The following is a 62,891-nucleotide window of genomic DNA, read 5'->3' on the forward strand; positions in this document are numbered from 1 at the left end:
CTCCGGAAACATCTAATGCATTTGTTTACTATGTTGGAAACTGTTTTACGGCCACCAATCGGCCAGTACTGCAGACGAATTGGTCCCAACAAGGCTCGTGGTCCAGCATGGATATTCCGCTCATGAAAGTGAGTGACAATGGCGATGGATGTTGTCTAGGCTATATAGTAGGATGACGGACCTTATAAGGAAGGATTGACTTTTCGAGGCGTCCACCAACTCGAAGAATACCAAATTCATCCTGAAAGGGCAATAAGGGTGAGGGTATACTGGAACGAGAGACACCGCTCTTTGATTGCACGTTGTTTATATCATCCCATAGAGAACCCTTTTGAACGTTTCGTAAATGTATAAACGATCCAAAATGTGTGTCGGAGATCAAAAGACCGGGGCGCTGAATACGATGGATAACCTTATACACATAGGCAAATACTCGTTGAACAGCAGAAAAAGAATCACCTTAATATGGCATCATCTGCAGGATCTGTGCTGAGCAACACTCTTTTGCATTTTGCTTTTTCAAGACGCAGGCCAGTACTCTTGTGGACCAGTCAAAAATTCAGGACCACATGACCAATGAAAGTTTGGCAAATTTCGAGCCAGGCAGTATTTAGAGAAGTTGGAAGACTCTTATCCCACTCCAAGTTTTTCTTCCAAAGAAGATGTATAAAGATCTTGGACCGAACGGCCACTGGTCGAATTAATCCTAGTGCAGCGTAAAAACAACCTATAGTGGACAGAACAGATCTCTTGCAAGATTTAAGGGTCTGATTTGCAGACGTGAGGGAAAACATAAATTTATCATTTGAAGGATCCCAAGCAAGACCCAAAATTTTGGTAATGTCGCTTCCATCACTACATTTTAAGAACGAGTCCTTATCCTTGTTAGGAACGCCTTTTAGCACTGAAGAGTGACGTCGAGCGCCTCTTGGGCCGAGCACCGCCAGATATAAGGTCATCTACATAGAAATCTCGTCGAAGAATTTTGGCACCAGTTGGGAATGAATGCTGCTCGTCGACTGCCAATTGCTGCGTCGCTCGAACTGCAAGAAAGGAGGCTAGTTTCATGCCATACGTAAGTGTGTCCAGCATTAAGACACTTATTTACATCGACGTAACGACTCTGGAGGGACAAGAATCATATAGCCAAGCTCAATATACTCTTCAATGATCACGCAATACTGAGATTTAAGGTTGGGATGACGGTGCATCTTTCTCTCAAGCGATATAAATCTACATAATAAGATTTAAGCTTTTCCTTTGCTGCTTTAGCAACAGGCTCTGGAAAACTTTATACTTCCCAAAATCGATGAATTAACTCATCTGTTCGGCCATCAGACTCAGATCGGGCATCAGACGATAGACGATTGGCCAAAATAGGGGTACCGCCTTGCTGGGAACCGCCACCTGCAACTATCCATCCAAGGCGTGTCTTCTGCAGAAGAGGCAATCCCAGTTTTATTTGCCCGCAAATGCTGCATTGTTTCAATGTTTTTGAGTACGGGATGATTAGCGATTATTGAAAAGAAATTTGCCCACTCCGTATAATCCTCGCGTAACTCACTGGCGACTTCGTCAAAGTCTAGATCTACCAATTTGTTTTGAGCGTCTTCAAGTGCATTTTTATACCCTAAACCCATTAAAAAAGGGTAAAAAGGGTGTATTGTATTTGTGCAAAATGCAAATGTATGTAACAGGCAGAAGCATAGCCATGTCCGTCTGTCTGTCCGTCCGTCTGTCCGTATGTATGAACGCAACGATCTCAGAACCTATAAGAGCTAGAGACTTGATATTTTAGATGTATGTTTTCCAAGTGCCTGCACAGATCGAGTTTGTTCGATCGATTAAAATCGATAGCGACATCCTGTTTTCTGAACAAATTGGGTAAATAATAAGAGCTAGAGCCACCAAACATGATATGTTGCTTCTAGAATATTATAGATATTTCAAGTATCTTTCATTTCATACCTATCGCCACCTCCCCGCTACCACCTCAGAGCTATAAATCAAGTTAATAACCCAACTTTTATTGCCAACCAATTTAAGCCACAATTTAAAAGCAATTGACTTTTTGAGAATTCACAAATATTTTATGCTACAATAAAATATACTGTAGAAAATTTCATTAGGATCGGCTAAGAAAAAAAAAGTTATATGTAACTGCGCAGTTGGATAGGGCAGCTAGCGAATACTTCAAGAATTTCTGTATACCTGTACACACATTCATGCGCGTCAGCTTCGCAATCTAACAGCATGGTAATGGCGACTTTTTTCTGTAATGCTATTTTAGTTCGTTTTTTTCTCATAAGTACTTAATTATTGGTATGGCTGCTGAGTAGAGGCATAGCAAGTGGTGCGCTCTGTCGCGAGTTCGAGCCCTACCGGGGAAAGTATTTTTTATTTTTGTTGCTGGTGGGGCTGTTGGGTAGAGTCGACAGCATGTAATGCGGTCAGTTGTGAGTTCGAGCCCTGCCAAGGGAACTTTATTTTTTTTAAATTTATTTGGTGTTGGAATAAGAGGGTTCAGGGTATTCCCTATTCGGGAGCTCCCGACTAGAACCTCTTACTTGTTTCAATCTTTTTGAGCATAACAATTTCATCAGTGTTGGCAAGTGGCGTTTGGTTGAGGCTAGATTGTAGCGCCTGCAACCACTCCTAAGGGGACGCAAACTTTCGCTTAAAAATGACATCCTGTTTGTAAGCTGGGTAAGTGATTCAGCACTAGAACTTTCCATGGCAGCCGAAGAAAAGAAAAAAAAGTAAATAAAAGCGGTTTTTAATTAATAACAACCAGCTCAGTTTTAGTTTAAATAATTTTATGCAACAATACAATGTTAAAAATCCGACATGGTCACCAAAATGTTGGGCTTACAAGCCTTTTTATTAGAATAGCGAGAAAATACGGATTATTCTTATAAATTCATGCAACAGTGTGATTTATTTATATCCTTTATTGCGGCGTCGCTAGCATTGATGCACCAGCCGTTTAAGAGAAAAGTGCAAAAGATAAAAGAGCGCGATAACAGAAACTACGATGAACGTAAAGCGAATAGCGCTAGATAGTTAACAGCCAATAATATTAAGCTATTTTATGATATGCGAGAAGCCCCAAACAAACAACATAGTGACATTGCTTGCTTCGCAGGGCAAGATCTGACTGTAAAGTTATGCAAACATAATACTTATTAAATGTTTAGCTGCTGAACAGATTTAATGCGTTTTCTAAGCACAAGCATTGGTACACTTTATAATACATTTTTAGGGTTATCTAATATGTTGAGATAAGCCGTTTAGCCATTGGGTTATCTGTAAACTCAAGTTTGTCCACGCCAATTGTGTTTCTCGTAGACACTATTTAAACTGCACCACACATAAGTTTTGACATCTGACCGAAAAATCGCATTCACAGTATTTCTCAGACTTTCGTTAGAATCGAGAGTTGGAGCAGAGTACTCGTTGGCTTAAAAAATTCGCCAATTTCGCGATCGACCAAGCACCGGAAAATTCTGCATTACACAACGTCAGCGGCCAGACCGTCCATATTTTGACATCACTCGAACTCGTCCAAAACGCTTGAGCACGCCTGAGGAAGTCCCTGGGACGGAGAGTTCTAACAGTAAGACCCCATGTACAATATTTTCAAGCACGTCGTAGTTGCGATGCAGCCACACAATAGTGATAGCCGGAATTGAAACCCAATTAGCAGACAATTGATAGTGTGTTTTTGTATCTATGCTTTTATGTATTGGTGTACTTACACAGAAAAATGCGGTTAATTGAAGGCATACCAACTCATTTGAAATAACAGGCAATCGATGCAGCCCAGAAATTTTTTTTAATAACTTAGTATAGCCGCAATGATTGTGATTGGGCGAATTATAACTCTGATTGCTGTCTTGCTACTCGTACTAATCCGCAATGTCCAGGAGATGCCTCGACTATTCGTGCTTGGAACCATGCTGATGGTAGAGAATGTGCATTTATCACTTACACTTCTAGTCCTTAGATTGACTGTGCGTCTCGCAGGCATAAATAGTATGACTCATAAATCTCTTCAAAATGAGCCGGTGTCATATTACAGGCGTGGTTTTCATTTCTTGATGCGCATTACGTAGGTATTGATGCGTACAAGTTTCTGCCAGAATAAAACACGTTCGACCTGGTCGTCCATCATAGCCCATCCTGGAGCTTGGGTTGTACGACTTGTACGACATTACGACTTAATTTAAATGGTAAGTGCAATTTGACACTAACGTAACGGTGATCTAAGTGGCAACACTTCGATAGTGTGATATTGATTCGTCTCTGAGACATTACTGATTTTTATTATGCTATTTTAAAGATTGAAAAGAGCCCCCACCTGGGTTAGTAGTTAAATGCCAATAATTCCTTTGAACGGATCTACAGTGTTAAACAAAAAACGAGAAAGAAGGACTATCTTCGGGCTATCTTTGAGCTCACATGCTGTTTGCTGCATGGCTGCAGAAGGTCCTCGTAATCCGCCACGACCTTTTCCGGGAGGTGCAGGGAGGCAGAAACACATATGGGCTCATTTTGTTGTTGTACTCGTTGTACGAATTGTAGGGACAACCGAAATGTTGTAAGCAGCGACTCGTTATGGTCCACGATAACTTTTTGTTTTTTAACTAGGATTTATTGCCCCTAAGTGCACGATAGATTACGCTATGCACAATTTGTTTCATATACTATGCAAAAATTTGAATAGGTGTATCACGTTTTCACTTTCCAACTTTCTCTCTCCCTAATAAAATCGTTGCTTTATTTATAATTTATTCCGTTCTTTTCTCCCATTTATCGTATTTTCTTAAATAATATAGTAAACTAAGGTTATTTTTATACTCTTGCAGAGGGTATTATAATTTTGTCGTGAAATGTGTAACGCATAGAAGGAGACATCTCCGACCCCATAAAGTATATATATTCTTGATCAGCATCAACAGCCGAGTCGATATAGCCATGTCCGTCTGTCCGTCTGTCTGTTTCTATGCGAACTAGTCTCTCAGTTTTAAAGCTATCTTAATGAAACTTTGCAGAAGTCCCTCTTTCTGTTTTTCTCTTTTTAAGATATCTTCACCAAACTCGGCATTTATTAGTTTTACTATGCTCCTCATATATATGCAAAATCCTATTAAGATCGGACCACTATATAATATAGCTGCCATAAATTTAGTTGTTGTATGAAAAAACATTTCGTCTAGTTTATATGAGCGCACCTGTGATACTTATTCGTCTCCGAGACAGTACTGATTTTTTTTATTATGCTATATTTACGACTGAAAAGAGACGCCTACGGTAGTTTGTTTAGGCCAATAATCCCGTCGAGCGTGTCTAACGAGTTGGCCAAAAAAAAACTCATTACACCGAACATTCGAAACACTCTTTATTGCAACCATGAATAGTGCAACCTGTAAGAGCCTGGGATTACGTTTAATAGCCATTTGTGAGGCTTGATAAAATGGTTAGACACGGCCTTGTCGACAAGAAATTTCATACTTTGTGAACTATGAATTACAGCTGGGAGCTACTCTGAGCCTTAGGCAACCCTGAGTCACGATGTATCCTCTGCATATTTCTCGCAAAGGCCACTCTCCATTGGCCTGTTGTAAGACATGCTTGGCTTATTTGATTGCAAGGTTTACTCCATTTCTACCTGATGGTAGTACTGAGTATACCTATCTTCTGTTCTATGACATCGATGGGGCGTTTATCATTGTAAGTTAAATCAAGGCGGTAATGGCCTTAAAGTTAAGCACTGTGTTATAAAAGGCCAGCACGACATCATTCGAGCTGCCGTTGCAGCTTGTACCTGTTGCGCACCGTTTGGCGCCACGCGACGTATGTTTCCTGTGTACCGAGGATCTTCGGAAGACACTTCACTGCGACCAAATGCCCAATGCACTGTCCGCAATGGTCTGCTGTTGATAAGATTATTTCTGTCGACTGATTTTCTCTTGTCGTCTCCTATATCAGAAGTAGCTAAATTGGAATTGCTAATTTAGGAGGCGTGGATTTCTGAATATTTAACACTGTTGCAGAGAATACAAAATTGGGTACAGATTAAAGGAAGTCTGTATGTTAGATGGGGTTGATAAAGGATGAACAACTTTCTTTCTATCGAGAGCCTTAAAATCAAATTACAAATATTCATGCTGGAGCAGAGGAATTAATTAGCAGTGGTGTTATCAAACCCACATGGCCAATAGTGGTGACTGCTACGAGCGCATATTATGAAAGTGCGCATGAAAAAGAGCTGAAGAAAAAACATTGGTGCTTCGGTTCGGACATTTTCAGGTTTCAATGAGTTCTTAAGCTCCCTCAATCGTGGTCGCTATTAGCGGATGTTGTTATACCCTTGCAGAGGGTATTATAATTTTGTCGTGAAATGTGTAACGCATAGAACGAGACTTCTCCGACCCCATAAAGTTATATATTCTTGATCAGCATCAACAGCCGAGTCGATATAGCCATGTCCGTCTGTCCGTCTGTCTGTTTCTATGCGAACTAGTCTCTCAGTTTTAAAGCTATCTTAATGAAATTTTGCAGAAGTCCCTTTTTCTGTTGCACGCAGCTCATATGTGAAAACCAGCTGGAGTGGACCACTATATCATATAGCTGCCATAGGAACGATCGGTCGAAAATTAAGTTTTTGTATGAAAAAACATTTTGTTTATCAAGATATCTTGACCAAACTCGGCATTTATTAGTTTTATTTTACTACTCATATATATGCAAAATCCTATTAAGATCGGAGCACTATATCATATAGCTACCATAGGAACGATCGGTCAAAATTTAAGTTTTTGTATGAAAAAACATTTTGGTTTTCTAGATATCTTGACCAAACTCGGCATTTATTAGTTTTACTTTACTCCCCACATATATGCGGAATCCTATTAAGAATAGACCACTATATCATATAGCTGCCATAGGAACGATCAGTCGAAAATTAAGTTTTTTTATGAAAAACCATTTTGTTTTTCAAGATATCTTGACCAAACTCGGCATTTATTAGTTTTACTTGACTCCTCATATATATGCAAAATCCTATTAAGATCGGACCACTATATCATATAGCTGCCATAGGTAATAATCGGTCGAAAATTAAGTTTTTGTATGAAAAAGCATTTTGTTTTTCAAGATATCTTGACCAAACTCGGCATTTATTATTTTTACTTTACTCCCCATATATATGCAAAATCCTATTAAGATCGGACCACTATATCATATAGCTGCCATAGGTAATAATCGGTCAAAAATTAAGTTTTTGTATGAAAAAACATTTTGTTTATCAAGATACCTTGCCCAAGCTATAAGCATTATGAAAAGATTATGTATGCAAGGGTATTAGATCTTCGGCGTGCCGAAGATAGCCTTTCTTTCTCGTTATATTTGTTTTTGTAATCTTATTGAGTAAAATCGCTAGTTACAGCGGAGTCTGTACACATCAGTTAATTCTATCAGACGCAACTTCTTTGGAGCTTATATTTTTAATATTAAAGTTAAGTTCAACGAAAGTTAAAATATTGTTTTTAAAATTAACAGCCTCGATTAATTGATCAAGCGTGTGGGATCATTTCTATTTCCAAATTCCTCGAAATTGTGCATAAGCCCCATGGCCGCCATGGTTGGCAATCACACCGCAGGCCATATCCGAAGCAGACATACATGTCATTTTACTAAAAGTTTAATTGAGAGTAAATATTAACTTATTATGTGTACCAGCGTGGATATTTTTGTGGTGTATATGAGCACATTAATTCAATGTTGTTTATTGCTTGCTCTATTACCTTGTGGGTAAGCCGTTTACTTGTTTTTGCTTAACTACTAACTTGCCACTCTTGTTCGCAAGCTCTCGTGTCCAAGCGGGTTCCTCCGGTCGTCGCGTTAACCTACTACTCTTTACTCTTTTCATGAATAACCTTTCCTCGATATTGTCTCACCCTCGAGTATGTATGCTGATTGTGTAAAGTTGTGTCTTGCAGATCAGAATATGACCTTATGTAGTCTATTACAAGCCCGCAAGGGTGCCTTTCAAGCTGTTGAAAATGCAAGGTAGTGATTTTCTATAGAAGCCCTCCCCAAATGGTTTCTTACACCCTTGATAGCTAACCGCTCGAGCGTGTTAAAAGTATGAGTAATAAAGTTAATGATCGAGGTGACTTTCTTGATCATAAACTTGAATTCCACTCACATTTATGATCCGTACGTCACAAAGACGCTTTTTATATGTCTGGTACGACCCTGTTTTGACTATGCCTCTTATGTCAGGTCGGATTAACCAAAGGAAAATATAATCTGAACAGAAACAATTTTTGTTGTTGGCATTTCAGGGATTTAACTGCGATCCTTACGTTCGGTAACCGTCATACTCCAGTAGATGCTGATGATTAGTCTTTCTTCTTTAATTAGTCATAGAGCAATGCTGTATGTGCTATATTTTCATAAGCTAAATATAGCTGAAATCGACTCTTCTAGCCAATGAACTTCTCTATACGTATTTATAATCCTTTGTCGCTTTAATTCCTCATAGTCGTGACCAAACGAATTAAGTTTCAACTTAGGCAGTTCTGTTTCTCTGGCTGGAGTCGTAAAGAAAGCATGTGTTGCCCTAGCATCTCTTCGATCAGAAAACTATTGTTATTGTATCAACCAAATCAAAAATGCAAACATAACACTTAAAATACTTAATACTTTTTCCTCACTCTTTGGTCCAAATGTCGGTAAAGTTTCCTTCTCCTGTTTCCCACCCCACTATCATTTCCTTCCCTCCTTCAGAAGCGCTGTCAACGGGGGTACTGGAGTTGCAAACTGAGGCCTTGCCGAGTCACTGTATGAACCATAAACCTTAAGTTTATGGATTACATCAAATTTGGCCGGATCGATACCTCTTTTCTCCCCGCTTAACAAGTGGCCAAGACACTACACTTTTTTCTATTCGGCCTTGGATTAACTACCCTTAGACTGCACAACAAATTACTCAAGTTGTTAACTTGTTGTTTTCGCGCCGCTCCTATTACCACAGTATCTAGATAAGCAACCGCATCCGGCTCCATTTCCGGCCCTGTCACTGTATTCAATGCTCTTTAGAAGCTGGCGCAGGGTAAGTTCAGTCCAAATGAAATCACCCACCATTGGAACGAATCCCTCCCCGCTACCGTATATGCAGGGAATTCCCTACCGTCGGCGCCCATCGGGGCTCAATTGACCGATATTACGTATTTCGTTAATCATTAGTCAAGTCGACTTAAAGGTACAATGCGGCTCACGTATATTATTAAAGTGGCCTCCCCGCAGTGACTCCAGTGATTGTCCAAAGTTCATTTGGACAACCAGCTAATTCGAGCGGCGAAATAAGATGACCCATTCTTTGTCTGTCTAAACTGGTAGTAGAATGCTTGCTACGACAGTCGACCATAGCTGTAAATTTGATACCACCACTGGTAGCCAGGAGCCCGTGGAACTTGTTTCGTCCCGACTATTTTGTTGCCCTTCGAGAAGTATCGTGGCGGCTTTAGTTTAAACCCAAATCGCAGATAGAGCTTGCTCGACGTGGAGTTGCGTTTCAACCAAAATCTTAGATCGGCCTCACCTCCCACCAATTAGGGAATGTATTGTTTCCGCCCAACATTCAATTGGTACCGAAGGGACACTGTGCAAGCATGGGGGTTGCTAGTCCGAAGCATTGTTTCGGCTCGTTGTATTTTCGAATACCGTGAGGTTAGGCCTACATGCTCACTTAAACCACAATGACTTTTCTGTCAGCGGCAATCGGTATCTGCATATAACTGTATATTAAATAAGTCGGGTTGGCACAAACGCGCATTGAGTTGACAGTTTTTATCTTGACTAGGCGATAGCACGTCAACCATCTTTTACATAATTTGAGTTTTCGAATAATACCTCTGTTTTAAAGACTATGCTCCGCGATATGCAAGACCATGCAGAACACCTTCTCCTACATCATATGGGGTACTATGGCTTTCAGAGTGAATTTGACGGTTTCACTCAGGCATGTCCTGACGATCTCCTGCCATCGTGTAAATTTCAACCTTTGCCCCAATTTTCCTCTGTCTTTTGAATCTCAGCCGTGTCCTCGATGCTGCAACCCGACCCTCTGTCTCTTGGGACCCGTCAGACTCCTCGCGTGGCCCAGCCTCCGCATAATTCTCTCGCTGTTTGGTTGTTGAGCAGGCACTTCCCTACCCTGAAGAGGGAGACTTACTATCGGCGTTCCATCGGAAGCTGTTATTCTGGGCCACATGGACGGGCTCAAAACCATCTTTAGGATCACTTTGCATAGAGAAAATCCATGGCCAGGATGATGTGGTGCAGCATAGCGGGCACGACGAGCATTGGCATGCTGATCACCATTCTAGCTAAGCTGAAATAAAACTACATGGTCCTTCTTACCTCCAGCACAGACCCATCTGCCAGACACATACACGTCTGCATATCCTACACTCTCTCCAAAAACGCTTACTTGCGTACGCGACCTTGAAGCTGCGTGTTGACCGTTCACCGCCAATGAATATTCTACTACCGGGACACGGCTATCTTGGCGTCGTCCCGATTTTGGAGTGGGCAACGCAGCTGCTTGTTTTCCGCCTCAGAACGTTGGTAGCTTTTGAGGTCCGCCCGACCACGATGACGGCACACCCCCTACAACCAGTTGTCTTTGCTAAAAGATCTGCATTTGTGGGCGATCATATAATTAGGTGGTCTACAGGTGTGGATCTAACTTCTGGACATATGGCCGGTGGTGGGTCGATCCTTGATGGTGGCTCTAGATTCGTGGCGTACTGTGCTTGCAGCTCGGCAGGCTGAGCCCACGTTTCAGGGGAGTGATCGTAGTCTGGCACGTAAGTATATAGCCGCAGATCCTTGGGACCCTGCTTCTCCAGCACAAAATTATGTGAATTCGCCAACTCATTGCGTTGAGGTGAGTCCAGCGCATTTTTTTTTATTTTTGCTTCTTGTTCCAATTTTCTCTCTCTTTATTTAATTACGTATCATCTTTAATTCTTTTCTCTTTGGATAGGACTTGTCGATGACTTGATCATTTCAACGTTTCTAAGGACAATCAAACGATGTTTAGTAACCCAGGGGCATAACAGATACATCTGATATGGATAATGATACGAACTTTAACGTTCCAAAAACATGTGGCTGCCATACATTCTAATAAGAACCGTAGAGGATCCTGAGAAATAGCAAGCATATTTCTTTGCGCTCATTACTCACACAGTCAATTGGTTTGGCTATTCTAAAAGTGCAGCTGATCATTTTGATCACTTCCAATTCCGCATAAATTGTAGTTGTAATAACACTAAGCAAAAGCCAAGGCACGTTAAGGCTGTAACCTTACTGGTACATTAGGAATCCTAAATAATGATAATATTTGTAGTAAATCTTAACTGAATTTAATGATCGATATGTTTAAGAATACCTAATTAATCCGTATATATTTTATCTAGTTTCCATTAAATATATACATAATTAATTTACTTATACTCATAATATAATTTTTACTGGTTCATTGGTAATTTATTTTCGTTTTAAGGCGGTCGGTGATGTTCTAATAGAGCGCCGAATAAAATTGTTTGAACTTGTCGATATTAGTCCATAAAATCTGGGGAAAAACTGAATTACAAGATACACAGCCGAGAGGTAACTTGATATAGCAATAGTCAGAAAAAGATCAAATATAGCTGGCTTAACACGATAAATACTAAGTTTTGCATCAATGCTGTTATAAAACATGAAGTCAGGCTCACGTTCATCTGGCTTGTCATAAAATATTTTGACATTTTTAAGGTACTTTTCAAACCCATCCCTGATGTCGTTATTTTGCAAAATCGATTTTAATCCAAGGTATGGCCGAATATTATCTTCATTAATTACCTGTAATTAAGCCGAATTCAATCAAAATCATATAAACAGATAACATTTAATTAAACTTACAGCATGACCCTTAAAAATATCAGAGAATGGGTCTATTTTATACATATAGCAAGCAAGCGACTCTGCAATGATCTTCGAGGAAGTAATCAGTTGCTCCACTATATGCGATTCATTGTTTTTAAACATTGTCGTTCGAAATGGACTTCCTGGTGATTTCGCCGAAGATAATGTAAACGCAGGATATCGCTTCATACAGAAACGCTCATGCTCCCATGATAGTTTCGAATCGGCCAGGTTTATTTTTTTATGAACTCCCTCAACGGTTAGGTTTTCAGAGTAATGACCAGCGATTGACTTAAGAAGCTTAAAGTAATTGCTTATGGAAGTTTTTTCTTTTGGTGGTTTTGAAACGTGCATGTATAACACATTAGGTTGATTGTATATTAAGCTTTGAGTTATCGTATCCAGACATAAAACAAACTCAACATTCTGAAAAAGGTAAATGAAAAAATGATAATCATTTATTATGACATGATTTAAATATTTATTTAGTACTCCAATGCATATTAGGATTGCTCGTTGTGTGTAAACCAGAATCTGTATTACAGAGGCATGAAGTTGATAAGTTTATGCCCATTATTTTAAATAATAATAATGTTTCATATATATTCATATATATTTCAACCCATAGAAAATTAGTAAAAGGAGTATAATAGTTTTGTGGAAATGTATGTAACAGGCAGAAGAATGTATTAAGGACGCTTAGATCGAATAGATTGGTATTGATTTTTGGAAACGTTCAAGAATTGAATTGATGCTGATTTTTTCTTAATAAATTGGGTCCCAAAATAAAAATTATTTTTTTAAGCATACTTTTTAGAATATTTTAAAGGATTTTACGGTTTTGTTTTGTAACCATAGCTTTCGCCTGTTCTAATCATACGATACGATACGCTTAAGCAGAGTCAATTAAAACCAAAGATATTGAATTTGTTATTTATTTTTTTTTATTTTTAGATCAAAATACTAAATTAAGTTTTGCATAAAAAAAACTTAATCTTCCATACTTCATTTTCATAGGGAATACATATGTAATATAGAAAACAACAATATTAAAATCTGAAATTAAACTTTTGTATAAAAAACTCAGGAATTTTAAGTTTAACTATTGTCCATACATATAAGGAAAATCTCATCAACATTTTGACCACTATAACTTCTAAAATAGTATAAACATTTCGAATATCTTTCCTTTTATTGCTACCGTCAACAACCCTACACCCCTATCGCTACATATCACAAATAAATAAATCAATTGGAACTAATCTATAAAAACGAAATTACTAGTTTTTAATGTAATACAAAATAAAGAGCGAATAGTTTCGCTTAATGTTGTTTATGGCATAAAATAAACAATAAATACCTGTGAAGCTATATTTTCATCCATTTCTAGCCATTTTTTCGTTCCCTGAAAGTTGAGTAACAATCCAGAATCTGAAAGCAAGAATCCCAAGCGGTATTTTGGTATCGTACCCATAGTGGTATGTAGCTTGCTAAACATTTCTATAAGTGCCATTAACACCGCGGAATCAGCATTTAAAGGATAATCCTGAAAAATAAAAATGGTATTATTTTATTGATTATAACATGGTATATATAAAAGATAATTTAAAACAGAGCCAACATCTTAGGCGTCCGTCTATATGAAGGCGTCGACTTCGACGTCGACGGTACTATTTCTTAATTAATTAGTTAATATATTTATATCGACGTGTCTGCTTCTGAAACAAATATATCATATTGAGAATGAATAATAACGACCTCCTCCCAAAATAAATTAAATTTTAATTAAATGTAATATATTATTTTTAAATATTCTTAACGAATAGTCAGAATTCCATCAGTCTGTAGCACAAATAAAGAAAACTTGTCCATATTTTAATAGGTTAAGGACATAGCCTAACCGCAAATTGCACTCCCACAATTTTAAGAGCAAAAGTTATACAAAAGTACCCAAAATACGCAACATCAAGTCAAAACAAGTAAGAACCCTCTTCAACTAACACCAAGTGCAACTCGCGCAACCACCTTGTTTGCTTTAGGAGTAATACAAATAAATTAAAATATAGAAAAAGTTTCCTCAACTGGCCTTGAACCCTTGAAAAGAAACGCAAACACGTGTTAATTTATGAAATATTTTCTTTAATATCTTTTGTGTTTCTTAACCGATCACTAGTAACTGATCGGGAGTAGATCTTACTGTGCGACATAATATTCGTATATTATCAAAAATACGATTATATTAAAATTATTACTTTAATTCATGTGAAGTTTCTGTTCTATTGATTTATTTAGTTTCTAGATAGCTATGGGCAGGAACCGAGGGGGAGCGTGACGATAGCTATAAAAGAAAAATACTTGAGCTGTATGCTAGTCTAGAAGCTACTGTCCAGTTTGGTAATACTAACTTCTAAAACCTAAGAGATTTGCTCAAAAACAGAATTTCGATATCGATGTTTATCGATTGCTTGAACACGGGAAAGTATCGATAATCGGAAACAAACTCGTATTGCGCAGACACTAGACAACCCGACTCTCTAGTTCATAGGTTCTGAGATCCTTCCGTTTATACATACGGACGGCCAGAAAGACGGATATGGCTATATCGACTCGGCAATTGATGCTGATCAATAATATATATACTTTATGGGGAGCAGATTCCTTTCTACTAACCATTTTTAATAGGTTCAGGGTATCAAGATAGAAAGACGCAGGTTTCCTCATGAACTTTGCCCTTTATTCTTAAGCCGGCTAGGTGTCAGAAGAAGCCATTGTCTCCCTACGCTTCTGCTGTGCAATGACTGTGAGAAACGCAGAGCAAATGGGTTAGCCCTTTCTTAAAATTTTTAACGGGTTTTTCCAAGTTAATTTTTACAATTTCAGGTTAACAGGCGGGTCTTACCGTAACTTAAAGGTTAATTTTTTTTTCTTTATTTACCAATGTTTTAGGAGTACAGAATTTAGCTCTATTTTTCTAGTAGTTTGCGGAATTTAGTTATCTTTCTGTCTCAGTACACGTCTTCTTGCACGGCAGACACCATTTTTCTTCAACTCGTGGGACCAATTCATGAACAGGACAAATAATGTTTAAATATGTAGGATCGAACGGCAACCCATGTAGGGAACAGATGCAAGAGGCAGTCCTGGTGTGAATGTGTGGTAAGCTCACACCACGCAGATCCCCAACACCAATTAAAAAATAAATAATCTGATAACAGTGAAGCCACTTCAAAAAGATTTTACCGAACGCGTCGCTTGTTGAACCCGCTTCTGGACCACATACGGCACACCAAGGCAGAATCAAACTGACCCAAAAACAGAGACAAGAGCTTTGCAGCGTCGGACAACTAGTAACACTCCGAGGGACGAAGCTGTCATTTGCAGCGACGTATAAAGTTTAAAAGTTCGTACCTGTCATGGAGATTGTTTTGTCCCATGTGCTAACTGACTAACTGATTAATGTATAAGTCGAACTGTCGCAAAAAGAAAAGATCGGACTGAAGCTCATTTTAAAAGACCTTTGTTCCAATTCATTGATGCGTGTCTCAAACTTTATAAAAATTTATTTCAGACATGTTTTAGATTTTTCGAAGAATCCAAAGTTACTTTGTGTAAATGCGGACCAACGAATTTTTGGGTGCGATTATGCTCAAAACCCATGTAAATTTCACCTCAAACTGTAAATGCTATATTCGGGAAAAGTAGTTATGAGTTTACCCTACAATCGGCACTAAACTCATATTGAAAGTTTTTTATTTAAAATCATCTGTTGCGTGTATGGCTTCATATTCTGTTGCAGAATTGGGCGATATTGGAAGGAAGACCGTATTTAAGGTGATTAGAAAATGTGTGAGATGCTTCCGTGCTAAGTCTCGATTAGTTGAGCAGATTATGGCTGATCTTCCCAAAGAAAGTTTGACTGGCTGTTAAGCATTTGTAGTTTTGGGCTTTGACTCTTGTGGACCATTTTTCTAAGCCAGACGTTAAAAATAAAGCTCCTGCCGTCTGCTTCACGATTAAAGCCGTTCACGTCCAAGAGGTTCATTTTTAATGTGCTGTTGACTATTGTTCCATCCAATTCGAAGAGCTTTTCACCCTAGTCTGCCAATAAGTCAATAATAAATACGCCACTGTTTCCTCTTCCAGAAGATTCAGCAGACCCAGATGTGCTCACTCCAGCTTATTTCTTGATGGGTGGATCCAGCTCATTGTTCGTTGAGTCTGATGTGACGCACCTTCACTTCAATCCTTTGAATGGCTGATAGCGTGTAGCATATATTTAACAACTGCAAATGCGTCAACGACTTAGTCCTTATAAAGGATAAAAATCTACCCGCAGCACTAAGCAGGCCACTGGCGCGGTCGCGCCATGTCGTACACTGCAACAAGAGTACTAAGGAGAGCTGCAAGCTATTTTTACTGCCTACTTACGCGGCAAAAGTAGCTGGACCGACCTCGCGAATGATAAAAGTGGGGCTTCTGCTTAAAATATCTCGTATAATTATTTACATTAATCTCCATGACGATGACCTATCTCAAATTTGTATTCACACAACATAGGTTGTGTACTTAGGTTGGCTCGGTAGAAAATCAGTATTTTTATTTTATTTTAATTCGATGCAAATATTTATATTTCTTTAAATTTATATAAATATATTATTATTATATTATTGTTATTATTTCCTCATAAATTAAATTACAATGACTTAAATAAATATTAAAAAAAAAGACTTTACTTAAATTAATTTTTTTAATTAATTTAAATAGGGAGGTTTTTTCGCGTTGGCTGCTGCCAGCCGTTCATGAGTAGGGTCAGAGATTATAAGATTTGCCTTTTTAAAACCGTTATTTAATATATGAGGAGATATGGTTTGCGCTAGAAAACTAACAAAATTAATTTGTTTGACAGCAAAAGGCGGTGCAGTGAAAAACAATACATTTAAATATGAAGTTATGTATGAATATTCATACGCATACAAGCATATACATTATATTTTAAGCATTTTCACTCTTTCGCCTGGGAGAGCGCATTCGGGTTCGCCAGCCTCTGTAAATACTATTGTATTCTGATAAATCGACTAAATCGAGTCTGCCTACCTTTTGTAATTGTAAAAAATATACAAACAAATCGAAAGCATAAGATATAAATATTTAAAAGTTTAAATATTTATAGTGATAAATCTTTTGAACAGCAAATTTCATTTTTTTTTTTTTCAAATAATCACGGCTTGTTAACACTCTGCAATATTTTGGATCTTACTACATACATAAACAAAATTAAATATGTCTTTTTGACAAATCACTCCGGCCTTTAATAGGGTCTTATACTGCCCTTAATATTTAAGATTTGCAACTAATGATTTATAAAAAAAGCTTACTGGACTACCGGTATCGATAAAATCACGAAAGCTTCCTCAGGTCTTTTGGGATGTTCAGATGTCCAATGCGTCAACTGACGGCAGTCAAATCGCCTTATTTCTTGTTAGACCAAAGTCATTTTCGGGCTTCGTTTACGCCACATTCATCTCCTTGTTTTATCTTGCCTAAAGGTATGGATTAACTTCTCTTTTATGTCCTTTCAATTAATATTCCCGCATTGTTCATGTAATATTGCAGAACCGGTTTGGTATAAAAAAAAACTTTTCATCGAGTCACCGAAATTACGTGCTCACAATATCACAGGACGCACCAAAGATTCAACATTTTTGATGTTCAAGCATCTGTTTTCACTGGCTCAGTGAGAGCTTCGGCAATCTCCATTTTCTAGCAGCTACAAGTTATTCCAAACATAATTGGTCTGCCATTGCGTCGATCGCGTTTGGAACTGCACATAACGGTCGCCATCTTTTCCTTCCAGAATTTCGTCGGAGGCCGGCGCGAACTACTCAATCTGATGCTTGTTTTATAATCTAGTACAAGGCCCCGTTCTATACTAGTTGGTTTAAAGCCTCTTCATCGATCAAGTTGTCAACCTTTACTATATTTACAATTTTATTTACGATCGCACGCAATTGGTGAATTGCCGTCAAAGTTTTTGATTACCGTGCTTAGCTCTGATTTTCTTTTACAAACGATTTCGCCCACACCTGATATATTGAGTCTGCAGTCTTATCGTTTTTTTCAATGTCTCTATTTCACATTGACTTTAAAGGTCTACTTACTTCCGCCGCTCAATCATTAGACAGTTTCGAAGCTCTTTGTATCGTTTTGAACACGCCTATAATTCAGTCTAACACATCACATTATGTCGTGTCCATCGGTTCAATTTAAATTAATACATAAATACATATTTGTATTGTACTTTCTTGATTTTTTTTTCTATTTATTACAAATAATTAATTACTTCTTTGATTTAAAAATTATTTCTACGTCATTTTTTGGTCTCTTTTTCATCGTTCCATTATTGATTTCGTTTTCACCCCATATTTTAGTTGCTGTTTGTCCGCTGTTATCTAAGTCCGAAGTTCTTTAGAAGCGTATAATGGCAATTTATAATGGCAAGGGCAATGTCAGAGCACAGAAGATCAACATCACTTTCTCGGATAAAAAGAGATACTTCGCCTTCGGACTGAAGAAGTTTCCCTATCCTTCCAAAGAAAATTAAGTAATTGAAGCAACAAAAGTATATTTATAGCCGTGATTGCCATACTGACTCAGTTCGAGGCAAAAATCACCACATCTCCGAGTATTGTATAGTCGCTCTACACGCTTGAAGTCCGCTCAGATCAAGGCCGTGCCCTTTTGGGATATCACTACTATTTTGTTTATGAGCGCTGTGACCCACGCCTTATAAAAAAAAGAAGGCAATGTGGCCAAGCCCCCTCCCACTAATAGTTGTTTCGCATCTGCGTGGAGTGACTTGACTAATAGATTTGAAAATACGAAGCTGTTAGTCAACAAGTAACTTCAAGTCCTCTTTAATCTTTAGTCAGTCTTAGGAATCTGATGCTGCTAACAAGGATCTTCTAGTTTAAGTGTAGACCTCTGACCACAACAAGGTCAACATCCCGATGTGGAACGATCTGAAGGCTACTGGAAACCTACTTCACTTGAAAGGCGTGAAGCCTGGGACAAGAGTGCATGTTCAATCCAAACTCGCTCAAAAGGAGCTCCCTTCCAAAAAGGTTAACTCCTTTGAAGCCAGATTCGAGTGAGGCGCTGATACTAACAGAAATTATTATCTAACAAGAAGAATTAGTCGAGCCCAGCAATGTCAAAAAGAGCCACAACAAAGACAAGAGCAAAGAGAATAGACCAGTGGACGTGGGTGGGGTAAGTTCATGAGGTTTTCGAGTTGGATTCGGTTGATGATTGTTTAGAAAGAAGAAAATTTATATCATTGATTTAATAACATTAGACAAATGTAAGCTTGACTTATGAGTTAATCGTGCATGCTATAAGTTATTTGGCACTATCCAATCCAAAAAGGTTAACCACTTCAGACGTGGGCCTATGTATCTACACTTTGAACGATTTCTATATACGACGCCCCTGACTTAACCTTTAAATATATTGAAAAGTTAATTGCACAAAACCCGGTTTTAACGATCTTGGTAACATTTTGGCTTTCGTTAGTGTAAAACAGTTAAGACTTAAGTTAAATATTTATTATTGTGTTGTTTGGCCACTTTTCCATTTTATACTTTGCTTAAGTTAAATATATATAATATCCCCCGTCTATAATAAATTTATTTTTAAAAGATATAATTTAATGCTATAATACTTACATTAATCACTCCAAAGGTCTTCAAATTTGCTGTTATTAAAATAAGCGGTAAGCCATTTCCTTCTCCAGTACTGTCAATGTGTTGCAGAACAAACTGATTTGGGAAAGATTCTCCTTGAATAACTGGCAATTTACTGTTTTTATTTGCTAAATTATTTTGACCATCTACGGTAACATGGTAGCCATTTGCATTGACTGATAATAGCAGTTGTACAAGTGCAGTTTTGTTTCTGATCTCATTATCAATAGCTGTTGATGTGATATCATTTATAATATGGTCTAATTCTCTGTTAAAAGGTGCAAAATATACTGGAACGGGAATGGATTGTGTAAGCATTTGCTGTTCCATCATTAAAACCTGATCCTTAACTTCATTGCTTAAAGATTGAACATCTTGTGGCAACATAATGATAAGACCCCCAGCCTTCTGCCGGATTTTGTTTAAATCGTTTATGGAAATATCGAGTAACCTAAAATATATGAATTTTTATAAATATAGATGTTACATTAAATTTAGTTTACAAATAGTTGGTGGAAAACCCAACAACGCTTGAAAGCTCAACTTTAATATTTAAATCTCTTTTTCCCTTAGGGATTTAAGAAAAAAAAACAATTTTCTTTAAGTTTCCATTTATAAATAAACAACAAAATTAGTATATAGAATGGGCCCGAGCATACATATATGTAAAAAAAAACACTGCGGTTTCCTTCTGTTCAAACTCTCACAAAGTGGAAATTTCGTCTTAAATAACTTCGGTATTGTTTCATTGTGTGCATTTATTTGTTTTTTTTTTTTTAGTTGGCATGGGGATGGGATTTTTTATGTAAATTCACATTCTATCTTGATGACAAAAACGAAAAAGTTAAGTTGGACAAAAATGGTATTCTTCTTATCCACACATTGCCACAAACACTACAAACTTATATATCTAAACTATTATAGAAGCTTCTTATAGGACCTACTCTCAATTTCCAGTCTCTAGCTCTTATAGGCTCTGAGATCCTTGCGTTCATACATGCGGACGGATGGACAGATGGCCAGGCAGACAGATTTGGCTAGATCGCCTCGGCCTGTGTACAGGTATACAGAAATTCTTGGAATTTGCGCTAGCTGCCGCAAACACATGTTTCTTAACCGATCTTAATGAAATTTTCTACAGTATATCTTATTGTATCATAGAATATTTGTGTATGTATCAAAAAGTCAATTGCATTAAAATTGTGGTTTAAATTGGTGGACAATATAAGATTGATTATTAAATTGATTTATAGCTCTGTGGTGGTAGCGGGGAGGTGGCGATAGGTATGAAATGAAAGATACTTGAAATATCTATAATATTCTAGAAGCAACATATCGAGTTTTGCATCTCTAGCTCTTAATATTTACCCAAACGGAGTAAGTTATCGAATATCGGAAACAAACCATCTGCGAAGGCACAAGGAGGACCTACAGCTAAAATTTCAAGTCTCTATCTCTTATAGGTTCTGATATCCTTGCGTTCATACATACGGACAAACGGACACACAGACGGACATGGCTAGATCGACTCGGCGATTGACTCTGACCAAGAATATATATACTGTATGGGGTCGGATATGCTTCCTTCTGCCTGTCACATACATTCGCATTTTGCACAAATGCAATATAACCATTTTCAATGGGTTCAGGGTATAATAATGTTGCTCTATGAAGCGAATAGACGTGTTTTTTGTGTGCTCTGTTTTCATTTTGATTTAATAAAACAGCAGTGTTTAATATCTTTATTTGAAAATAAATATTTATTGAATCTGTTTTCTCTGTCGGTTTATTTTAGTTTTATGGCGAGTGCATGCTTTTGGTCTGTGTATTAAGCATATTAATTTTGTCAATTTGTAGCTTTGTGTTTTGTGGATTTTTTTGTGCACCTGCGTTTTAGATCTTTCGGGCTGCTTGTAAATGTTTAGTTTACACATCGCCTCTCATGTCACAAAGCGACACACTTTGAATAGATGACTCTTAGACTTTTTTTCAACCAGTGCATTGAACTACCTTTATATTCAGCCATGTTGGTGTTGAGTACGCTCTTGATAATTACTAACTTTATTCTCTTGCATTTGGCTGCATTTGCTACAATAGAAACTCATAATGTGTCATAAAATTGGTTCAAAAAAGCTTGCTTAAGCCAATTACGGCAAGTCATTCAAGCTACCTTGTTGACGATGTGATAACGTAGCGCATTCTAGCTGCGCAAATGCTATGTGTGACATCGGTAGGAAACCAATTGTTTTATCTGAGTTGTCCACTGTTGTAGTAGTGCCTACAGAGCGATGCAACAATCAAATTTTCAGAAGGGTCGTCGTTCGTACTACATTCTTCCACTCTCATACCTGTGGTGCATAAGCCTACAGCGGTTTTTCCACCAAAGAAAAAAGACAAATAGAAAATTCGGACTTCGATTTGATGGTGCCTTAACTTTAGTTACTTCCTAGCCATTTGGTATTTTTTTAATTTCATGTTCGTATACTTCCCCACAATTTAACATGACAATTTACCTAAGACATTTTAACGCACAGTGACTTTAATCTCCCAGATGCTGATTGGTCATCGCCAACAGATTCAACTTTTCTGTAAGGTCTACGTAGAAAGTCCTTACTGCAGGTTGATCGGATGCGGAACACAGAAACATCTCTTGATCCTTTTCATCCAACTTTGGATTTGGCCATCGATTTACCAGCCCGTGTGCCTTTCTTTCAAGGAATCGAAATTAGCTGATTGTGTCCGTTGTTTTTGTAAGGTTTTACATAAGCTAAATTATTTTAATTGTGTAGACATTGATGTTGTCATTCAACTATTTTATATGAGCGCCCTTTTCGATTACCCAGCGAGGTCTGATAGTATGTCAGAGATTATAAAATGTATACCGGCTATTAGAAAAAACTATTATGTTTTTTCTAAATTATCTATTCCTAAAGCTTAGTGAAGTATCATCTCAACTGTAACATTTATGTAGTTCTATTATTTCACCGTCCCAGCATGGGTTCGTGAAACGTAGATCTAGTAGTTTAATAGTTTAAAAATAAACGCAGACTGATTTTAGTAGGGCTTTCGATTCCATTAATCACTCCTTACTGCTTTACAAATTATGCCTTTTCGGCTCAGAGCCAAGCTTCTGAACTTGATATGAGCACAGAACCCAAATGGTTCTTTTCAATAATTCGGATTCCGGTGACTCTGGGTGTTCCCCAAGATTATCACCTTGATCCGCTTTACTCTTTTCAATGACCTTTCTTCAAATGTATGTACTGATATATGCTGACGATGTAAAGTTGTGCCTTGCATACAATCTTTTACAAGCCGGCATTGGTGCCTTTCACTCTAAACTGTTCAAAATGCAACGTAATGCGTTCCTATAGATGTCCTCCTCAAATGGTTTCTTACATCTTGATAGCTTACCGCTCAAGTGTGTCAACATTACCAGTAATGGAGACAATCTAGGTGTCAATCTTGATCATAAGTTTAAATTTGAATCACATGTTACAACCGGCCAGAACAGTTTTGAGTTTATCGAGCAATGGTCAAAAGGAGTTTGACGATCTGTACAAGACAAAGACCATATTTATATGGTATTTACGATACATCAAAATATTCTATTCGCCAAAACAGAATTAAATCTGTACAGAAACAATTCTTGTTGTTTGCCCTGAGTAGTTTAAGCAGTGGTCCTCTTGTGCGGCTACCGTCATACTCCAGTACACTTCTGATGATTAATCATAGAATTATGCATGGCGTAATATTTATTCGGAAGGTAATAACGGGTGAAATCGATTCTTCTGGGCTGACTAGTCAACTAAACTGCTCTATCCATACTAGACTAACATTTAATTATACACCGTTATTGTTTTAAATTTCTTCAACTATGTATGCCTTGCATAAACCATTCAGGGTCATCTGGGATGATTATAACAAGCATTATAGAGCATTTTTTTGGGAGTCTTCTCTTCCTCTTATAAATATATATATTTTAAGCTATTTGGCAAGTAGATTATCTTAGTTCGTGTTCGCTTTTGTACTTTGCGACTCGTGCCAGTCGGTTGGGCGGGAGGTAGGATGCAGCATATTGCACCGGGTTCGCACAAAAAAAAACCAGTCGTACGCATAAAAGCTCCAATCAGCACTAAATGGCTGTTTTCCACTATTTCGTGACTAAAGCAGTTCACTTGAATCTGGTCAAAGACGTTTATTTCAACTCGAGAAAACTCATCTCAAATATGGTAGGCAAAATATGCCAACTGCCCATGAGGTGAGAATATCTGGAGAAAAAACCGCTTGTGAAGATTTTGGCCGATAAAAGCCTGCTCGGAAACTACACCAACATCAAAAGAGGAAAATGAATTTGAATAGCATTTCATTAGGTAATGCATTGGATTGCCTAGGGGTGGTGTAGTTTCCGGAAAGCCACAGCAAGAATTAAATTTTCAGCAGCTGGTGTTCCTAATGTTTTGTCTCTTAGAATGTTACGGGTCTTAGTTCTAAGTTTTTTAGCATTTATGTAGATTTGTTTGCTTTCAATTTCGATATTATCGCTTTTACTCAGACTTGGTTACAACCAGACATCTCTGATTTCTTTATATTTCCTTCCAAAGCAACACTTATAAATGTGATCAAACTTCCCGTATCGGAGGATACATATAGCTGTTGAAACTGCTCTTTCGTAGAAACTCAGAAAGAATTTCTAAACCTGCAGCTTCATCACATAACGTAACTACAGTGAGCATTTCTGCTTCCTAGCTCTTACGGTATTTGCGTTGACCACCAATCAGTCAGTCAATTAGCACAAACAGTTTTATATATAGAGATATATATTTAGTTTTCTCCGAATTTTCAAGCACGTAAATCGTATCAAAAATAGGAATTTCCTGTAATTATAAATCTTTAAAAATTCGATTTTAAGCTTCTCGAGTAACGACCAAAAATACACACTAACCTCTGAAAAAAAAGAATTTAAAAAATGCTGTTTTTTCGAAATTACAAATTTGACATTTTGAAAATGTCATCTTATTTCGCTCTATAGAATCACATACGTATTAGAACAAATAGATTTTTCAACATATACAATTGGCTATTACCTTATAAATTCAAAACCAGATTAAGGATAGGAACTATTTTGACTGATTTTCAGATTTCAGAAAGTTTGATGTTGAAAGGGAGTTGCTTAAAATTTGGGCTCAATAAGGGAAAATTTTGAGAAGCATGATTTTGCTTTTAAGAATACACTCGAGTACATCACAAATCAACGAAAACCAATTTTACAGTCGTTAAGCGGTGTACTGTTATAGGGCATATCTTGTGAATTACTTTCGGAGTCAAGTAGATTTTTGATTTTATTATTAAATTGATTTATATCAACTTCATCTTTATATCTTTTCCCACGTTTGTTTGTGCGATATTCCATTATTTAATTTAGCAGAAATTATTTTGTTAAATACGACTCTTCTTTGGGTTTGACATAGCCTATGACTTGTATCGTTTACATTTTTTATGTTGCGTTTTACAACTATGTCATGTATTTGCCGATGTAATTGCTATTGCAAGTATTATTGTTATTCCCACATGATATTTGTTAATTTTGTGCATCAAGAAATTTTTGCCTTTCTCTTGTTAGAGAATGTTTGTAACGTACTTGTATTCTTATGCTACTTTTATTTCTTGTTTTAGTAGCAGTCTGAGTTCGCGATTCGTTCTGATAATCGTGGTACATATGTAATAGATTAGTATATTTCGGGTTTTTTATGCTACTTTATTTTTAATTGAGTTGCCAAATCTGCTATTATAGAGTTTTAAAAAAGTTCAATTTTTTATGCTGCGCACGCCTGTTTTGTCCGTTATGACAAAATGATCATCTACATATTTCTTTAAAAATCTTGGTTTTATCTGTTTGATATTTCTTACATTATTACGTCAGCGATTACTCCTGAGGCAGGTGATCGCCATTGGCATTCCTTTATTTAACAGTCTGTAGTACTCTTAAAATTTTAGAATTTTTGAAAACCTATATTATATTTTATGTTGTCTATTCCACATAATTATTATTTCTTTTTCCCTGTTTAGAAACATACTTGCATGACTGTTCGTACTAGTAATCCTAATGGTATCCAGCATAACATAATTTTTAAAGATTTTTATACAAGCATCAACAGCCGAGTTAAGATAGCAATGTCCGTCTTTCTGTTTCTAAGCGAACCATTCTTTCAGTTTTAACTGCACAAGTCCGTCTATCATATAACTTCCTAAGGAACGATCGGTCGTAAAGTAGGTTCCTGTATGGTAAACTTTGTTTAGCAAGATACATCCACATATAAATACCAAATGTTATTTAAATCGGACTGTACCAAACCAAAAACTTCAAATCTTGGAAAATTTGAGTCGGCAAGCAACCAACAGGCACAGAAACGAATAAATTTTTGTAGATAAGGCCAACAACACGTCTCATTGACGTGGCAACCCCTTTTATTAATTTATATTACAACATTTTTGAGCTTAGTACAGTCACATACACACATGTACATATATTTAAATGGTTTTTAGAAATTAATAAGAGAACTGAGAGTTAGCTAAAGCAGTTTCCTGTAGTAGAAGCACAACAAAAAAAAAAAAAGCGGGGATGGCGTTCTATCACAGAAAGAATATGGCTTTTACTCTCTGAGCAACACGAAGCGAATTTTTTAAACGTTGCCAGAATGCGAATTAGAGTTTTGTTTTGCTTCTGAATCTGTCATAAGCTGGTAAACAGACATAACAAAATCATTTTTCACTTTATGGAGAGAAATACAAGTTTAAGTACACTTATGCGCACTATATTCTCTTCTATATAAAAATAAATAAATATATGTAGTTAGGCTTTCGTAAAAACAGTCCGACGCTGGTAACTAAACTAAGTGTTTTAATTTCTTAACAAAGTATTTTAATGATCCAATTAGATTTCATTGTTGATAAAAGAGTAATATATGGGTTAACCAAAGTTATTGTTGTCCCACCTGAGCAATCTAAATTTTATATAGAGCTTCCAAATTCGGTCAGCTTACCGTATCAAGCATTTTTTTAGATCTTACCTTGCTAGAACACAATGTCGACCTGTACTCCAAGTATACAACGATTTAGCTTCTAGGGATATAGCTGAAGATCGAGAACCTATAAAATGTTACACAAAATTATGAAAATAGTTTCAGTTTTTATTTAAAAACTTATGTACCAAGATATTCGCCATTTACATCAAATTTTATCATTGACATAACTTGAAATTCACTGGCATGACCTGGCGAGCAAATTATTAATATCGGCAAAGTTAGAAGAAGACAATAAGGCAAGCCACCACGAAAAATGTCAGCCAAGTTGACAGCTTCATTAAACATTTTATATTTATTACAAGTATATCTTAATTACAAATAACGAGCCACTACTTTGTAACCTTATTTCTATTTGGTAAATCAAAAACTACTCGTGATTGACAAAAAAGTGCATTTTCGAATCGTGCATAGTCGTCGTTAATTTTGGAATATGGAAAAGAGACATCCTGAACTGGTTTCTCAACTCAATTCAAAATTATCGATTATAATAACATTTTCTCAATTAATTGCATTCGTTTATAGCATTTACGATGGAACTTTGCTTTCTGAATACAATTTGCCACCACAGAATTTTATATTAAAGAAATTAACAATTTTTACATTATTTCGAAGCCCATATTCGAGATGGTGATAGCCGGAACGTTATGCAAAATCTTTACATCCGATTGAAATTCTAAAAAAAAAAAAGATTATTGTAAAATCCAGTAAACCGGAGTCATTAAGTATTTACAGTTTTTGCTTTGAGAGAAGAGGTCTCGAAACATCGGCAGCTCAGTTGTCGTGCATGGTAAAAACTAAACGCCATTACAGCTGATCATTTCATTGAATGAAATAACATCCAATTATTTTAAAAGAATTATTCGTAAAAATCTTCAAAGGAAAATCTAGTACATCAAGAACAAATGAAATTATTCGAAGGGCCTAAGCATTTTTGAAATTGAAAATAATATAACTAGTGTTATATTAATTTCTAATTTACTTCGGTATGGAAATTTTTAATGCTCTCTGCAATCTTGTCAATTTTTTTAATAGTGTCAGCTCTCCTACCATTATTGATCTCTTCGCGTTTCAGTTATCGGGGCTGAAAAGCTGCAAGTTTTAGAATGATCTTATAGGAAATTATAATAGGAGCTCAAATAAACACAATAAACACAATGAATCGCAACAAGGGAACCCCAAGGGTGCTTGCGACCATTTTAGTGTGCCCAGACAGAGTAAGACTACTGAGAGTGGCAGCCGAACGCCGGCCTCGAAAGCCGAACGTTCAGTATGAAACCGCATCTCGCTCAGCGCACAACGTCACTGTGACTGATGCGTTTTCTTAATATATGTATGCAATTTATAAATCCCACAGCCCAAATACATTCATATGTGTTTATGCATGTGCAGAGTGTGCCTCGCTCCCACTAGTTGCTCATTGCGCACTCTGTGTGCATGTCTTTCGCCCTGCATAGCTTCACAAAACCCCGAGATCTACAAACATACATATGTTTGTGTTGTGTAGATGTGCGCACAAGTAGATTACGGCGTTTGTCGCGAGCCAGGGGTTATTTCTTCAATTGTGTGCCTGTGGTGGCATCATGTAATTCTTATTTATATATTATAAAAATTTAAATATTTTTAATTCATATATTTTTTGTTTACTGTGAGGACCTATTTTGATTAAGATAAAAAAAAAAACTAAGTCATATTTCGGTTTGTCGAAGAATTTTAAGAAAAGACCAAAAATTAATTTTTAATTTTTGCGACTTGCTACTTGTGCACACGCACACTCTTTCGAGTTGGCAGTTGGGTGTTGTAATTAAATGCTTTGGCGTGTTCATGTGCAAAATTGCTATTTTCCATGCTTGTTGTAAGGGTAAGGGTACCTGAACGTTGGCATGTGTTCATGATAACTTTTTGGGCCTGCCAAGCACGCACACTTACGCACTTTTATATATGGATGGAAGCGTTTATGCACTTGTCTGCTCGTTGGTTGCCTGCCTGTGTGTTCGATGCAATTTTGATGACTACACACAGACACATATATGTGTGCGAATGAGCTGCGCAATGGTTTATCGTGAGACAGAAATATTTTCATCAATGGGTGCGTAAATTTGGGCGACTGGCACGGTCTTTGTTTATTTGTCATGCCTGCGGTGGGCTTGAAATAAAAAGGTGATTCGCACTTTGTCGTTCGTTTGTACTTTGATATGCCAAAAAGGCAAGTGATCTCTCTATAAATTTATTGACATTGTAAAAATTTTAGGTTTTATAACAGGCAATTAACGATCAGAATGTCAAGCATGCGTCTGGATCCATACCATTTTCATTGCCTACTTACACATTTGTGCTTTTTTCAGCCGAAAGACCCCCTCAAGCATGCCAAAAAAAAAAAAAAAAACAAAGACCGTGCCAGTCGCCCAAATTTAAAGTGAGATGTGGCTTCATACTAAACTTTCGGCTTTCGAGGCCGGCGTTCGGCTGCCACTCTTAGCGGCCTAACTCTGTCTGGGCACACTCAAATGATCGCAGGCACCTTTGGGGTTGCCTTGTTGCGATATACGTGTTTCGATAAAAAGGGCTATTTGGTATATCTATGCATTGTATGGTTAGTGGTTAAATCTATCTGAAAGCTTTGGCTGAGCGACGTTGTCACGGTCGCCGAATGGATCTTGGCCATAAAGTGGTCGATGGTGTTTTAAGTGCATATAAATACAAACATGTATATATTCAAGCGCATATGTTTATGCGTACAGTTATATGTTATATATATGAGCATATGCATGATTACATTACACCTCTCCTGTTAAAAGGAATAATGTAATTAATTTAAATAAAATTATTCGTGACTTCAGATTAAATAAAAAAGGTATCGACGTTTCAAGCATATACAACATTTTAAATAAGGTTTTACTTAAACCAATATGTTTAATTTTTATATGGTGGAAACGGATATTGATAAGGATTGAGTAATTCTAATTTACTATAATAATATAAAAAATTTAAAGTTTTTTCTTTATTTTTTAATTTAGTTCTGTTTTTCTTTTTCAATATTTTCTGATTTGTTTATTTTTTCTTCATGCCTATAGCCATTTTGAATATACTTTTTATCTATCTATATAAGCTGTTTGTCTTATGTTTTTGTGTTTAATTGTTATATTATTACTTTTAACATCCATATTCTCATCTCTATAGGGTGCTGTAGATTTATTTTCTAACTTATGACCGATGTTATTCTCTAATATTCTTTTTCTTTTTCTAATTTGAAATCATTAACCTTTATGTCATAAATTAATATTTGCTTCATTTTTGACTTATCTAACATTATCCGTTCTTTTAATACCCTGAGCCCATTAAAAATTTGCAGGCAGAAGGAAGCATTTCCGACCTCATAAAGTATATATATTCTTGATCAGCATCAATAGCCGAGTCGATCTAGCCATGTCCGTCTGTCTGTCTGTCAGTCCGTCCGTCCGTATGTATGAATACAAGGATCTCAGAACCTATAAGAACTAGAAACTTGAAATTTTAGATGTAGATGGATATTTGGTTAACTTCACAGGTGCGTATAATGGTTTGTGCATTCTTATAATTATTGGCCTTAATATTTCTTTTATTTCTTTCTGATTGGCTCGAACGAAGATGGGCAAAATGAAACGGACCCACTCGGAGGATGTGGGCGTGGTCTCGCCTGTGGCCGCTTCTTCGCTGTTGGCGTCCGGTCGTTGGTGGCTCGTCTTGTCGCCTTCAGGGTTGCGCCGACGCTTGGCTGGCGGCGTCGCGGATATGGCTGGTGTGCGCTGCTGAGCCGATTCCTGGCTTTTGGTATGTTCGTGGGCTTCTCTGGTGCGGGAGCTGGTCCCTTTGTTGCCGGAGCCGTTAATTTTTATTTCCCTTTTTTTTGGTTCGTTTCGTCGCACTTAAGCTTTAAGTTTTTTCTTTTGCAATACGATAGCACATAAGGAATTATCTTCGCAAATAAATAATAAAGAAAGCCCGTCATGAACAAATGTATGTCACTTGATTTTTATACCCTGTACCCATCAAAAATGGGTAAAAGGGTATATTGTATTTCTGCAAAATCCAAATGTATGTAAAAGCCATAAATAGCCGAGTCGATCTAGCCAAGTCCGTCTTTCTGTCCGTCCGTCCGTCCGTCCGTATGTGTGAACGCAAGGATCTCAGAACCTATAAGAGCTAGAGAAATTTTAGATGTAAATGCTCTTAGTTCCCGTGCAGATCGAGTTTGTTTCCGACATTCGATAACTTCCTCTGTTTCCAAGCAATCGATAAAAATCTACATCGATATCCTGTTTTTTGGGCAATTTTGGTAAATAATAAGAGCTAGAGTCACCAAACTTGACATATAGCTTCTAAAATAGATGATGTTGGAAGAAGAGGGTTCAGGGTATCCCCTAGTCGGGAGCTCCCGACTAGAACCTCTTACTTCTTTTGTAATGTTATTTTAGTTCCTTTTTTATTATAAGTACTTAATTGTTGGTGTGGCTGCTGAGTAGAGGCATAGCATGTGGTGGTCTGTCGCGAGTTCGATCTCTACCGGGGAAAGTATTATTTTTATTTATTTTTTTTGCTGGTGTGGCTGTGAGGTAGAGTCGACAGCAAGTAATGCGGTCAGTTGCGCGTTCGAGCCCTGCCAAGGCAACTTTTTTTTATTAATTTATTTGGTGTTGGAATAAGAGGGTTCAGGGTATCCCCTAGTCGGGAGCTCCCGACTAGAACCTCTTACTTGTTTTCTTTTTGGTTAAGCATATGCTCCGTGGCCGGCAAAAAAAAATATCCAACATCCAAAAATTATTAACTACGAGCCGGTACGTCCGCTGTGGACCGCTAACAAAACCGAACTCCCTTTTACATTTGGGCAGCAACATCATCGGTGTCGAATTTCGGCACATACATTGGCGAGGCGGGCACCGTTGCTGCACATCTGCACAGCTGCATTTTTTTGGGTCAATGGCCCAAATGACGGCCAAGGGCTTATCCAAAAGCATGCGATCCACTCTATTCATATTCTCTTTAAGAGCGAACCGGGCGGCCAATAGCAATCGTCGCTTTTGGCGCCGTGGATCACAAGTCTGGCGTTGCCACCCTTCAAAAATTTGGGCTCCGCCGTGGGCGCAGCTTCACCCTGCATACTCTGATCATATGACGAAAGATATCGGCGTGGCCGATAACATCGCACGCAACCAACTAGGTAAACCCTCGGTGCTACCGATAACGTCAAATGCAACATGTTTTAAACTACTTTTATTGTATATATTTTTTTCGAACAGTTGATGTTCTAGCTCTCTGAGTTCTTCCGATAATTGACATGCATTTTTCAAGTTGGTGGTTTTGTACTGCTTCATTTGATTGGTAGGACCGCCACCGCCACGGCTTCCTGTTGAGGCTTTTAATGACGATATTCTTTAAACGAAACCACATCACGTTAGATTCGACAAAAAATGAAAAACACACACACAGCTGCTGTTGAGGTTACTGCACAAACAATTTCATATTTTATAGGTGAACATTTGAAATATTCACTTTTTTCTTAAAATCAAAGGAGGTTTTTAAGCATGTCTTTGTAACATTTTGTCCCGGTCGCCATATAAATCAATAATCGTTGTCGCTGTTATGAGGTAGGTTTTTAGAATGACTTTACTGGAAATGATTAAAAGAGCTTAGCAAATCATGAGAGTTCTCAGTGGAGAGTGATTAATGTATTTTACTTGTGCTCCAAGATTTTTATATATATAAAATCCTGCTTTTTATTTCTAAACTTTGCATTTCTTGTGATTTATTTAAAAAGCTTTTATAACTTGTGAAAAGTGCTATCTGTTGTGCAGAGTAAGTCTGTTCATTTTTGCATTTAATAAACGCGGCGTCAGTTCTGTATTGTTGTTATTGACTGTTTTGATTCTTTTGCTTTGGTGCTCCCCTGTGCATACACTTGTTTGTGCGTTTGTTTGCTGTTGCATATTTCTGCTTGAGCATCGCGCTCTCGCATATTGTGGCTGTTGCTTTTCGCTCCAAACAATTGTTTTTGTGCGAATAGTTATTCTTTGAGCGTTTACTTGCTTCATTTTTGTGCACCGTTTTCGTTTTGCTTTGCACGCTCGCAACTTGCATACTTATATCAACTAATCGCCGGTTGGAGCCTCCATTTTTGCAGTTGCCCCACCTAACAACTTGGATTTATCTCTTATGTTATCAACTGCCCAATTATTACCCCTGTTTAATCTGTGCCAGTTAGCCACACCGCCTCAGCCCCCTCAGCTCCTGGACGCAGAGGTAGACCTTCGCGCAATCTAGACCAGGTTGTTGAGCACAATCATGGTGCCTCTTTGGCCCTATCAAATCCTGCTTTACCTGTAGCCCCATCCGCTCCTACCTTAACTGTTGTTGCCCTTCGTAGGCAAGTTTTTGTATCGCTACTTTCGTCCGAAACCACTTCTGAGTCATTGGCAGCCTATATCGCTAGCAAATCTTCTGCTAGCGAGTCAATTACCAAATTAAATTTATCCACTTCTCGTAAAATATCATATTTCAAAATAAATGTTTCACATGATATGTTCCCAATTATTCGTGATCCCAAATTTTGGCCTCCACACATGATTGTTCACGAGTTCAAGCCAAAAAATCGAAACCAGCCTGTCACCCTTGCAGTCCCTTCAATACAGGGTACTTTTTCTGCACCAAAAACTAACTTCGTCTTCCGATCAAGTCTCCATTCATTACCAGAATGTCAGAGGTCTCATTTTTCATTTCATTTAATTACTGTTTAAGCCACTCTCCAGTCAGAATTGTTTGAATTTAGTACGCCTACTGACGCTGAGATTGTGTCAGTTAAGGGGTCTCTTCCTACACGGAATATTTATATTACATGCTCTTATGTTCCTCCTTTTTCTGATATTCTAGTTTATATGAAACATATTATTTGTATTAAAGAAGTTTCTTCACATGTGCGTGATAATGACCTATTTATGGTGTTATGGTGATCGTTGCAAAAGGCAATTTTCCCAAGCCCGAGACAGTTTTATAATTTTGTAAACTTGAAACGTAAATCTTCAAGTTTGCCATCTTCTTTTTCTCTCGGGATAGATAAAGCTAGCAATGAGTCCGATTCTGCTTACCTCTTTGCTAATTTTTTCCAATCAACTTACTCTTCCGTCTGTCCTACTAATAATTCTTACAATTACAATATTACTTCCAGCGGTTCTATACCTCCTTTTTTATTTCCCAATCCTCTCTTCTTTCTGCTATAAATTCTTTAAAATTTTCTTACTCTTCTAGTCCGGACAATGTTCCTTGTTGTGTACTTAAGGAGTGTAGTTCTTCTCGTCTTCGTCCATTGCTTAAGCTTTTTAATCTATCCCTTGAATCTTCTGTCTTTCCATCTCTTTGGAAAGAACCTTATATCATACCTCTCCACAAGAAAGTTAGTAAGGCTGATATACAAAATTATAGGGGCATTGCAAAACTGTCCGCTATCCCTAAATTATTTGAAAAAATAATAATAATAATAATAATAATAAAAATAAGAATAAGACCATGACATCTTACTTCTTAAACTTGACCGATTAGGTTTCCCTCCGTCTCTTTTGTTTTGGATTAGTTCTTATTTAAAAGGTAGGACCCAAAGAGTAACGCTGAGACAGACTACCTCTAAACATGTTCACGTTACTTCTTTGTGTTCCTCAAGGTAGTCATATTTGTCCTTTACTTTTTACTTTTTTATAAATGATTTTCCCTCGGTTATATCACATGCCCGGGTACTTATGTATGAGGATTATGTGAAACTTATTCTATCGTCACTCATCCCCTAAATCATTCGCGTCTCCAAGTCGATTTGAACGATATGCAACTTTGTTATTCGGACAATCAATTGCATCTAAATTGTTCAAAGTGTATGTTTATGACCTTCAATCTCACTACACCTTATCTTGTCAGCTACACAATTAACAATACTCCATCGCAACGTATACTAACAGTTAAGGGTCTAGGCGTTCTTTTTGTTTCTAAAGTCAGCTATAATCTTCACATAGATACCATCGTTATTGAAGCAAAAGGTGTACTTGGATTCATTAAACGATGGTCTAAAGAGTTTAACGAACCTTTTTAACGAAACTTCGGTACATTTTTCTTGTTCGTCCTATTCTTGAATACTGTTCTTGCATCTGGTCTCCACAGTATAACAACAGCCAGGATCGTATTGAATCTGTTCAGAAGCAATTTCTGCTTTTTGCTTTACGAGGTTTAAATTGGGACCCTAATCTTCGGTTGCCATCTTACTTCAGCAGGTCGCTTCTTCTTCATCTTCCGTCGTTAACCAACCGTAAAACAATTCTCGGTGTTGTCTTCTTACATAAGTTGATTGTTGGCGATATAGATTCTCCTTTTCTGTAACGGCATCTTCAATTCTCTGTTCCGTCCAGACTAACCAGAAATTATCGTCCCTTATTCCTATCTATGTGCACAACAGACTACGCTATGCACAATCCTTTTCGCGTGCTTTGTACAAATTATAATAGTTTGCATCACGTTTTCTCTACCGAACTTTCTCTACCCCTAATAAAATCGTTGTTTTCAGGATACCTTCGGGAAGTCACTGACCATTCCCAGCTATGAGCAGGAGCATAGCTTGCCGCACAGGCTTTAAATTTTCCCCCACCGGGTCGGTGATTTTCCATTACTATCTCTCTATGCTATCTACATAACATTCAATATATCTTGTTCCTTTAATTTATTAATAACTCTTCTCTTTCTTTTTCCCTATTTATTGTATTTTCTTAATTAGTATGGCAAATTAAGATTATTTTAAATTTTAACTTAAGAACAGTATTTTCTCTACTAACACCCTTCTTCTTAGCTGTAGACTCTAATAGCGTCACTGACAAAACTAGCTGTGAATCGGGGCACAGCTGGCCGGACTGGCAAATAAAACACCTCTATTGGTTGGTGTTGCTATTAGAAAATTGTGTAATCTAACTAGGCTTTTAGCATAAAATTTGTATTATATACTAGCGGGAATAGCCCGGCCTTGCACGTGGCACGTATAAAATAAATGTTCTCAAAAAGCTTTGAACATGATTTTAAAACTGATCGGAAACAAAAAACTTTCATACAAACGTTTTCCGCCAGTATACCACTGTTGCGGGTGGAATTTCCCAAATCGCTGAAACATGTATTCATTAAGTTCTTATATAGAGATTGGAAAATAAGTTTGAAGCAAATCGGACACCACTTAAAACTTCGCCCAAAAACTCTTTGAATCGCATTTCTACCGAAGGCGTTTAGATTTTGCGAAAAATGTGAAACACGTCTCAAATGATTTTTCATATAGAACCTTGAAAATGAATTTGAGCGCGAAACGTAATCCACCGAATCTTTGACCCCCATTTCCACCAAGCTGGAATACATTTTTGGAAAAGTGTGAAACACCCCTCAAATGAATTTAAACAAAGAATTTTGAAATAGAGTTTGAGGCCGATCGGATGGTAAACAAAAAAGTTTCATACAAACGTTTCTTGCGATTTTTACATACTTGCGGGTGGAATTTCCCGAAACCCCGTCTTAACGTGCACCATCATCACATAATTTAACTACAGCCTCCTAGCTCTTATGGTTTGGGCTGTGCGTTGATCGCCAATCAGTCAGTCAGTCAGTCAGGACAAACAGTTTTATATATAGAGATGTAATTATTATATATGTAAATTGAATTGAATAATTAGGAAGACACTCGTTTTGTCGACCATTAATAAATAAATAAATAAAACGTTATCAACCAGAAGCGGCACAGCCTTTTGGCTACTGGCCAAATTGCATATGCGGCATATTTGGGCAAGCGAAGCTATCACGGTCTCCGCATAGATCTTGGTCATGAAGTGCACATCTATATATTATAAATTATTATCATAAATATATATATTTAAGCTCATATATTTGTGTGTATTTATATGTTTTATATATTTTCAATGAATATATGAATTAAACAATTGTAAATTGTTAAGAAAAAAACAACTATTTTTTTTCAGGTCTGCTTATTACCTGATTTGTCAAGTGCTTGATTTTAGATTAATTAACCTTGAACTGCTGCTACTAGCGCCGTTGCTGCTTGTTCATTTCCACTCAATTGGTTGCTGTGACTTCTTCAGTGTGGAGCCTACGGTGGAGATGTTCCTCGGTGGCTGTTTGGAATGCGCTGACTTGGTCCACTTGTCGATTATTGGTCATGCTCTTTAGCTGTGATTCTTGGACTTGTGCATAAGTGCCTTTTATTGATATTTTGTAATAGCTGCTCTTAGCTTCTCACCTTTTAAAAGCGGATGCGGTTGGCTGAGATGGGTGGTTCCATGGGAATGGCTTCTGGTCGAGTAGTATCTCCGGTGATTTGCTGCGAGATGTTTCTTGTCCTTGTCAGACAGACAACTACTGCTTCTATTAAAATGAGGAGTGTGATTGAGAGCGTAAAGTTTACGGTTTTCGTACTTGTGTTGCTGCTCCTAAGGCTTTCCGGTTCCCGTGCGTTATTAATGTAGATCTTGTTGAACATCTGTACTGATAAAATCAAAACCGGTCCAACCTTTGAATATCTGCTAAGGCGGATCGACAATCGGTCACACTCCCGCTAACACGAAGTAAAAGTCTATTTGTCGACCAACTGTGCAGGAGAAAAACCCTGACAAAACGCTAAAATAGGGTAGTACAAGTGGAGTAAAGGCACATAATTTGACAATGAATTACTTGACAAACTGTAACACTGCGTAAAAAAAAACAAAAAAAATACAACTTGGCAAAACCTTAATACCACGTAAAAAATACAACTTAAACTATGCAGAGTATGACAAGTGAAGCGCACACATAAATCAATCAAGCCTCAAGGCAGCAAAGAAGAAACCATGACAACTGCGAGGACAGGTCAACCAAAATCCCGAGAAGACAAACAGAGAAGAGATCGGAACACTCATATTTTGATTGAAAGAAGACCTCATTATTAGTTAGCAGAGGCAAATATGAGTTCTGTCGTCTTCCATTTGCACTCAATAACGCAGGAAGCATATTTCAGAGGCCTATTGATGACGTTCTGCGTGAACAAATTGGCAAGAGGATGTGATCATTTTCTCTGAAAACGAGACAGATCACGTTGACTGCGTCTTTAAAAGCGGTCAGGTGGCTCAAAAAAAGTTGGAGTTTTTTAAGACTAGCGTTGAATTCCTAGGCATTTGTAACTAACCAAGGCACAAAAACGGACACCGTAAAGGTCAGGGCTATAAAGGAGTACGCTGAGCCGAAAACGTTGTTCGAGCTCAGGTCATTTTTGGGTTTAGCTAGTTATTACAGAAGTTTTGTGGAAGACGCTCTCTAGTATCTTCACGCATTTAATAAGCTCAGAAACATATTGGCCTCTGAAAACGTCATGCTCACGTATCCAGACTATTAGATGGTTCCATCTCACGACCGACGCGTCAAATTATGGGATGCTTGATATCTAGAATATTAAAGGACAGCGAAACGAAATACCCAAAGATATGACTGTTGGCAAATCGTTTGAGCCTTAGCAAATTTGATAAATATATAAATATAAATTATAAATAAATATTGAAAATTATTGAAATTTATGCTGACCATCAACCCTTTGCATTTGCTGTCTCACGAAAGAACTTCAACGCAAAAATGAAGCGTTGCCAAGCTTGTGTTGATTAGTTCAATGCTAAGCTTTTCTCAAGCCCGGCATGGAAAATCATGTCGCTGATGCCTTGTCGGCATCGGCCGGTCTAAAGAAATCCACATTAGACAGAATAGAATAAGCAAAGTAGGACACAGGGTCTTAGCTAACACAAACAAAAGACTCGGCAATAAGATAGTCCGCTTATGCATAAAACAAAAAGCCGTTATAGAACTGGAGACCACAGTCTTAATAGCCGGGAGGGTGGTCCACAAAGACAACCTGAAATAAATACAGGATGTGACATTAGTGTAGTTTTTAAAATAATTTAAGAAGTTAACCTTTCTTTTCTTACAGTCCAGTCTTATAACCATAGTACTTCTATTTATCACAGTGATTACTACTCGGATTACCGATCATTCACACCAAGTGCACCAATGGCATAGATATCGAACACATGAGACTCTTGTTGTCAGCGTTACAAGTGGACCATCGGCACCACCTTAAGAATCGTAACGGACACTTCTGCCTACGATTTCAAAAAAATTAGGTGGTCCGAGTAACAAGTCATTAAATCAAATAACAGACAGGTTGTGATCAACACCATAACACTTGATCATTTAAATTGTATGACTAACCCCATAAGCCAAATAAAAAGGATCAAACTGACACCGCTCATCACGAAACACTTTTGGCCAGGAACGCAATGCTAATTACCGAAGTCCAGAATCTTATGCTCACAATAACTTTTGCTAAGGCAAAGATAATAAACCTAACCTTCTTGGATTACGCTGATTCGAAGTATATTCAAAATGAACAACTCACAGATATCTCTGTAACTAGCTTAATGGAAGTATCTTCAATATATATATGTTTAAAAATATTCCCCGCAGAGCATAATCACGGAGTCTTGCAATTTTCAGACAGCATATTAGCTGAATGTGATGGAGGAATGACCCTAGACAGTACAAATTAAGTCCCAACAACCTATTCGACGTTTATATATATTACGATTGTCGAAGACGGGGGGATCATCAACAACAATCGCCCCGCTGAGATAAGCATCGACGATGGCCCACAAGTAGCTTTCCCGAGCACCTTTCGGTAAATGGCACCAAGTTCGTTAATCGCGACAATGTCGTGAGCAAATTTGGTGATCAGATCGAGATCCAAGAAACATTTTTTCGCCCACTTATTGGTTCAATTTCAGAGATATGGATATAATAAATTTCGTCTTATGCCACGTTCTTATTAGAAACCACCCATTCGGGTTCGGCATTGAACGTCGCGCAGCAACTTATTATTTTGTTACTTTTCGTTTGAGAAGCAGGGTATAGGTAATGCTGTTATACACAGGGAAGTCTGATGTCGTTTGTATCTCACCTAAGACTTTAGTGGTGTAGGTCAGGTTTTCGTTTGAATGTGGTTATGTAATGCGATCTGCGAGATTCCTGTGTGCTTGACCTGTGATCCGTTCCTACTCTAAAGCGTTTGACCACTTGAGATGCTTGCTGTTTTATTTTCATCCTATAGTTACCATATTCATATTGATTATTCATATTTCATGTTTAACATCAACAACAGCGTTAAGTGGCTTTGTGGTATCATTACCTTATATCTACATGAAAGGTGTTGAGCGTGGGTAAATCGAAAAATTTCTGTTTAGGGTTTTTAATTAGATGGTGTTGGACATCATTTTGATTTGATCCGGTGTCGAAGAGACAATTGAGTGTAGTGCCGTTCCCCATTATGCAATAAAAAAGGCAGCGAGGAAAAGTTAAATCTTAGAAGTGAACATCAGCAACGGTCGGATCATTTTCCATATTTCGCTAGCTATCTGGTCAGCTAACGCGTTGCGTAGTGTGTATTATGAGTCACACGGTTCGGTTGTTTTACCGCTCTTCGAAGTTCCAGTAGCTACTTAAAACTGTCGTTGGAATTTCGGAGGTGTGTAAAATGTGGTCTGTACGGTTTAGAAAACATATTTTACACATTTTTTAAAAAATGTTACATTCTCAAGAAATGTGTGTATTCACCCCAAAAATATCGTGTTTTTTGCGATGATTTGTCGAATTTCGTATTAATGTTGTGAAAAATATGAAAGTATCATTACTAAAAATAACTGATATAGCAACGAAGACGGTTACTTTAAATTATAATTGTAAATATTACGGACCCCACAGTTTTTTTACTCTTGCAGAGGGCATTATAATTTTGTTATGAAATGTGTAACGCATAGAAGGAGACATCTCCGACCTCATAAAGTATAAATATTCTTGATCAGTGTCAACAGCCGAGTCGGTATAGCGATGTCCATCTTTATGAAACTTTGCAGAAGTCCCTCTTTCTGTTGCACGCAGCACATTTGTCAAAACCAGCTGGATTGGACCACTTTATCATATAGCTGCCATAGGAACGATCGGTCGAAAATTAAGTTCTCGTATGAAAAATTTTTGTTTATCAAGATATTTTGACCAACGTCGGCATTTATTAGTTTTAGGTTTTTGATTAAAAACCTTTTTTGTTTATCAAGTTATCTTGACCAAACTCGGCATTAACTATGTATTTTCCCTGTGCTTCTTAGATGCGGGCATTATGAAAAGGTTGGGTCTGCAAGGGTATTAGATCTTCGGCGTGCCGAAGATAGCCTTTCTTTCTCGTTGTACCCTGAACCTATTGCAAATAGGTAAAAAGGGTATATTTTATTTTTGCAAAATGTAAATGTATGTAACAGGCAGAAGGAAGCATCTCCGACCCCATAAAGTATGTATACTCTTGATCAGCACCAATAGCCGAGTCGATCCAGCCATGTCCGTTTGTCTGTCCGTCCGTCTGTCCGTCCGTCCGCCTTTCCGTATGTATGAAAGCAAGTATATCAGAACTCATAAGCACTAGAGACTTGACTAGCTGTAGGTCCTCCGAGTGCCTGTGCAAATCGAGTTTGTTTCCGATAATCGATAACTTACTCCGTTTCCAAGCAATCGATAAAAATCGATATCAACATCCTGTTTCTTGAGCAATTTTGGTAAATAATAAGAGCTGTAGTCACCAAACTTGACATGTAGCTTCTAAAATAGAATATATGCATTTGATGTTGGAAGAAGAGGGTTCAGGGTATCCCCTAGTCGGGAGCTCCCGAGTAGAACCTCTTGTTAATATTTAAAGTTGGTCGCAAGGAGTCTATTAAATGGAAGCCCTACTTCGAGACCGTATTATTTGACTTTTGAAAGGAAAATCTTGCGAAGTTTATGTAAATCAAATCAAGCCGATCAGGTGTTTGCTTAAAGAAGCGGTACTTTTGCCGCTCACATGTTACCGACACTTGCCATTGGAACACCAATATGTGAAATTTGAAGTGCGATAAATATTAACCATGAAATAAGGCTATAGTGTCCGACTATTAAACAGACAATAATGCCATAGATGCTTGAGCGAATTAATTAAAATATAATGAACTTATGACAAGTGTAATAGTAAAATAAATATATCGATTTTAAAATATGCCAAACTTGAAAAAAAAAGTTTTTTTTTTTTTGGAATTTTGTAATTTAACCTTTGAACTTTTGAATAGAGTTAATTTATTGACTCGATAAGCAACATTCGGCGAGATTTCCACGCTGGTCCTTCATTATTGAGAGAAGAGAAGTATCACAGGATAATACAAACAATTCCAAAACCAAAAAATACTGTTCAGTGGCCTTTCTCGATATAGAGCAGGCGTTTGGCCGAGGGTGGCATATAGGACTGCTGAAGGGCCGAAGAAGTGAAACGAAAAACCCTGCCATTATGATTATTATCGTGAGATAGATTTTAAAAAAAATTTCAAATTGAAAAAAAAAAATAACTTGCGCACCACAAGACTAACGTGGGTGAACATTGTTGATTCCAACATATGATTATTTATTTGATGGACTTTAAAAATATTTTTAAAAATAAATGGAGATTAATATAGTAAAGGCAGAATTAATTTTGTAGGGGCAGAAACTAGGTGAATAAGAAATATTTAACATTTTAAACACAAAACTTCTCACGGGCCGGATTTTATGTTTACTAGGCAGATGCAATAACTTTTGGGTCTCTCCCTCGCTGTACGCAAAAATTTCTTCAAATGGAACTATATATATTAAATATATATACATATATATGTCGTGACGTTTAGTTTTAAGTATTATGAATGAAAATGTAAAAGCATGAATAAATCGATTGTATGAATTTTACAAGAATGCGTTGTTTGTCTTTTTTCTATTTCTTCCATTCTATACTGATCCTTTCTGCATTGCTTTGTGCTTTCCATTATTGCGAGCCTGGCAGAGTTCTCTGTCCGTGACAGTGAGTATATAATCGTCGACATTCACTTTTGGACGGATTCCTCTCGCTTCGATGGAGATTAAATATGCTACGTCACCTGTCGGTCGGAATCACTTATTGGTTTAAGTTTTTAATTGTTTATTTTAGTTTTCGAGTAGCTTGGAACTCCTTTAACTTTTGTTATAACCACTGGTAATTTTTTGGCTCAGTTCCACACTAAATACAATAGGTATATACATATATATATATATATATATATATATATATATATATATATATATATATATATATATATATATATATATATATATAATTGGTAGGATTAAATTAGATACAATTCGTCTAGTTTTAATTTAAGTATTGGTGGGCCAGAAATAAAAAACGGCGCACAGCCGACCGTCCACAGCCCGACCGTATTTGATCGCAACTGAAATCAGACTCCCCGTTACCATGGGCAGCAACGAAATCTATGTACAAATCTGCATATGCATGCGTTCAAATTTTTGGGCCTTGGCCATAGGCAAAACAGCATTAGTCGGTCAACGACCGTGGTAGACCATTGGCATCATAGCCGCACTATTTTGCTCCTTCCCCTCCGAGCGAATCGGGTGCGCAGCGCTGTCCCACCTTTTTCTTAGGTCATTGTTAAAATCAAAATTCGAGTGCCCGCATCAATCAATATTGTGACTCAATACCAAACAGAAAACAAATCTATTTTTTGACAAAGCAATTTGTTTTAAGTGAAACAAAATAATACAAGTAAGAGGTTCTAGTCGGGAGCTCCCGACTAGGAGATACCCTGAACCCTCTTTTTCTAACATCAAATAAATTAATAAAAAAAAAGTTCCCTTGGTAGGGCTCGAATTTGCAACTGACCGCATTACTTACTGTCTACTCTACTCAACAGCCACACCAGCAAAAAAAAAATATAATAATACTTTCCCCGGTTGGGCTCGAACTCGCGTCAGACCGCACCACTTGCTATGCCTCTACTCAGCAGCCACACCAACAATTAAGTACTTATGATAAAAAAAGGAACTAAAATAACATTACAAAAAAAAGATGCAATTACCATGCTATTAGAATGCGAAGCAGACGCGCATGAATGTGTGTGTGTACATGTATACAGAAATTCTTAAAGCTGCTGCCCCATTCAATTGCGCAGTTGCATATAACGTTGGTTTTTCTTAACCGATCTTTATGAAATTTTCTACAGTATATCTTATTGTACCATAAAATATTTGTGTATTCTGAAAAAATCAATTGCATTTAAATTGTGGTTTACATTGGTTGGCAATAAAAGTTGGGTTATTATTTATATATATATTTATTTATAGCTCTGGGGTGGTAGCGGGGAGGTGGCGATAGGTATGAAATGAAAGATACTTGAAATATCTAAAATATTCTAGAATCAACATATCATGTTTGGTGGCTCGAGCTCTTATTATTTACCCAATTTGCTAAAAAAAACAGGATGTCGATATCGATTTTAATCGATTGCTTGAAAACGGAGTAAGTTATCGATTACCGGAAACAAACTCGATCTGTGCGGGAACTAGGAGCATCTACATCTAAAATTTCTCTAGCTCTTATATGTTCTGAGATCCTTTGGCTCATACATACGGACGGACGGACGGACGGACAGACAGACATGGCTAGATCGACTCGGCTGTTGATGCTGATCACGAATATACATAATTTATGGGGTCGGAGATGCTTCCTTCTGCCTGTTACATACATTTGGATTCTGCACAAATACAATATACCCTTATACCCAATTTTAATGGGTTCAGGGTATAATGAAACCGAAAAATAAGGTGGTCAAAAAAATTGATCAAGTCGTTGCCGTGCTGATATGCACCCAGCCAGTGGCAATGCCAATAGAGCTACCATTCCCGTAAGTGCTGCAAACAGCAATACACAATAAGTAACAAGTGGTCATCTCGAACTAACGAGGTAGGCCAGCTAAATGCTGACGCCGCTACGCCGCCGAGCACCTCAATGCTTAACAGCCGCTTAACAGCAGATGCCACTAAATTCTCCGCGCTGATATCTGCAAAAAATACTTCAGCCCTCGGATGATTCAATCACACACAAAAAAAACGATAAGCGGAAAGTTTAGACAGTACGTCCCCACCTGCCGTACGGCGAAAACAGAACAAGACTGACACCAGTCTTGTTCGCAAACATGCTTCCAATAGATATGCTCGCTTGGCACCACCTAATAATGATTAACGAATCTGAGGCAGAGCAGGTTAACGCAGCCGAAGAAGGAGACTTGCCTAGCTCAGCATTTCTTCAGGTTGATGGCGGCAGACAGCCCAACGCTGTCGCCCCAGCTCCTCCGTGCCCGAAAAAGGGTCAACAACAATACCCCCACTGTTATCCTAAATGGCATCGACTACAACAACGTGGGTCTCGTACTATCCGAAGTAGTGGCCATCAAATCCAACCTAGGTAGGACTATGCGACTCCTAGCCAATGATACAGGGCCAAAAACTGGAAGAGTTCTACTCGTACCAGCTGCTGGAGGAGAAGCCGTACCCCAAAGTAATTAAAGGCCTCCACCACACCGCACTCAACCAAGAGCTCATCGACGAACTGCAAAGCCAAGACCACACCGGGCTCAATCCAATGCCAACTGTCAGGGCTTCGAGTTTTTCAGTGGCGAGCCGAAGCCGCAGCAATAAAGTTCATGGGCCTACACCTGTTGACTTCCTCCGTACAGCACCCACTGAACAACTAGAAGGGCTTTCATACACCGCTACCACTAGAAGAGCGAATATAGCCAGCGAGAAGGACCAGCGAAGGTAGGCTACATAGACTGCTGAGGGAACAGCAAGAGGAGCGGCTGACTGCGCACCAACAGCAACAGCAGATATCTGCAAACGGGGAAGGACATTCATCTGCCATCAAGGACATGACCCGAGCTATCGAGAGTGTAACTTAGTTCACTTTCCGCAATTGAGCATTGCTAATCGTGATTACCAATATTCGAGTGTAAAAGTCTCCTCTGATGCTGGTAACGTGATCTACACATATGACTCAGGATACTCGTTTTGGCGAGCAACAAAAAATCTGAAGCGCCAACCCTGTAGAGCCGTTCCCCTTCTTCGCCACAATTGTAAATACTGCCTTACATACTGTCACCTTGAAGAACGGTTTTCACCATTCGATTCGTCCTTCCCTGAAGGGCTCGATGAGACTACCCGAGCGTTGCAGACTCCGCTTAAGATGGTACCACCTATCGGTACATCCGCGTGGAGAAGGGGCCATGATGGAATATGCCACACCGCCCTGAAGGCCCAGCCAATAAGCTCGCTCCTTTTTATAACGTTGATCTTCAACAACATATTAAGGACCCAGTGGAAGTTAACGAGGATCCATATGATCCATAAGTCGGGTAAGCCGGAATATGACCCTAAGTCATATCGACCGATCAGTCTCCTGCCTTCCTTGTCAAAGATCTGGGAATGACTGATTGACGCCCGACTTGCAAGGCTTGTGGATCATATGGCCATCCTTCTGGATCACCAATTTGGGTTTAGGGGAGAGCAATCACGACATAGGAGACGCCCCAGAGTCTATCAGCTACCCACGTGACGATGCAGCAGGTGTTGCAAAAGGTGTTGTAATCAAAATGTATGCTAATTTTGATCCAATACAATAAACAAGAATATAAAAAAACCTCTGTTTTAACAATTTGTGGTTGTTTTTAACCATGTGGAAGATCTACATTTTAAAAGTTTTTCGGACTTAATATGGGTTAATCGGTGAATCGTGTTTTAAAAGTTTGGGATTATATATACTTAGTCTGGTGAGGGCATTTAGGGGCGATAGAATGGGGAATTTTAAAGTACCATATGTATTGTTCATGCAGGCTTACTTTTAAACTTTTGGGTCTTTACCTCGCTGTTCGAATTTTCTGAAAATTTTTCAAACGTAATTACTATATATATTTATTTATTTATTAATGGTCGACAAACACGAGTGTGGTTCTTGGTTTTTATACCATTCAATAATAAAAAATTAAATGTTAATTAGAATACACAATTTTCTAATCGCATTACCGACACGATGGAGGTGTTTTATTTACCCGTCCGGCCAGCTATGCTCATTTCACAGCTAATTTTGGCAGTGACGTTATTGGAGCCTACAGCTAAGAAAGAAGGTTTTAGTAGAGAAAATGGTGTTCTTAAATAAAAATTAAAAATATTGCGTATTAACCATATTATTTAGGAAAATAAAATAAAAAGCAAAAAAGAAAGAAAAAAGTTATTAATAAAGTAAGGAAATTTATACTAGATATATAGAGTGTTAAGTTTGATAGTGAGATAGTGATTGGAAATTGGTGGGGAAATTAATTAATTGAAAAATTTAGATACATTTGGGAGAACACCAGAGTTACTTTGAGTTAAAATACATCTTGTAGACGAAAACAATGCAGGGGATTAGTGTATGAAAGAATAGGTTTCACATCGTCCGCATACAGAAGTACATGCGCATGTGATAAACCCGAGGGGAGATCATTTATAAAAAGAGTATAGAGTAAAGGTCCAAGATGACTACCTTGAGGAACACCAGAAGTAACGTGAACCAGTTTTGATGTAGTCAGCCTCACCATTACTCTTTGGGTCCTCCCTTTTAAATAAGAACCAATTCATAGCAAAACAGACAGAGGGAAACCTAAACGGTTCAGCTGATGCATAGAGTCAAACGCGTTACTGAAGTCAGTGTAAATTACATCAGTGTTCGTTATGGAGTTTAAAGCATTATAAACCCAATAAGTAAATTCAAGCAGGTTGGTCATAGTTTACCGATCTTTTACGACTCCATGTTGAACACGGGAGACAATTGATTTGCAGAAATGCTGCAAAGTTTGGGTGATTATTTTTTCAAATAATTTACAGATAGCGGAAAGTTTTGCAATTCCCCTGTAATTTTTTATATCAGACCTTTGCACCTTTCTTGTGGAGAAAGAGGTGGAAAGACAGAATATTCAAGGGATAGATTAAAGTAAAGCACTTGACGAAGTTATATTATTAGGGTACGAATAATTAATAGGACAGACAGCGGAGTAAATTGATAAGAAAAAATTAGCAAAGCAGTTAGCTGCATCAGAATCATTGCTTAATCCAGCCCGAGAGAAAAAGAAGATGGCAAACTTGAAAATTTACGCTTCAGGCTTACAAAATTATAAAACTCTTTCGGATTTCGTGCGTTGCCTTTTGCAACGTGTAAGAAAATTTTCATAGCCCTGAGAATAAAGAAAGAGGAATCTTGGCTTGCCTATAGAGTATTTACCAAAGTCAATGCTCGACCAGACTATTAAAAATATTTAGACTTAAAATTTTTTATCGTCTATAAGTAAACCATGGTGGCTAAGAAAAACCAATCGATGGGATTGAGTTGAGTATACATTCTGTATTTTCCAGTGAGGGTTTTCACGGATAACAATCCAACCATTTTTTAATTAGTTAATTAATTTAACTTTTGAACGCCATTAAGAATTTCTGCAGAACGATTCTCTTTTCTGGTGACAAAATTAAAAAAAAACGAACTTCTTCCGTTTACAAGTTTATTGCTTCTGCCTTTCTGCAGAGCTCGAGAACAATTGCTGCTTGCAAAAAATCGGAGAGGCTTGCTGCTGCTAAGATGAGGAACGACAAGATCAACGCTTAACGGTGCTCTTTGCATTAATTAAGAACAACTGTTAAGAGCGTGCGTGCGTAAACTATCGCTGCATTCTGCATGCTTACATTATTTCTTAATTACTTGGTTTGAGCTGTTTCAACATTCCGGCCCCGTTGAAGGCCTAAAGGCTTAAACTATAGCACTGCCACCTTGTGTATTGGCCACTTGATTATTGCGGTCGGCGTGCGAGTCTCCACCACTCGCACTTTACCGTCTTCTCCGACCGTGGTTGCCGTCACACGTCCTGTTATCCATTTTTGGGGTGGTGTATTGTTCTCATGTACCAAAACGAAGCATCCTATTTCCAAGTTGGGCACGTCCTTGGCCCATTGTCTGCGCTGCTGCAGGGCGGTTAGGTAGTGGCTGGACCAAGACCGCCAGAACTGCTGCTTGAGCGAAAACAGCATACGCGACCGCTTCAAATACGCGAAGCTCGCCTTGCTGTTGGCTTCGTCGAGCCCCGATTCGTGCGGCAGCGAAAGAAGAGGCTGCCCGATTAGCAGGTGGCCTGGTGTTAGGGCTTCCCCGTCGTTGGGGTCGTTGCCTGGGGAAACGATAGGGCGCGAGTTGAGTAGCGCCTCGACTTCTATTACGTGCGTGCTCAGCTCGTCGTGTGTAAGTCTGCCGTTGCCGACTCCTCGAACCAGTCGATGCTTGGCGGCCTATACGGCGGCCTCCCACAGCCCTCCGAAAAGGGGCGCCCTCGGTGGGATGAACACCCACTCGACGCCTCGCATTTCTACGCTACGTATTTCTGCATTTGCTGCTTCTGACCGTTGAATTCTGATGTCCTGCTGCTCCCACGAAGTTGGCGGAAGACTTGGCGTCTTTAGCATTTCCATCATTAAGCGTGGACATTTTGCACAATTTAATTCAAAAATAATTTAATCAAATAAAATTGCCAGCCAAATGGACTATACACCCGGTTCCAACCAGTAAAACAGGGAAGCAGAATAATGCCGAAAAGAAAATGACAATGACCTGTGGTCCAATTCTGCTTAACAACAGCAGCTGCAGAAAGTCAGCGACAATGCGCGAACTAACTATATGACGGCTCAAGCAACAACCGATGCACAACACACAAATACAGTGTTACCTTGAAATAACGATCATTTGCTGACCAAGTGCAGAAATCGAATCAAAGAGCTCAATAATATTTGGTCACAGTAAATTGTTAGGCAAATTGTTGTTGTCTAGCCACTCGATCCTAACTGCAAAGAAGGGAAGCGGAAGAATAGCGGAAAAGAAATAGCAATGACCTATGCTCCACATTTCTGCTTCGCAACCGCAGCTGCACAAAATCAATGCTTTAACTAAATATAACGGCTTGAGCAACAGCCGCTGTAAAACTCACAAGTACAGTGTTACCTTGCAGTAAGGAACACGGCGCGTTGGACAATCAAACCGCTAGTGTTGCGCCCAATTATGCACAAACACACTTAATTCTTTTTTTTTTTAATATGTCTTTTTCCGTGAGGGTTTTCACGGATAACAACCTAACAATTTTTTAATTAGTTTATTAATTTAACTTTTGAACGCCATTTAGGAATTTCTACCGAACGATTCTCAAAAACGAACTTCTTTCCTTTAGAAGTTTATTGCCTCTGCCTTTCTGCAGAGCTCGAGAACAATTGCTGCTTACAAAAAATCGGAGAGGCTTGCTGCTGCTAAGATGAGCAACGACAAGGTCAACGCTTAACAGTGCTCTTTACATTAATTAAGAGTAACTGTTAAGAGCGTCTGTTATTTAAGTGCGTGCGTGAACTATCGCTGCATTCTGCATGTTTACATTATTTCTTAATTACTTGGTTTGAGCTGTTTGAACACATTCCTCTAAGTGGAAATACAAGGTGTTATTAAAAATAATTAAGAGCAATATACATATCAACCGAGTCATGTAAAAGAGACCAGCCGGTTGCATGAATACGTTGAATTAATAAGGGTGTTCATCTTCCTACTTTAAAGGTTCCTTGCTTAGCAAGGAATGGTTTCCTTTGAGTAAGCAAAGGTTGGGCGGGGGAAATAATAGGATTGAAATTGCAACTTTTAAAGTAGGATGATGTACATCCTCAGGAGCCGATAAAGGAGGGGACCTGCACACATTAGCAATATCTTTGACAAGTACAAAATCAAGTGTTCTAGATGATAAGAAATTGAAGTGATCTTAACAACGAAAGGTCTATCATGCATTCAATAGAATCGTGCTATGCAGAGGGTACCAAATAATTTTTGGCGGTGAATAACGACCAAGAGGTTAATTGCAATCACCCAACAATATAAATAGATCAATATTACGCACATGTTTAGAAACTTCTTTTATATAAGTAATTTGTTTCATTTAAACTTGGACATCAGAAGAAGGTGGAATATAAGAGTATGATATAAAAATATCGTGCGATGACAAAGTTACCTTAACTGAGACAATCTCAGCGTCAGTAGGCTTAGTAAAACAGAAAGGTTCTGACTGTAGAGTAGCTTTAACGGCAAGCAATACATCACTACATCAATTAATTAAACCATATTTCTGAATATGCGAAGAAAATTCAAGAAAATCTAGCCATTAAAAAAATGTTAAATCTTAGAAATAAGGCCTCTGATTAAGAAAAAGGGACTAGGAAGACGAAGCTAGTTTTTTGTGGCAGTAAAAGTAGGGCATTGTATTGAAGAGAGCTACGTCAGGTAAAGGCTGGTTTTGCGTTTTTTGCTTAAGTTCGTGAACAATCATGAGAGGACGCAAACATTAGGGATCACGAATGATTGGGAACTAATCATGTGAAACATTAGTTTTAAATCGTGAAGTAGTGTCAGAAGAAAGCCGGGACACTAAAAGGATGGTCAACAACAGTTAAATATTAGTATTAACAATCTGGGCTAGATTGCGTTGAGCTCTACTTTGCGGCCACACAAGCAGTTTCGCATATAGGGACAGACTTTAAGACAGGATCTATAGGGAAAACTCCAGGGTATAGCACAGGGGTGATATTCGGAACATACAAAAGTGGCATAGGTATTTGGGCTGATCTAGATGGAAAATTTAACAAGTAAGAGGTTCTAGTCTGGAGCTCCCGTCTAGGGGATACCCTGAACCCTCTTATTCCAACACCAAAGTCTGCTCGCACATTAAAAAAAAACATGTTAGAGGTTCTAGTCGGGAGCTCCCGACTAGGAGACACCCTGAACCCTCTTATTCCAACGCCAAATTTAGCTCGCGCTTCGTGCTCTTTTGCTTAAGTAGTAACAAAGATAAATAAAAAAAAAAAATAAGTTCCCTTGGCAGGGTTTGAACTCGCAACTAACCGCACTACTTGCCGCCGTCTCTACTCAACAGCCCCACCAGCCACAGAAAAAAAAATTATTTCCCCGGTAGGTCTCGAACTCGCGACAGACAACACCACTTGCCTCGCCACTACTCAACAGCCACACCAATAATTGAGTCTTATTGAGAAAGAAAAACAATTTAAATAAAAGCGTAGAAAACAATACAATCGCAATTATAATGCTGTTGATGAATACGAAGCAGACGCGCATGAATGTGTGTGTGTACGTGCATACAGATATTACAAATTTTCGCTGGTGCCGCAAACACGTGTTTCTTAACCGATCTTCGTGAAATTTTCTACAGTATATCTTACTGTACCATATAATATTTGTGTATTCTCAAAAATTAAATTGCATTAAAATTATAGCTTAAATTGGTGGGTACTAGAAGTTGGGTTATTTACTTAATGTATATCTATGAGGTAGTAGCGGGGAGGTGGCGATAGGTAGAAAGATACTTTATATATATACTATTCTAGAGTAAACATGTCAATTTTGGTGGCTCTAGCTCTTATTATTTTCCCAATTTGCTAAAAAAACTGGATTTCGATATCGATTTTTATCGATTGTTTGGAAACGGAGTAAGTTATCGATTATCAGAAACAAACTCGATCTGCGCATGGACTAGGAAGACCTACAGCTAAAATATCAAGTCTCTAGCTCTTATAGTGTCTAAGATCCTTGCGATCATACACACGGACGGACGGACAGACGGACAGGCAGACAGACATGGCTAGATCGGCTTGGCTGTTGATGCTGATCAAGAATATATACTTTATGTGGTCAGAGATGCTTCCTTCTGCCATAACTACAATATTCCCTTTTTATCCATTTTCAATGGGTTCAAGGTATAAAAATTGAGACTTTAACCGGCGATTCGGTGGAGGAAAGTTGCGAGAGCGCAGAGTGAACGAAAAACGGTGCAGAAAAATAGTGAAAGTAGCAGATAACCCAGTAAACAGGTCGACTTAGAAGCACCCACATAAAGCTGCCGAAGGCGGAGGTATATATAAGCGTTAAAATAATAGAGTTCATCCAATGAGACGGCTTTTAGAGGAGATAAAATGCCTTCCACGTCTTCCACGTCTATCTACGTACCACGGCGCCAGACAGCCACCGTCGCCTATAAAATCTTTAAGCCTTTTGAAGGCAGCTCTCGCCATTACACGGCAATGATTATTATATCAAGCAATACCTTCAATACCGCTTTGAATTTCGACGCTATTCTAAGCAGACTACATTTTCCATACATTGGTGTGCAGTCAATTCATGTTATCGAGCAAGAAATCGGTACTCTGAGGCAAGTGAATCCAACACTTCTTCGATAAAAAACCTACCCTTTTAATAAATAAAGTTAACTTGTAATCGGAATTCATTTTGGCAAGGGTGTGGGTAAAAAATTTAGGGAGTGATGCTCTTCTAATCCTCATATCATGTCTTACACAAAGCCTCACTGATGTGTTCTTCGCTCCACAACCACTCGATTTTCCTTAGATTCTGGCCTTGGCTCAAGAAATAAAATAAAATCACTCATGGAAGACTATGAAGATGGCTAGCTATGCCCGAAACTTAGAAAAAAAGTCCTAGAACCCAGAATATCGACAATGGAGAAAGTAACGTAAGCCACAGGACCAAGAGGGCGGGACTCATAACAATCAAATGAAGAGTCGTTTTTTAAGCTCAGACGGGACGTAAAGCGTAAAGACAAACATCTCAATGATATTGGCCAATCTAGGAAAGCAAATTACTTCAGTTCGCTAGATTTAAGGACCGGCTACAATGAGATTATTTAAGCGGAGCGAAAGAGAGCAAAAACATTTTTTCCTGTTAATGGGGGAAGTACGAGTTTTGACGGCTTATTTCTGTCGACTATATTCTTCGTGATCAAATCGGTAGATCATGATACGTTCTCGTCTGCACCCAACACCCTTATTTGCTATGACTGGCAAGCAACTACAGGTGCTTCGCGAAAGACTTCACTTCGATTGCGAACGGTAATGCCAGGATCAGTATTTGCGCTCTCATCTGCAAGCTTGTTCGAAGATTGCAATATAGATGTCTTATGTTTAGCGTTATTTGCAAACTGAACGTGACAATGGCGAACGTAATCCATATAGCATATGGAATTTCGCGTAACAAAGTTTTATCGGCAAACTGCATAACGGGAGAAATCAGAGTGATAACACCTCGACTTCACATTTTATAATCTCATTAGTTGATGCGTGACCAAGAGGGACCCAGATAGCAAAGAGTGAGTGCATGGTATCATAAAAAAGTTAAATGGCAATGTTTGCAAAATTGTTTAGCTGGAACCAATCGACTAGCAGAATAAGATAACTTAGCTTATAAAAATTAGTCTTACGAAAACATCGGATACGATCAGCTAATTGCGATTCAAGGCACACGGGCTGGTAGATCAATGACCAAATTGAAAGTTTTGTGGAAAGGGTCATCAGGAAATGAAAGCTGGTGAATCCTGTACAGTACTGCCGAACGTTTAACCTACAGTAAGTACTGTAGACCATCAAGAAACACATGTGACATAGTGGGCAACAGAAACGTTGAAACCATGGGCGATGACTAGCCAATCAATGGCATATTAAGTTTGCCAAGATTGATCAAGAGGTCCCTATTAGAAAGTAGGTAGGAGATAGAATTAATGGCGATAAGATGGTTTGAGTAAATTGACATGTTAGATAGTGGGGAATATGGGTACATAAAATAATTACAAAAAACTGACAAATGCCACTTTTACACCGAAAAACTCGATTTCCGAGATTGCAGGCTCATTGAGGTCCGATGAATGAGTAGAATCAACAGCTATAAGTGACCTCCCTATGATACGGAAAACTAGATTACACCAGTGGTGTATTTGAAAGGAAATATTGAAGAATCTGATATGCTGGCTTAACCTAGGTCACGTCAAAAGCGATAATATCAAAATGGAGAGCAAGAGAATTTACATAAAAGGTAGGAAGCTTAGACCTCTTACGCTTTGTTAATCAATCACAAGATAAGTTAATTTTTTGACCCATCAATTAGATTTGAAGCGCCACTAGGTGTATGTTCCGACCAAAACTCCTAGTAACACCTATTTGTAAATATTTGCAGTGGAACATTTATTTTAAAGGATGAAATATCCCTTGAATAAACACACTTAAATATTTCAACCCATGTATTTTGGACTGCAATTTTTGTTTCTATATAAGGTTTTCTATTATCAGTGAGGGCACGGAACCATTCCCTGGACCGAAGACCGGCGGCCATATGCGTAACTCCGTCCAGAGGTTATTGTTCTTCGAACGGCGGCATGATCAAGAGCCGCCTCCCCAGTTCCGCTACATCGTTTTTACGGAGAATACTGACACCGTGGATTAGCTGAATGGTGTGGCAGTCCTGATGGCAATCGAGGTGACCCCTATATTCGTGACGGCTACCTATTCCCGAATCCCTTCGTCATAAAGGACCGGCCGTCTCAACCGCCGGCGTCATCTCGCCAGCGTCACTCAGGATAGCAACTTACGAAATAGCCAAGGAAAGCAGCAAGCCCGCGGACGTGGAGAAGCCTCTGATGTCCCAGCCGATATCATCAGAGCTGATCAGCTCTGAAAGAGAGGGTTGCTTCCATGACACGGGAACGATTTTAAAGTTCTTGGGCTTAGAGAGGTGCGGTAGGGACCGTGAAAGAATATAGTAAGTAGTGAATAATTTAAGTTAAAAAATTCAGTAATCTTAAAATTAATCGAACCGCTCTTGAATATGCGGAACGTTTCGCCTGGTGTGTCTATGGTATTGACGTCTTACAAAGAGTATCGAAGGAAGTCTGAAGCAGTTTAGGTACTTTCGGGTTGTGCGTAAAATAACAGTTTTTGTCGAACAGAATTAAAAAGGGAGAAATAGTACACACAAAGTTATGTTTCTACGCAGCAGACTTTAGGCACGAACAAAGAAACCTTTCGTCGTTCATTCTACGGAAATGTCATTCCACGAACACTGAACAGAAAACATCACTTACTTGCATGCTTCTGTATGTCTAACCAAATTGCATGAATTTTTAGTTGTTGGGCTTAATATTTAATCAAAATACCCACAAATAAACATATATAAACAAACTATTCATTTCTAATGGGTGCTTTCTTATAGATTTGAATATATGCATGTACACATATATAAAATAGCTTACCTACATGCATAACTGTATTATGCGCTCTTTTTTCTCTCCCTCTCTCTCTTGATTTAGCTTTCATTGATATCGTCACACGACAACAACATTAAAAGACACTTTTCGCTTGCTCTTTTTTCATTTTGCTCACACACATCATTTTTGTGCGACACGAGTATAGCGAATGTGTGCTGTTTCGATCTTACTGTTAGACACAACAGCGGCATTGCTCAAGCAAAAGCACGAACAAAGAGCACGAACACAAACGCAATGAAATAAAGTGTTCGATGGAGAGCGAAACCGAATCTGATTGGTTTGTTTTCCATTTATTTGAGTGCCGACCGGATTGAAAATAAGTGTTGACTGTTATTTGCTACCTCTGTACGTATGGCGCTATGCCCTGTCTAAGTATGTGCGTTATAAGTTTTGAATAATCACACACACTACATGTCACAGCAAATTTTTAAATACATATGTATGTATCTTGTAAGTGTTGGGTCAGGCACACATATGTATCTCGGCTAGTAGATCCTTTACAATCCTCAAGCCTTTCGGGTTATTAAACTTTTGCAGGTATTATTACTAAATATTTAGTAAGATTGAATATAATTGTAATTGTATGGTCGTATAATTGTCGTATAATAAGTTTAATTGCCTGTTAAAATTATGAGTAATGAATAAGTAAACTTTGGGTATTATTTTGTTCTATTTAGTTTTATAAATTTTAATCGACAGATAATTTTCCTGTTTAGTTAAAAATCTAGTTGTGATTACTTGTCTATTCATAGTTATGAATTCATTATTGTTATGCGCGACAATACGTCAGAAACATTATTATCTTGAGATATTTTATCGTCAAATTGTATTCTTTTGAACCATATCTCCTACATTTATTGAAAAGAGGTATGTTATTGGTTTATGATAAGAATATGGTCTGAAATGTTTAATTGCTCGGTGTATAGCAGCTCATTCCTACTCTGTAGTAGATTTAAAATATTTTTTCTTATTGAAAGTTCTTGAGGCGCATGCAACTGAAACTCCTCTTGCATAAGTGATTATGCAAAATTCTTTTCTTTTTATACCCTGAACCCATTTAAAATGGGTAAAAAGGGTATATTGTCTTTATGCAAAATGTAAATGTATGTAACAGGCAGAAGGAAGCATCTCCGACCCCATAAAGTTTATATATTCTTGATCAGCATCAATAGCCGAGTCGATCTAGCCATGTCAGTCTGTCTGTCTGTCCGTCTGTCCGTATGTACGAACACAAGGATCTCAGAGCCTATAAGAGCTAGAGACCTGAAATTTTGGATGTAGGTCCTCCTAGTGCCTGCGCAGATCGAGTTTGTTTCCGATAATCGATAACTTGCCCCGTTTCCTAGTGATCGATAAAAATCTTTTTCGAGATCCTGTTTTTTGAGCAAAGTGGGTAAATAATAAGAGCTAGAGTAACCAAACTTGACATATAGCTTCTAGAATAGTATATATATTTGCAATTGGTGTTGGAAGAAGAGGGTTCAGGGTATCCCCTAGCAGGGAGCTCCCGACTAGAACGTCTTACTTGTTTTCCATTCATTTTTCATTTTAATTTTTTTTAATCGAACCCTGCCAAGGGAACTTTTTTTAAAATTTTTTTTTGGTGTTGGAATAAGAAGGTTCAGGGTATTCCCTAGTCGGGAGCTCCCGACTAGAACCTCTTACTTGTTAAGATATACAATACATCATTGCATGCTTGGATATATTCGAACCTAGACATCTAGCGCAATCATATGTGAATCTTCTTTCATGCCAAATTGTCTATAACGTCGAATTTTTTTCATCGGGCAAAATCTACCGTAGAAAAGATAGAAATTTTTCGGGATGTCGTTTGAGGTTCAACTCGGCAAGGTTCAAAGACATTTGGGAGATTTTTGAATACATACCATTCAGAACCTCCGATTAATACTAGATCATCCATATAAAGGAATGCATGCGATGGTTCAAGATCAGATAATGCAAGAGTCATGCAAGTAAACAAGTTGATTGTAGAAAATGAAGTTATATTTCATGATTTCCATCTAGTTGTATCTAATGAAAAACAAACATTAAATCAAGGCTTAAAATTCATTTTGATCGAGCTAACTGATGAAGAATATCCTCCATTCTTGAAAATGAGAACTTATCCTAAATGAAGAAGTGTGCTATTGCATTCTGATATTGATGACTACAATTCGATTATTCTTTTTTTCCTGTTTTATCATTGTAATCTCAGCTTTTTAATTGGAAAATTGTTACAGGAAACTGGTTCTTATTCTAATCCAAATATGTCTTTTAATTCTGCGCATATTTTGGTTAGTTTTGGTTTGAATTGAATTGGAAATTTTAATTTTTGTGCGATTTCTTAATTTAAATTTTCGTATTTTGCTATTGCAGGGTGAATTTCATTAATCCTTTACTCGTGCAGTATCTTGCTTCTATGTATCATTTTAATGTAGCGAGGTATGAATTAATTATTGAAGCTACATACATATGTGATTTTCGTGTGGTTCTAATATTGCTATCGCGAGAGGTGCCCACAATTTTGGGTATAACTGTTATTTAGCCAAGAGGATAATTATAATGTTTTATGAGATCAAAGTTATTAAATTTATTCTATTCCATCGATTCGCTAGGAATGGCCATGGTAATTTTCAGGAACTAGGCTTAATTTTCGTAGGGAGAAAAAAACAACCAATTTTATATTTATTTTATTTTACAGGAAAGAGTGGGTGTTTCAAAAACTAAAATGTACACGATTTGTATATACTATTTACTATATACGATTAGTATATACTCTACCTAAAACTTCGTACCAAATTTGGCAACTCCAGGTCCTAAAACTTAACCTGATCAGATATGATACGAGATATCGATGCCTATCGTTTGCTTGGTAACTGATCAAGTTATTCAAAATACTCAATTTTCAAGACTAGGTCTTATAGGTTCTGATATCAATGGGTTCGTACGAAAGGACAGTTGGATTGGCTCGACTATTAATTATGACTCCTTCTGATGGGTTCATACTCTTCCACAAAACCTATTTACCAATTTTCAATGGGTTGAGTATTACCACTAACCATACAACATATAGACTGGACAACTAGAACAAAAGAATGGGACCATGCACATTTATGTCGACTGGTCCAAACTCACTTCGTTTTCGTTTGGGTCCGAGAATCGGTCACCTTCTCAGAGAGCAAGAGAGTAAGAAAAACATTTGTTTGGTATATCGCATTGAGTAATAAATAGAAAGAGCAGGCGTTTGGATCAAAAGCTCTTTTTGGAAATACTTCCTGAGCGAAAACGAGGTTGCAGACAAAAATTGCAAACACAACACCCTGTCTGCAGCTACTTCTGCCGATGCCCACAATTCAATGACAAATTCAAAACATTTTCCATAAGAACCAACAACAACCATAATCAAAACAAACGACTAGACAATGAAAGAAGCATACCACAAATTCTGTCCTTGCTATCCCTTTTTGTTTGGGGCTACGGACTATGATCTTAGCTTCTGCGCCCTTATAAATCATTGTTTTGGTTTCTAAGCACTGCTATGCCTATAATTCGCAAAGTCATGTATTCTTCTTCTCCACTCGCTTTCAACTTGCAAGCAGATCAGCAGATTTTTATAATTTTTCGTTTTTTGAGCAGCAAAGGCACCTTTTCTCAAAATAGGGTATTTTAACTGTTCATAAGCAATGTAAAAAAATAGCACAAACCTTCTTATATATACATTTTTATTCAATGTCTATGAAAAATATAATTTTGTATTTAGTGTGCAACTATTAATACAGTCAATAATAATAGTTTTCTTTATAAATTATATACCATTCTTATAAAAAAGAGTATCAATGCCGCGACCCGCCAAATAGTTGTTTATGTGTGTCTCATCTCACACATATTGGTGCAAATCTGCATATATGTATGTGTCAGCCAAGCCAAGGGAGGTCTATGAATTGCGCATGTGACGTCACAGCCTAACGCTTTTTCCGTGCGATCATTTCGTATTTAAAATAATTACATACGCCAATCCATTATTTACTATAAAGGACCCTACTCATAAATAATTTAAATGTACATAATAAAGGTTGTCGTCAATACAAGAAATAAAATTCTATAATTCTTCTTAAGTTACCGCGCCGTGGGCGTGATCCTTTGATTTGAATGCCATGGCCTTCTGGGATTTAAATTTTCTACCTACTTGCGCCGAGACTCGGCTCTGCAACAACAACATTAGTCCCCAAACTGTGCTGTTGTTGCTTCAACGCGCTGCCTTCTATTAACGACAGAGAAACCCGCAAAGAACACAGTGGCATTATTTGTCCCTTTTCTTTGCACTGAGTTTCATATGTCCTCATCATGGCTCACAAACCTCTTGTCGATCAAAACGGGGAATGAAGAACAAATTGGGTTTTGCTAGTGATTTGTTGTTGCTTCCTATGGTAAATGACCTTTTTTTTATGGTTTGACTTTGCGTTTGCGGACCAACCCGATCTATGTCTCGTGGTTTTTAAAACGGTGAAAAAAAGCTCTGAGTGTCTGTTTAGCTCTTTCTCTTTATTTCTCAATGCTCAAAGGGTATACCGGGATCGCTGTTTCTTATCTCGCTCTCACTACAGGAAACTGCATAATGATTCTGTGTCTCGAAAATTTTATGAGGGATACAGACAGAATGATTTTAATTAAAATCCTATCACGATGATTATAAATAAGTACATTTAAAATTGTCCCATTCCTATTGAATAAAACTCATACTCTAACAGCATCTAAGTTTTCAGCTTTCAATCAAGATCAAATGAAATATTATAAGTAATCATGTCTTAAAGTTTACAAATTAAACTCTTGCAATTTAAAAGACGCAATAACTGATAATGTCAATTAAGAATGCTGGAGAATAGACCACGCGGATAAAGCAATTTCCAGAGCCTCGGAAATAATCGGACTATCGAGAGAACACGACACTATTGAATCATAGATTTGACGAGATTATGTAATTTTATAAAATATCTATAAATGTTCAATGCTGTACCCTTTTGGAATTTTCGGCGGCAGCAAAAGATATCTTGGAAAAAGTTAAGATGGTCTCTGCTAGGGCTTAACCGGCAGAAACGAAGGGATGAAGTGTGGCCATTGTCAGCGGGTGTAAAGACTGTCCTTCTCAATATAACTGTGAGTCCGTGATTAACGTTGACATTAAATTGATTTCCAGTGATTTCCCAGATGCATGTCTGGCTTTTGATATATACTAGGAGAAGTTTGTAAAAATCCACACTGTGCCGTCAAATCTCGTTTCATTGATGTTAAAGGTGCAATTCCAGTAGTGGCAAGTAGTGCTCCCACTCTTTTGCTCTAGTTGTCCAGTCAATATGTTTTATGGTTAGTGGTAATACTCAACCCATTGACAATTGGTAAATAGGTTTTGTGGAAGCGTATGGAACCATCAGAAGGAGTCATTATTAATAATCGAGCCAATCTGGCCTTGTCCAACTGTCCTTTCGTATTAACCCGACCTATATGACGTAGAGTCTTAAAAATTTAATATTATGAATAACTTGATCAGTTACCAAGCAAACGATAGGCATCGATATCTCGTATCATATCTGATCAGGTTAAGTTTTAGGACCTGGAGTTGCCAAATTTGGCACGAAGCTTTAAGTATAATATATACAAATCGAGTACATTTTAGTTTTTGAAACACCAAATAATCAAATCAAATAAATATAAAATTGGTTGTTCGTGAAATTTACCATGGCCGCAGCGAATAGAATAATTATAATAGCTTTGATCTCATAAAACAATAAATGATCCTCTTAAAAACACATAAATTTGGGGTTATAAACAATAATATGCGGAATTTAAAATTTAATCGGGAAAACGACACAAAGCATAAGGCGTATATGATACGCTTGTGGTTAGTTATAACTCTCAATCCAATCTAAATTGTATGGGCTTTGTTAAAGAAAATAGTGTACTTTAAACTGCAATACAAGAAGAGTGGCTGCAGTTGCCGACACATTATGATTTTAAAAAGCTTATTCATTCAATAAAAAAGCGCCTAGACGCAGTCATTAATGCCAATTAGTGGCTATACAAAATATTAAATTTAAGAAAAATATTTAATTTTAGTGCCTTAAATTAATTTAATTATCACTCATGCCAAATGTGTAAAGAATTGTTTGACAATGAAAGAACCGACTATTTTTTGTTTTTGCATTATTTCTTACATATATTTCTACTTTCTATTACCATTTTTATGAGTATTAGTATTAGTAAATACTATAAGCAAGTATAATAAATTAAAAAAAAAATTTTTTACTTAATAATTTACTTTTGCTGAAAAGTAGAAAAATAATTTTTTTTCTAATGTGAAAACAATTCTTTGACATACTGTAGCAAGCTGCCACAAACACGTGGCTTGTCAATATAACCATGCGTTTTCTTCAAGAATTTCTGGGCTTGTTAACTGATCTTGAAATTGTCTGTAGTAAATATTAATGTCCAATAGAATATTTGTTTATTCGCAAAAGGATAACAGCAATAAAATTTCCACTTAAATTGGTGGGTAATTCCAAATTATTTATTTGTTTGGTACAGTCGAACCCCGATAAATCGTACCCCGCTAAATCGAAAACCTCAATAATTCATACAAATGCTGTCCCCTTGAAATATATTCGTTTATTTGTAAAAATTCCATACATTTTGGTCCCTTCGTTAATTCGTAGTATTTTTCTCATCGCATAGTATATTGAACCTTTTATAAATTGAAATTTGGAAATCGAAAACTTCCGACATTTTAAAGTTATATTTAAAATTATTTTTTCTTTAATTTGCAGAGCGTACAAATCAATTTACTTATATTGTTTTTTTAAGTTCCAATAAAGTAAAATATGTAAACATTATTTGAAATATAAAAGCCCGGTTTATCCGAA

The 62,891-nt window shown here is 37.7% G+C and overlaps 1 protein-coding gene across 2 annotated transcripts; it reads right to left on the reverse strand.

The window, feature by feature from the left end:
- Positions 1 to 11,491: 11,491 nt before the first annotated feature.
- On the reverse strand, positions 11,492 to 27,148 carry LOC115763946 (nicalin-1). 2 transcript variants are annotated; one of them, XM_030706742.1, is made up of 7 exons: positions 27,058 to 27,139; positions 26,938 to 27,000; positions 26,798 to 26,876; positions 19,710 to 20,178; positions 13,346 to 13,531; positions 11,983 to 12,411; positions 11,492 to 11,922 (listed from the first exon to the last, which is right to left on the reverse strand). In XM_030706742.1, the coding sequence occupies exons 1-7, from the start codon at positions 27,095 to 27,097 to the stop codon at positions 11,566 to 11,568; spliced, it is 1,623 nt and encodes a 540-aa protein (XP_030562602.1). In that variant the 5' UTR covers positions 27,098 to 27,139; the 3' UTR covers positions 11,492 to 11,565. The 2 variants fall into 2 exon arrangements, with proteins under 2 accessions (XP_030562602.1, XP_030562601.1); XM_030706741.1 differs by having other exon boundaries at positions 26,938 to 27,148.
- Positions 27,149 to 62,891: the final 35,743 nt, after the last annotated feature.

Source organism: Drosophila novamexicana, unplaced genomic scaffold (genome assembly GCF_003285875.2).
Source record: "Drosophila novamexicana strain 15010-1031.04,08,12 unplaced genomic scaffold, DnovRS2.1 tig00000796-arrow-arrow-pilon, whole genome shotgun sequence".
NCBI lineage: Eukaryota > Metazoa > Arthropoda > Insecta > Diptera > Drosophilidae > Drosophila > Drosophila novamexicana.

Coding starts and splice junctions, on each gene's coding strand:
- LOC115763946 (XM_030706741.1), bottom strand. CDS start 27,097: ATGTTTAATGAAGCTGTCAACTTGGCTGACATTTTTCGTGGTGGCTTG. Junction 20,179..26,797: donor CGACATTGTGTTCTAGCAAG/GTAAGATCTAAA, acceptor CATATATTTTAG/GTTACTCGATATTTCCATAA. Junction 11,923..11,982: donor ATATTTTTAAGGGTCATGCT/GTAAGTTTAATT, acceptor GCTTAATTACAG/GTAATTAATGAAGATAATAT.